The 71,166-nt window shown below is 45.2% G+C and overlaps 2 protein-coding genes across 4 annotated transcripts; one reads left to right on the top strand and one right to left on the bottom strand.

Annotated features, from left to right (window-relative positions):
- The first annotated feature begins 10,021 nt into the window (after positions 1 to 10,021).
- On the top strand, positions 10,022 to 20,787 carry Dnaja1 (DnaJ heat shock protein family (Hsp40) member A1). 2 transcript variants are annotated; one of them, XM_052715871.1, is made up of 9 exons: positions 10,022 to 10,143; positions 11,195 to 11,336; positions 11,519 to 11,696; positions 13,498 to 13,602; positions 15,163 to 15,390; positions 18,077 to 18,191; positions 19,496 to 19,611; positions 19,912 to 20,012; positions 20,414 to 20,787. In XM_052715871.1, the coding sequence occupies exons 2-9, from the start codon at positions 11,205 to 11,207 to the stop codon at positions 20,630 to 20,632; spliced, it is 1,194 nt and encodes a 397-aa protein (XP_052571831.1). In that variant the 5' UTR covers positions 10,022 to 10,143; positions 11,195 to 11,204; the 3' UTR covers positions 20,633 to 20,787. The 2 variants fall into 2 exon arrangements, with proteins under 2 accessions (XP_052571831.1, XP_052571832.1); XM_052715872.1 differs by lacking the exon at positions 10,022 to 10,143 and adding an exon at positions 10,392 to 10,512.
- Positions 20,788 to 25,294: 4,507 nt separating this feature from the next.
- Positions 25,295 to 44,197, bottom strand: Smu1 (SMU1 DNA replication regulator and spliceosomal factor). 2 transcript variants are annotated; one of them, XM_052715868.1, is made up of 12 exons: positions 44,063 to 44,197; positions 42,232 to 42,442; positions 40,602 to 40,754; positions 39,448 to 39,558; positions 37,491 to 37,619; positions 35,000 to 35,119; positions 33,277 to 33,393; positions 32,182 to 32,309; positions 31,053 to 31,179; positions 28,151 to 28,318; positions 26,715 to 26,867; positions 25,295 to 25,934 (listed from the first exon to the last, which is right to left on the bottom strand). In XM_052715868.1, the coding sequence occupies exons 1-12, from the start codon at positions 44,086 to 44,088 to the stop codon at positions 25,836 to 25,838; spliced, it is 1,542 nt and encodes a 513-aa protein (XP_052571828.1). In that variant the 5' UTR covers positions 44,089 to 44,197; the 3' UTR covers positions 25,295 to 25,835. The 2 variants fall into 2 exon arrangements, with proteins under 2 accessions (XP_052571828.1, XP_052571830.1); XM_052715870.1 differs by lacking the exon at positions 44,063 to 44,197 and adding an exon at positions 43,318 to 43,872.
- Positions 44,198 to 71,166: the final 26,969 nt, after the last annotated feature.

Below are 71,166 nucleotides of genomic sequence, written 5' to 3'. Positions count from 1 at the left end.
GTTAGCAAGAAGCCTGCCACGGCCATACAGTTTGTAACCAATATAAGTCTCTGTGTTTACTTGGTCGGGTCTGAGTGGCTGTGGGACTGGCGGGTGTCAGAGATTTGTCCTGACTGTGGGCCAGGCAGGAAAACTCTAGCTACACTCACCTACACACATACATACATGCAATAATTTTTAAATAACTGTAGAGGTGACTCAGCAGTTAAGATTGCTTGCTGCTCTTCAGAGACTGGGAGTTGAGTGCCCAACATCCGCTTAGGTACATACACATACACATAATTTAAAATCTTCTTTTAAAAATTATATGAAAGAAGCAGACCATAAATATATAGGTCACTTGAGAGTGCATGCTTATGAAGAAATAAAGCAGGATAAAGAGTCCTAAGAATGTTTCTGACTTGTAGAATGTCTGTCTTGAGAAGACCTGAAAGGAAGAAACCACATGGCTATCTAGGTAGAAAAAGAAAACATCGAATGATTTTATTCAGAAGAGTTACTTTGGCAGGGGGTGGGGGTGGGGAGGATACTCAGCTTTATTGCTCTCAGAATGATTTTATTCAGAAGAGTTACTTTGGCAGGGGGTGGGGGTGGGGAGGATACTCAGCTCTATTGCTCTCAAACTCCTGAATTCATGAACTTGAGCAACAAAAGAAAAAAAATGGCAGAATTTTTTATTTTTTATTTTTTTGCCAAGGATCAAACCCAGGGCCATGTGTATAATAGTCAACCACTTTACCACCGAGTTAAAATGCCCTTCGGGGTATTTTAATGATGGGGCTAGAATATGTGTTTGAGGAGAGAGACATAAATTTCTTATAAAGTGTTTAGCCTTTCTCCTGCTGACAGTTTCTTACTTTATTAGATCTATTGATTCTCACCCTGTGTATTTCCCCTCCCCCATTGGCTCAGGACTTCACAACGGGATTGACTTTGGCCAAAGGAGTATTAACAAGCTTTCATAAGAACTTACATGTTGTGGCCACTGTAACTAATCTCTGGTGGCACTTCTGTTCATGACCCTCTTGCCATGCTATGAGGAGTCCAGATCAGCCACATGGAGAGCCAAGGCTCAGCTGAACTCACAGCTAACAGCCTCCATACAAGTCCTATCCCCAGCAAAGCCATCCCAGCAGTCACAAGGAACAGAGGTAGGCTGTCCCTGCCGAGTCTCACCCTTAGTGCAGAATGGCAAGCAACTGAACATTTTTTATATCACCACTTTTGGAGAAAATGTGTTAAACAGCATTAAATAATCAGAATGCAAAGCACCACTAAACAGAGAGAGAAAGAGAAGCATTGTATTTCCACTGTTTTCTGCGTTTAAGGCCGAAATGTCTGAAATTTGAATCAAGACTCACCTTCCTTAAAATGAAAACTGCCTTAGGTACATGCATATATGTCAGTTTAACCAGCCACATTGGCTCACGCCTGTAATCCCAACACTTAGGAGGCAGAGATAAGAGGGTTTTGGCAAATCAAGGCCAAAGTGGCTTACATAACTAGTACCAAGTCAGACGAGGCTACAGAGTGGGAACCTTTCTATAATTAAGTAAATAAAAGTCAATTTATGTTTATGCCTGCACTCATCTGTGAACTCATGAGGGAAAGGATTTTGTCTGCCATGGTCATCATTGTTTGCTGACCTAGAAAAGACCCTGGCATGTAGCAGACAACATTTTAATACATTGGCTGAATGGGGGCGGAGACGGGTTAAATAGAGCACGTGCATGTGGAAGGCCTTGGGATTAATCCTTAGTGGGAAAAAACTGTTAGTAAGTCAATACTGATTTACTAGTTTTATCATTTCCTCTGCCTGAATGAGATGATTGTTTTATTTTAGGTGTATGGATGTTTTGCCTGCATGTGTATCATGCATCATGTGAATATGTGCCCAAAAAGGCCAAAAGAGAGAGTGTGATCTGGTACTAGAGCTACAAACTTGTGAGCCACTATGTCAGTGTGAGAACCCAACCCAGGTCTTTGGGAAGAACAGCCAGTGCTCTTAACTGCTGAGCTATCTCTCCAGCCTCCAGGACGATCATTTTTGCAACTGTTACCATTATTAGAAAATGTGATGTTTACAATATAGAGACACTCTTCTAAAGACTTTATATAGTCATGTGTCTCTTAACAACAGGCATATGCCCAAAAGATAAATCACTAGGTGATTTTGTCATTGTGAAAAATTATACGGTGTACTTAGATAAACTAAAATGACCACAACAATGTAATCTTATGGAAGCACTGCCCTTAACCAAAACATCATTATATAATAATGGCTGTCTTAATTCATTTAGTCCTCATAATAATCCAGTTAGCTTGGAGCTATTATTATTCCCTGCTGCAGATGAGGAAACTCGGGTACAGAAAGTATAAATAACTTGCTTATGGCAGATCCAAGATTCAAACCCAGGGAATCAGTTTCCAGAATCTATATAAGCCAGGCTGGCTTCAAACTTGCAATTCTTCTTCCTCGGCCTCCCAAATGCTGGGATTAGAGGTGTGTACCACTATCCCAGGCCTCTAGAATGCATATGTACTTCTCTTAAGAATCGGTATATCCTTAACCACTGCCCTGCTGTGCTGGATCTGGCAGTGCCCTTGCTGCTGAAGAAAAAGGTAACAGGAAATCGGAGGAGACAACAGCATCTTTTTCGTGACAATGGCGTCATCATGGCAAGAGAGGCTGGAAACTGCTGGGCGGGATCCAGATGCTGCTCCAGATTGCCTTTCTGGTGTCAGTGACCAAAGGAAGAGAAGAGTCAGGACAAGAATTGGTGACAGTCACCAGGAAGAAAGATTTACACGGCCCTATCCCTCAACCTCTAACTCCAGTGGCTGAAATTAATGGTGTAACTCCAGCCTGTGGGCTTAGCCAAGCCCCACTCTCCAGAAAGGACCATAAAGTACTCCGAATCTGTAGCAGCTGAGTTCTTTTTATGCTATGGTGATGGCAGGTCTTCCTGATGCTCAGCACAGAAACAGACAACAAAGGCCAACCCTGGTACTGCTACCCTTCCTGCCTCTGTGCTGGGAGACAGCGTGAATGCAGGGGCCTAGATGTAAGCCAGGCACACAAGGTCACCCACCAACTGATCTCTCAGTTGGATAAGTACGTTTCCCACCACTCTCGCCACCAGCAAGTATACACAAACTCTCTTATTTTCAGCCCCACATTTAAAGAAGATATGAGACATTTAGTATTAAAGCATTAGAATGAGCTGAACTAGGTAGCATACACCTATAATCCCAGCACTGGGTGTGTGTGGGGGGGGGCAGATACAGGAGGATTGCCACAACTGTGAGGCCAGCCTGGGCTACATAGCAAGTTCCAGGCCAGCCAACAACCGTTCCTATCCGCATCAGAATTTGTGTGCACAAAAAGAATAGAGATGGAAAAAAATTAAACAATCTAAAAGACATCTGGTAGCAAAGCGAGGTAGAGAGTGCAGATAATTACATAGATGCACATGTAAATACAGTACTACCACGTGAGTAATTCAAGGAGATGATGCTGGCAGCCCTAGTGACATATCCCAGCTCTCGGGGAAAAATTAAAATTTTGAGCTTGAGGCCAATGTGGACTATAGAAAGACTTTCCTCAAAAGACTATAGTGTGGCTGGAGCAGATGGCTCTTCTAGCCTCCGGAAGCAGGCAAGCATGTGGTATATAGACATGCATGCAGGCAAAACATCTATACACATTAAATAAATAAATCTTAAAAATCTAAACATAAAAGTAAAAACAGGGTGGTGGTGGCACACACCTTTGATCCCAGCACTCGGGAGGCAGAGGCAGGTGGATCTCTGTGAGTTCGAGGCCAGCCTGGGCTACCGAGTGAGTTCCAGGAGAGGCGCAAAAGCTACACAGAGAAACCCTGTCTCAAAAAAAATAAAATAAAATAAAATAAAAAGTAAAAACAAACTATGATGTGGTAGGAATGTAGGAATGTAGCTCAGTGGTCGAGTGCTTGTCTGGTACGTGCAAAGCCCTGTGTTCAACCCCAGCACTGGGAAAAAATGGCAAATGGAATTTATGGGTTTAAATTATCCAGATCAGAGGATAGTAAAAGACATTTTGTTCCTTTTCTTCTTTTTGAGGGGTTGGGTGCAGGAAACTAAACTCAGAGCTTTGTGCTTGCTAGACAAATGCTCTACCACTGAACTAAATCCCCCATACCATGGGGCTGGTGAGATGGCTCAGTGGTTAAGAACACTGGCTGTTTTTCCACTGGAGCAGGCTCAATTCCTATCACCCCTGTGGTGGCTCACAACCATCTGTCACTCCAGCTCCAGGGGATCCTCCACCCTCTTCTGGTGAACATGTGTCCTAGTTTGCCTCTCTGTTGCTATAACAAAACACTGAACAAATCAACTTGAGGAAGGAAAGGGTTTACTTAGCTAACTGGTTAGTCCACCATGAAGGGAAGTCAGGGCAGGAACCGAAACAGAGCTGTGCGGAGGTATTGCTTACTGATTTGCTCTTCATAGCTTACTCACCCTGCCTTTTTAATTTATTGATTGATTGACTGATTGATTGATTGGTTTTTTCGAGGCAGGGTTTCTCCTTGTAGTTTTGGTGCCTGTCTTGGATCTCACTCTGTAGACCGAGGCTGGCCTCGAACTCACAGAGATCCGCCTGGCTCTGCCTCCCGAGTGCTGGGATTAAAGGCGTGCGCTACCACCGCCTGGCACACCAAGCTGTTTTATATAGCCAAGGCCCACATGGCCAGAGATTGCACTGCCCACAGTTCACTGGGCCCTCTGAGACAATTATCGATTAAGAAAACGTCCCACAGACATGCGCACAGGCCAACCTGATAGAGGCAGTTCTTCACTTGAGGTTTGCTTTTCCCAGGTGTGTCAAGTTGACAAAACTAACCAGGACATGTGTGAATGGGTGTGCTCCTCTGTGGGTGCTCTGGGGAAGCCAGAGGCAGATGTTGGGTGTCATCCTCCGTGGCTCTGCACTTTAGTTTTTTAAATAGGACCTCTCACGGAGCATCCTGATTTGCCTGGACTGGCTGGCCAGTGAGCTTCTGGATCCCCGTCTCTGCCTCCGCCTCTGCCTCTGTAATGCTGGCATTTCAGAGACAAACTACCACACCCAATTTTCGCTTTTATGTTTTTGGGTCAGGGTCTCACTATGTAGCCCCAGATAACCTGGAACTCAGAGAGATCTGCCTGCCTCAGCCCAACAACCCCTGCCCCAGGCCAACCCAGTTCTGGGATTAAAGGCATGTGTTACAAAAAGCCTACCTCACACCTAGATTTTATGTGGGTTCTGGAGATTCGAACTCAGATCCTCATACAGAGCAAATTCTCTTCCCCCAGTGAACCATCTCCCCACCCTGTTGTTTTCTGTTGGAGATATGCTATTGTTGTGTGACCCAGGCTAGCCATGAACTCATGGGTCTCCTGCCTTTGTCTAAGGCCACCACCACATTCAGGACTTGAATTGTTTCTCTCTTTTTACATTCTGTGTGTGCATCTATGGACTATTTGGACCATGGCTTTCATCTAGAGGTTAGAGGACCACTTGTGGGAGTTTGTTCTCTCCTTGCTCCATATAGGTTCTGGAAAGCAAACTCAATCTTGCCAGCCATTGAGTTTCTTTAGTATCATGCTTAATCTTATCATGTTTACTGACTCTTCTATCAATTGTCCATTTGTATTATTTGACCATTTTCTGATAAATGATAACCATTTTATATTAGGGGTAGTAGATGCTTATGATGTATTGAAATTGTTGTGTATTGTTAGCTGTTCACAGTGTCTATATCTATTTATACTTTTTGGCCATATAAAGATTTTGGCTAAAAATAAGGGCCATATTTCAATAGAGTACACTATAACTCTCAGTAACCATGAGGCCAGATCACAAGTAGCTAGAAGTGGCTGTGGGCAGAACCAAGTAGTAATGATTCATGCTCCACGATAAGAAATATGAATTTTATTTCAGAAGTTCTAGATGACTTTAGGATTCTAACAGTTGATCTTTTTATTTGATGGTGCTAGTGTTAGGGTTCAAACTTGGGATTTCAGGTATGCTAAGGTGAGCACTCTACTCCTGAACTACACCCTGAACTGATGACTTATCCCATATATAAACTAAATAATAAACTTATCCCACATATAAACTAAATAAAAAAGGGGGGGTAGTGTTGAAGGTACAGCTCAGTGGCAGCAGAACAGTGTGTGCGAAGCAAGCAAAGCAGTTGGGGTAAACATCTAGCAGAGTAAGAACAAGAAAGGGGACGGACGGACGGACAGGCGGAGCAGGAGGGCAGGAGGCTGAGAAGGACAAGGAGAAAGATGACCGAAGCAAAGACAGGATTCTCGATGCCTCGGGACTACAGAAGTCATGGATACACCGGAGTAATCTGGCTTGCTTTTTCTTTCCTTTCAAGAAAATACTGTATTTTTGATGCCATGTTGCCCAGGCTGTCTTCAAAGTCCTGAGTTCCAGTGTAAATCCTGCCCTAACCTTCAGAGTAGTTAGAACTACACTCTGCCACCACACTTGGAAGCCTTTTTTTTTAAAACAATAAAGACAAATGTAGTGGGTAGCTGTTCCAGCTTGGACCTGGAAGTACTACCTTCATTGAGGCTTCCTGTCACAGCTACAAGGTGGGACTGAGAGAGGGGCCTTTAAGACCTGAGATTCGGATGGGCCGGCTCTCTTTGTTCCTGGATCCTGGATGCTGGATGTGGACCGAGCAGAGTTCTCCAGAGAACACCACTGGACTGCGCTACACCTTTCCTGGACCCTGTAACCTCTCCCTTTACTTTTAAGTTACCCCACAAAATAAACCTCCCTTTTAACTACATGAGTTGCCTTAACACTTCCACCAATAGACAACACCTGAAAATGTGAGAGAGAGAAAGGATGTGAAGTGAGTATGCTTATCACTTTTTCTAAACTGTAAAATACTTCATCTATGAGACCTTAACCTTGTTCTTTTTTTATTTTTTTTTAAACTTTATTTTATGTGCATTGGTGTGAAGGTGTCAGATCCCCTGGAACTGGAATTACAGACAGTTGTAAGCTGCCATGTGAGTACTGGGAATTGAACCTGGGTCCTCTGGAAAAGTAGCCAGTGCTCTTAACCACTGGGCCATCTCTCCAGCCCCAACCTTGTTCTTGAAGTCCTCTGTGTGCAATTTGTGACAAGAAATTTTTACATTGCTAAGATTCTTTCTTAAGGAGAAGGACCAAGAAGGCCACAAGACAGACCATCTTCCTAAAAAAATGTCTGCGCCAAAGAGCTGGAACTGGGCATGTCCCGGGCCTTCCTACAGTTCTACCCAAACCCCACCCTACAACTACCCAGCGCTCATCTGAGAAATGGGGGCATGGCCAATACGCTTATCTGCCCTCAGGAACCCCAAACCCCAGCTTGGAGTGGCTGAGGAACCTGTGAACACTGCCTGGAGAAGGCTCTCTCTGTTACCCACCTGTGCACTCCCCAGAAAAAAGAAAAGAAGCTGGACATGGTTCTGAACTAGGCAGAGGGAGGAAGATTGGGAGTTCAAGGTCATCCTGCGCTACACTCCAAATTCAAGATTGAGGCTAACCTGGGCTACACAAGGCCCTGTCCCAAAAAAAGCACAAGAGAAAAGAAGACAAGAAGACAGGGTAGGGGTAACTTAAATTCAAAGTCCATGCTGCTTGAGAACACCACAGACAAATGTGTCAGCAAATATTCTCTCGCCCCCTCCACACACAGGCAGTTAAACTACCAAGCCAGACTTGAAGGCTGAGGGTATTTCAGTAAGGCAGAAAGAATATAGAAAGACTATTGCTGCAATGGGAGGAGACTGAACACAAAGACCAGGCGTGATGGCTCACACCTCCTAGCATCTGGAAGGCTGATGCAGGAGGACTGCCCTAAATTCAAAGCCAGCCTGAGCCACAGAGTAAGGCAGAAGTGTGGGATTTATTTTTTATTGTTTTATGTGTATGTGTGCTCTGTCTGTATGTGCAAAAGGAAAAAACTTCAAATTAAAGCAATAAGATATTAATTTCTCACATACACTCCCAGACACAGTCTCAAATAACCCAAGTAGCCTCAAGCTTTCTATATAGCCTCTGTCAGCCTTGAACTCCTGACCTTCTTTCCAGAGCCTCCAAATGCTGGGATTACAAGTAGAAACCAAGGCATCTGATTGCAAATTTTTACTTGTAAAGCTGGCAAAGATTTAACAGAAGAACAGGACAGCAAAACAGAATCCCCTATATTTGCAAAGCCCACACACACAAATCACCATGAAAAGTTATTACAGTTTTCAATTTGCGCTCACGTTGAGTCAGCAATTTCAGTTCTAAGTGTCTGTCCTAAAGAAATATTTGCAGCCAAGTGTAGTGGTGCAGGCCACAGTCCCAGCTCTTTTCAGGCTGCCAGGATTTCTGGTGTAAAGATATAACCTATTTTGATGTGATACTTGAAAGGGTAACATATAAATGAGAAAAATCAGATGTTTTCAGCCAAAACAAAAACACATAGTAGAAGTTTATAAGGGAAGTCGCGTGGCTTTAGTGACTGAAATAGTGTAATGAAAGCGTGAAGGCTGAAGAGACAAACAGCACAAGATGAAACTCCCAAACCTTCGCTTATTAAGACATACGGAGAGGTAAAGATGTCTCCAGATAGGTTTGAAACCAGTCTTTACAGCTCCTTTATGTCTGGCTACATCCAGTTGCCTTGATTTCCTTAAGACATCGAGGTAACAGCTCTGCTGGTGAAGCACTGCACACCTGCGCTACCTACGTAAGGTAGAAGTGCAGTGGTCACGGGCCCAAACACACGCAACAACACCAACATTTAAAGCATCACATTCCACACCCTAGGCTTCCAGAGCTTTGTCCGTTAGAGAACGTGCTCAAGCTGGGCGGTGGTGGCCTTTAATCGCAGCACTCAGGAGGCAGAGCCAGGCAGCTTTCTGTGAGTTCGAGGCCAGCCTGGTACCAAAACTACACAGAGAAACCATGTCTCGAAAAACAAAAACAAAAACAGGAAAAAAAAAAGAAAAGAAAAAGAAAATGTGCTCAACTGCCTTTTGAACAAGTGCTGATTTATATTTTGTGACTTCTCTTGCAATTTGTTTTGTTCAACTTCCAACAAAAGTCTAAGCAGGAGGCTCAGTGGTTAAGAGCATACATTACTCTTGAAATACTCCGTATTTCAAGCTTGCACCTCCAGCTTCTTTGACGTGTCTCAATTGGGTTACTGAATAAGAAAAACACACTCCATTTCTCATTTTTTTTCTTTTGAAAGCCTAAGATTCAGTCTGCCAACTACAGATTTTGATTCGCCGACTAGACCTAAAGATGGTCAGAAAAATTAAAATAACTAGCTAAAGGAATTTTTTTTTTTTCTGCTACTCTTCAGCCAAACTGGGTGTTAGATTGCCTAGGAAGGAGCCCAGGGCCCTATGTCTGCATGAGGCATTCCAAACGCTTCCCTGTTTGGTGCAGTCCCAGGTTCCCTCCGCCGCCCGAGGCTCTGAGCCAGAAGGTTCTGAAGCCTGGGCTCGTCCAGAGGCTCTGACAGATGTGCACTGGGTGAAACCACCAGATCCAGAGCCGGCAAGGTCGGTCTGGGAACTAGGCCGGCCTGGCTCAGCATTTCTTGCCCGCGGGGCTCAGAAATAAGGGGCTGCAGAAAATCAGGCTCTCCGGGTGGGGTTCGGGTTGGGTTCCCACAGAGCCCCTTCCGCACAGCGCCTGCGGCACAGGTCCCAGCGCTGGGAACCGGGGCAGCCTCGGAAGCCCACGGCTCGGGGACACGACCTCTCCACCTCAAGACTTCCGCACTCGGGGCCCTCACAGTCAAGAAAAGCCTCTCGAAGATTCCACGAGCTTCGGCAACCGGGCTTGAGTCCACCCACACAAGGCCCTTGGGCGCCGCCGCCCCGGCGCCCCCGCGCCGTTGCCCAGGTAACTGAGGGGCGGTGGCAGCGGCGTGGGGCGGGACTTCCGGCGAGTGACGCGCCCCGGCTCGGCTACAAAAGAGGTCGGCTGCGGCGGGCCGGGCGGAACTTTCCAGAACGCTCGGCGGGAGGTGGAGGGGCAGCGTCTGCCCGAGCTGCGCTGTGCTACGCTCCTCTTTCCGCTCTCCGGCGCCGGCCCGCTCACCGGTGAGTCTCGGCCCTCGGGCTTTCCTCGGCCGCGCCGTGCGGCCCGGGCGCCAGCCAGCCGGCCGGGGCAGCCGCAGCCGGAGGCGGTTGGCCCCGCGTGGGCGGGGGGCTGCGGGTTCCCCGAGGCGGACTCGGCCTTCGGAAGGCCGCCGGGATGCCCGCACGCCACGAGGAGGCCCAAGGCCCGAGCCGGCTCCGCGCCCGCCTCAGACGCCTCTCGCTGTGCACCCCTCTGGCCCCGCCGCCGCCCGCGCCGGGTGGGCAGCGCCGCGCACGCGCGGACCGAGGCAGGGGTGAGGGGCTGCGGGAGGAGCCGGGCGGAGGCTGCGGCTTGCGCTCGTCCTGGCTCTCCTCCCTCTCTTTGTTGAGGTCCGGCCTTCCCCCTCCGCCTGTTCGATCTGGGTGGGAGGGAGAAAGGAAGGAAACCGTAACGGTCGGCGCCAGGTGCCGGGGAAACCCAGAGGGCGAGTCCGCTTGGCGGGCCTGGGGGACGAAAGTGGGTGAGCTGCGAGCAGGAGCAGGATGGCGGCGGCGGCGGCGGGGCCGGGGCACCTGCTCCCTGGAGCTGGGCTCCTAAGCCACTCCTCCACCCCCGGGAGTCCAGTGTCCCTTCCCGGCGAGTGTGTGGCCTTATCCGATGTACAAAGGCCGTGGTAGTGTACTAACCAGTGGACAGACCCATCCGTGCTGCTTTGGGCTACTAGCACAACCTCTGGGGAAAGGAAACCGGAAGAAGCCCGGGTTGCACATGTGTTGGTGCGGGAGAGTAGGAACCAGCTGCTAGAAAAAGGCTTTCGAATTCCCCGAAATTTGTGTTTATGTTTAGTCTGTTAGAATTCGCAGCCGAATCCTATCAGGGATTGCTAGCTTATAAGAAGTTAGGAAGGCTGTGTTCTTTATACAGCAGAGAACAGATTGCTTTAGTTCTGATAGTTGAAAGCCAGCCATGGTGGCGCACACCTTTGACCCAGAGCTCAGAAAGCAGAGGCTGGTGGATCTTCTGAACAAAATTAAAAGCTGATTTAAAACTCACCCGTTTTTCTGATTTCAGGCTGTGAAAAATGGTGAAAGAAACCACTTACTATGATGTTTTGGGGGTCAAACCCAATGCCACCCAGGAAGAATTGAAAAAGGCATACAGAAAGTTGGCCTTGAAGTACCACCCTGATAAGAATCCAAATGAAGGCGAAAAGGCAAGTACATTCTCAGGCAGCTCAGCAGTGTTGCCGTGTGTGCGTGTGTGTGTGTGTGTGTGTGTGTGTGTGTGTGTGTGTGTGTGTGTATTTCTGATGGTGCCTGAAAGTCAAGGTCGTCCTAATACAGTGGCTGTGCTTTGTGACACTTATTTCTAATGGGATTTCTTTTTCTGAAACAGTTCAAACAGATTTCTCAAGCTTATGAAGTTCTTGCTGATTCCAAAAAAAGAGAATTATATGATAAAGGAGGCGAACAGGCTATTAAAGAGGGCGGAGCAGGTGGTGGTTTTGGCTCGCCCATGGATATCTTTGATATGTTCTTTGGAGGAGGAGGAAGGATGCAAAGAGAAAGGAGAGGTAAGAAAAATGTAGCTTACCTGCAGCAGAATGAGGTAGCTGCTGCTGAAAGACTGAGAATTTACATTAAGTGCTTGTTTACATGTTGGTATAATGTTAAACTCTGTTCATGAACTGCCTCTGATTTCTGGTGTCATTTATAATTGAGATTTTTTATGTAAATCAAAATAGCTAAGCCAATCTAGTGGGTATATCCAACTCCACAGATTCCCAAACAGTAAGGTAACAAAGCATAGCAACTTGGGCTTCTAATAGAAGCACTTACATGTCTTGGGTCCTTGTCCCTAGAACACAGTGTTAAGTGCAGTGGCCTTTTTCAGTTAAAGATGACAAAAAAGAGTTGTCTGTGGGCTGGACAGACTTCTTGGGAAGATAGTATTGGAAGTCAAAATAGTACTTCATTCTCAATATAGTTTGCACAAGCTGATGGGTAGAGACAGTTCTAGAACAGATTGGTAGGCCATTTAATTTCACTTTGCCCTTTTAAAGGTTTAGGAAGACTTAGAGAAATTATTTACTGTGTTTTTCAGCTTTGGCCCTGAGAAATGGCTCAGTGGTTAAGAACACTTGTGTTCTTTGCAGAAAATCCAGGTTTCCTTTCCCAGCACCTACATCCAGTGGCTCACCACTGCCTGTAGCTCCAGCTCCAGGGGATCTGATAACCTCTTCTGGCCTCTGGGCTTTCACATATGTATGCACACAAATTAAAAGGAAAGAAAATGTGTATATCAAACTCACCTTGTGTTGTTAGCCAGAGGATGGTATGGGCTACTGAAAAGTTTCCACTAGCCTTCTTGGCTTGCTGCTGCTTTGGAAAGTATACTTGGTCAGTTTCCAGAGTTTTGTTTTTCTTTTCTGGTGCTCGGTATACAAAGTTTGGGATAGCCTACTCACATGTTCTCTTTAGATGATGGAGACCCAAAGTGAAGCTAGAAACAGAAGGATGTGGTAACACTTAACACCTTGTTTAAGAGTAAATGTTCCTTTAGTGTGATGTTCAGAAAGGATTGAAGCTGTTCCGTTAACCAACCACTCAGTACTGTCTTGTGTGGGTAAAGTCCTAGTGGAAGAATCACTAGCTCGGAACTTACTAACCATACATGGGTGGTTTTATTTCCATAGTCTGGTTGTCCTTACGTGATCTCAACCACCTACTTCCCATTGCAGTAGGTAAATTACAGGTGACATTCCTTTGTAGTCACTAGCCAGATGTGGATCTTTAAATGGAGATTAATTTAAGATGGGAAAAATTCTCTGCAGCTGAGGTAGCCACCACACTTAAAGTTGTGTCCAGTGATTGTGACTAGTAGTTGCTATATTGAACACATAAAATGTGTCCATTGTTACAGAAAGTTCTGTTCTATTACAATAGGCATAAGAAATTTATCACTTGAAACAACCAGTGATAACCTGGCAGTAAAAACTATTGAAACAGAAGTAGGAATTGCTGTTTCAATCTCCAGCCAATCTTGATTAGAAAGAATTTACTGTTTGGATGAAGTAACTGGCCATGTTGCTTAATGCCTAATAAGTGAAACCTTCAAAGGGATACATGCTTTGAATTATTGTGAAATGTGCCTGAACATTGAGTGACTTTTAAGGTAGTAGTAATTGTTGCATTTCTAAGAGGGCCTCTTAGAATTAGATCAGTTTGAGAATCAAATAATGGATGAATGTTGTATGTGGGTATAATTCAACAGATACACAGGATGAGGCTGGTCTTTGATTATCCTTTTTCGTTTTTACAGTGTCTTCAACAAACATTACACACAGGTTTTTAATGAGCAGTGTTTTGTTCCAGGTAAAAACGTTGTGCATCAGCTCTCAGTGACCTTAGAAGACTTGTATAATGGTGCAACAAGAAAACTGGCTCTTCAGAAGAATGTGATCTGTGACAAATGTGAAGGTAGGGGTTCTTACTGGTGGGTTGTTAAGTAGTTTTTGAGATAAGGTATTACAGATTATTAGGCTGGCTTGGACTTGTGTCTTCTGTCTCAGCCTAAGTTCTGGGATTACCCATGCCTAACTTTGGATAGACAAAACTGATGCTACATTAAAAGCAGCTGAGCCTTCCACCAAGAAAAACTTGTAATGGCTTTGTTGTGACATTTTCATGCTCTCCTGTTCAACTTCCACTGAACCCCTCCTGTTCCTTAGTGTACTCCTCTGTGTGCCTATGTTTTGATGGCCCAGTGAGTCCTATTAGAGTCCCTTACAGGACTATGGGTGAGGGGATGTTTACAAAAGGACAGGCACCTTAGTCAGTGGCTATGTTATAGAAGAAAATGTCTCTCCAGGGGTGAGGTCTTGACATCAGCTTCTCCCTTTATTATAAGATGTTGATAGAGGCAGGAGGACCTCTGTGAGTTCCAGGCCAGCCTGGGCTACAAAGCAAGTTCCAGGAAAGGCGCAAAGCTACACAGAGAAAACCCTGTCTTGAAAAAACCAAAAAAAAAAAAAAGTTGATGGGCCCAGTCTTGTGTAGATCCTAAGTAGCACTTTTTTTTTTAACACACTTTGTATATGTGTGTGCATGTTGTGTTGTCCATGTGGGAGATGAGAAGACAATTTGTAATCAGTTTTCTTCTTCAACCATGCAGGCATTAGAAGATCAAACTGGGGTTGGTGAGGCTTAGTGAGGCCAGCAAATCCTTGTCTCAAGGGGGAAAAATGTGATGTAGGAACACATTAATTTAAGATTGTGGTGCAGGCAGTCTTGGAGTTACTTCCTGGCTCACTGTTCCCTTAAAGTGTTCTCAAGAAAGTGAAATTCTGCAATTGCTTGCAGGCAGAGATCTTCACTGTTAGGCCTGCCTACTTTGAGCTCTAACTGGAAAGGCATGACACCCCACCTCCCACCCCACCCCACCCCCATCCCCTACCTGTGTTACCTCTGTACTGCTTCATGCAGTACCTATGGAGGCCAGAAGAAGGCATCATATCCCCTGGAACTAGATAAGAGGGTTGTGAGCCACCATATTGGTTCTGGGGATCAAACCAGGTCCTCCGGAAGAGCAGCCAGTACTTTTACATGAGTCATCTCATTAGGCCCTGCCTTCCCTTCCTATATCTTCTCCCCTTTCCACCCCTTTGTTTCTACCAAAATCCCAAGAATTCATGCTCTGACACTCCTGGGCATGTTCATGTCTAAAAATTGTCATGCCCTCACCCCCCTCCCCAACACACACAATTGCTTGCTGACCTCCATTGTTGAACCATTTCAAAAAGCAAGACTTCTCGCCCTCATGGCATCTGCTGAGATTTGCAGCTTGCCTACCTTGTTTTTCTTTCTTTTCCTCTCAAACTTCCAAAGAAAATATTTTAGAAAACTCATGATTTTGAAATGGCTCCTTTTAGAGTCTGAATTGGACATTTTAGGACAGCAGTCCACAAGGCCTTGAAAATACTGAGGGGTTAGATTCTGTCTGCTGCTAAGTTCATACACAAGTTTCTTTTGAAACTCTAGGCCGAGGTGGTAAGAAAGGAGCCGTAGAGTGCTGTCCCAACTGTCGGGGAACTGGCATGCAAATAAGGATTCATCAGATCGGACCAGGAATGGTTCAGCAGATTCAGTCGGTGTGCATGGAGTGCCAGGGTCATGGAGAACGCATCAGTCCTAAAGACAGGTGTAAAAGCTGCAATGGAAGAAAGATAGTGCGAGAGAAGAAGATTTTAGAAGTTCATATTGATAAAGGTGAGTTCCGATTCATGTTTCTATTCTGACAGTTTTATTCATGGTGTATAATGAATTTTCGTAATTTTCACCCCATCCCTCATTATCTTCTGTAGCTCTTCCCATCAGTTTTCATCATCTTGTAGTAGGGTTGTTTGTGATACATGGGTTTAAATAGGTTAGGAGTGCTTGCAGGAGCATAAGTGGGGATTATACATTTACTGGAACACAGGCAATCTGTCAGTGGCTACACCGTCAAAGAAACAGACTCCCCTCCAGTAAACATCAACTGCCAATAATACTAGAGAGTGTGTGGCCTTGTGAGCCTGTCCCTCATTTGTAATTATTTTTAAAACTCTTTAGATTAGATGAATGATCCTAAGTGTCTTAGTGTGTAAGAGTAGTCTTTCTGGCTAAGTGGCAATAATTAAAGAACACTTTATCCAAAATCAGTTCTTTGAAGTGTAACTATCCTGTCTTAGGAATTAAGGAATAACAAACGATGTGTGTGAGGTGAAGAATAAGCTTCTTACATGTGCAGGGGTTACAGTCCAGTATAACACATCTTTAAAGAGTATGTGTGAATATCAGTCCTTTTTTTAATTGGTTCTTCAGCTTAATAAAAATGTCTTTTTCTCTTAGTGAGATGGGGATTTTTTCTGTGTTGCAGAGGCTGGCCTCAAACCCTGTCCTTTGACTGAATAACTTGTTTCTTTATTTTGAGATAGGATGGGACTTCTATAGCTAAGGGTGACCGTGAACTCTTGGTCCTCCTGCCTCACCTCCCAACTATTGGGATTACAGGTGGGTTACAGTTAATTCTCATTCGAGTAAAAATGGTTTGGGGGCTGGACAGTGGTGGCACACACCTTTAATCCCAGCACTCAGGAAGCAGAGGCAGACAGGTCTAAGTTCAGGCCAGCCTGGTCTACAGAGTGAGTTCCAGGACAGCCAAGACTACACAGAGAGCCCTGTCTTCAAAAACAATGAGTGGTTCCCCTCCCCCCAACTTTTTTTTATCAATAGAACCTAGTTCTTGCACCTCTGCTGGAAGCCATCTATTATGGAGAGTGACATTTCAGCATCCTATCACACAGTTTTTAAGATTGCTTTTCAATGACTTCTTGTTTAGGCTCATGGGCTTCCACATGGTTTCTGGTGTCAGCACAGACCATGAACAGGACTCCTGGTTGCAGTAGGGCTATGGACCCAGACAAGGTTCTCCGATGCAGCTGGGATCATGTACATCTACAGCTTCAGGCCACAGCATAGACCATGATATCTGCCCAGCCTTAAGTGGCAACATATGGGCCACTGTTTTAAGTTTTTAACATTTTTCAACAGGGTTTCAGTATGTAGCCCAGACTGCTTGTGCCTCAACAGTGCTGGGATCATAAGCCTGCTCCCCAGATGTGGGCTCTGGGCTCAGCAGATAACACTGATTGTATAAGCATGAGGACCTGAGTTCAGATTCCCAGCACCAAAGGGGCAAAATGCTAGGTATGGCCATATACTAGTCTGTATACTCCAGCCCTGGAGGTCTAGGGGTAGAGACAGCATCACTGGGGCTTGTAGCCCAGCTAACTCCAGGTTCAGTGAGACAGAAGGATGCCTGACTTCTCTCCTGGCCTCCATGAACAAGTATACATGGGTAAAACACACCAAAAAAGGTTAGAACTTTATTAAACTAAAGTGTGTGGGCCTGAATTAGACGCAGGTAGGAATCTCAGCAAATACATACCTTTTAAAAAACATTGCTCTATTGAAAAATACTCAGTATTTTGCTGCCATTTGGATTTTCGAGACTGGCTGTCGCTCTGTAGACTAGGCTGACCTTGAACTCATAGAGATCCTGCCTCTGCCTCCTGTGTACTGAGATTAAAGCTGACACCACCTGGCCAACACTTTTTGTTTTTAATGAGTCCAGGCTAGTAGAAACCAAACCCAGGGCCTTTGCATGTACTGGGTAATTGTCTACCACAAAGCTACCTATTGCAAAAGATGATGAGTTTTTATTGTAGTTTTTGAGCAGAAAGAACATAGAGGGAAAATGAGAACTGAGAGAGGCTTTGAGGGACGAGTACTCAATTTTGGATTTTTAAGTAAACCTAGTAGTTTTCTTATTAGAAATACTGATGGCACAACAAAAAAGGCAGTTGACACTGCTGCTCACTTTAATGGTAGTGACTGCAGATTATTATACAATAGAAATAATTAACAGTTAGTGGTTATAGTGTTTGCCAGGTGCCAGTTTGGTTCCAGCATGGGCATTTTTAATCCTCAGTTGCTTGAATGAAATGTCTCTTTGGGAAAGTTGAGACTTAGGATGGATATGCCACTAAGTAGGTATTTTTTCTGAGATTAGAAGCTTGATTCTTTGTAGAGAGTTGTATCATCTACTGTTTAATAGCCTGTATCAGTACCAACTGGACTGGATTAAAGTCATTTCTGTGGTATTTCTGTGGTATTTGCCATTCATGCTTTAAAACAAAGCAAAACAAAACTGTCTATGTGCATGCATGTGCTGTCCTGCATGTAGAGGTCAGAAGGACACCTTGCAAGAATTGTACTGAGGATTGAACCCAAGGCCTCAGCATATGCTGTACCACTGAATTACACCCCAGACCACATCTGTGTTTTAATAGATTTTATGATCTTGACCTTCGTGTCTGATATCAGTAAAAGTACAGAATCAATCTGTGTTTAGGTATGAAAGATGGTCAGAAGATAACATTCCATGGTGAAGGAGACCAAGAACCAGGACTGGAGCCAGGGGATATTATCATTGTGTTAGACCAGAAGGACCATGCTGTTTTTACACGGTAAGACTTAATCACTCTCTGACGCTGTCTGCTTGCATACTTGTTGAGTTCTAGTTTAAGTGAGCTTTCACTCGCTCTTAGAACACAGAATAAATAACATAGGTATGTGTAACAGCTGCAGTGTGTCCTATAGAAGCGCATTACCTCTACAGTTCTAAGTGGCTGGAAGTAGAACCAAGATTTAGCTTTTTGTCTTAAAACTAAATTGTTGACTAGATGTTTTCTATGAGTGTAAATAGCAGACAGCTGGAGAATGCCATAGAGAAAACCTTGCTGCCTCCCCACCTCTTCAGTCTCTGCACAGTCGATCCAAAGTAATGCCCTTCACCAATTTCCCATCCTTGGTTCATGCTGAGTTTAGTTGTCTTATGTGTAAATACCCAAACTATCTCAATAAGAAACTAAAATTGAGGCTCTGTTAAGTATATATACATGTTCAAGTCTGCTGTACTGAATTTGTGTCTTGAAGCACAAGATTTCCAAATTTGACTTGGAGGTGGGTTACGGGGACAGTGTGTGGAAGGGACTTGTTTAGGAAAGGATATTTCACAGGTGTTTATCTATGTTGGAAAAGAAGTATAAACTTGAGGGAATGTTAACTGTTAAAAGATGCTATCATGATGTAGTAGGCACCAATACACGTATTAGCAAAGAACTTTTTACTGTCCCTTGAAAACAGTCATAATTGGCATAAATAATCAAAGATCCAGCCCAGGTCTGTTTCGGTTTACACTGATTCCTGTTTTCCAAATGTGTGTTGGCTTCCTTTAGCCTCAGTGTGGTTTGTTTTTCTCTCCCCTATTTAAGAAACTAGATTTAGGGGTTGGATTTAGCTCAGTGGTAGAGCGCTTGTCTAGCAAGCACAAGGCCCTGGGTTCGATCCTCAGCTCCAAAAAAATAAAAATAAAAAAAGGAACCAGATGTAGCCAGCAGTGGTGGTGCACACCTTTAATCCCAGAGCTCTCTTGAGTTCTAGGACAGCCAGAGCTTTTACACAAAGAAACCCCCTCTGGAGGGGGAGGGGCCGTAGATTTAAAATTGTTTAAGACGAAAGCAGGCCTGCCTTGATCTTCCTGCCCTTTGCCTCCTACCTGGCAGTATAGGCCTACACCACTGTGTGCAGAGCTCTGTGGTAAGATTTTACAGCTTGTTGGAACAAACAGCTGGCTGTTTCCAGATAATTTGCTAGCTCAGCTGTTTCAGTTGTTTGTTTTCCAAAAATGGTTAAGTTTGCCCACTGTGGTGTATATAGTCATTTGGTGATTTGAAAGGTGTAACTGTGCCTTATATTTGCATTGCTGTAGACGAGGAGAAGACCTTTTCATGTGTATGGACATACAGCTGGTTGAAGCGCTGTGCGGCTTCCAAAAGCCAATATCCACTCTTGACAACCGAACCATAGTCATCACCTCTCACCCAGGTATAACTAGATGAACCTGTTTTCCTGTTTGGACTTCTGAGGGGAAAAGTGTTGTTCTTTCCTTCTTTGGTTATATGTCCTTCCTAGGGCTGAAATGAAATTACAGGGCCTTGGATAAATGTCGGTCACCTCTTAGAAAAGCCATAAATGAAGGCAGCAGGATTGTTGGGCCAGTTAGCTCAGAGGTGTTTTCTGTGTGTGCTGCTTTTTGTTTTGTTTTTGTTTGGTTTTTTTTTTTTTTTTTTTTTTGCCTTATGCAAATGTGACCATACTTAAAGAATTTGGCTTGAACATCTTCAGGTCAGATTGTCAAGCATGGAGATATAAAATGTGTGCTAAATGAAGGTATGCCAATATACCGTCGGCCATATGAAAAAGGACGTCTGATCATTGAGTTTAAGGTAAGCTGTAATGCTCAAGGACATTTAAAAATGGTTAACTTACTAAAATCTCATGTACCACATTCATTTACCTTTGTTCAGGAAGAATTGGAAAACCAGGTACTTCTTGGTACTATGACAGTTAACTTCTGTTAGCATCTGGCCTCGGTGGTGTGCCCCTCTAATCTAGCACTTGAGGGGATCGGGTAAAGTACACCTTTCATTCCAGCACTCAAGGTCAGTCTGGCCTACAGAGCAAGTTCCAGGACAGTAGGACTACACAGAAACCCTGTCTGAAAAAAATAAAAAATAACTAAAGAAATGGGTAAATGCATGTTTTTCTGAGGGAAATAGTTCCAGTGTACTTAAAGGATCTAATGATAAGATCAAACTTAACTGCAGTTTCTTTTTTTTTTTTTCAGGTGAACTTTCCTGAAAACGGCTTTCTCTCTCCTGATAAACTCTCTTTGCTGGAAAAACTCCTTCCTGAAAGGAAGGAAGTAGAAGAGACTGATGAAATGGATCAGGTAGAACTGGTGGACTTTGATCCAAACCAGGAAAGACGGCGGCATTATAACGGAGAAGCATATGAGGACGATGAACATCACCCCAGAGGTGGCGTTCAGTGTCAGACCTCTTAATGGGCCAGTTACTCTGTCATTCTATATGCAGTAGTGAATGTGGGAAGGACTGTAATCATAATATGCTCACTACTTGGCTATTGTTTTTGTTTTAATATTCAACTATAGTAGTGTTTTAAAAGTTAAATGAAGAATAAACACAAATATAAAAGCTCTGAGTTTGCCCTGTATGTATGATGACTTCAATGTGCAAGATGAAGTTTAATACTTGTAAAAAAAACTACTTTAAAAAGTTCCCTAGCATCTGTTAGGTCATATCTTATGTAACTGATAATAGCTGTGTACATTAGACTGACAAGCTAGGTATGTGTTATATGACCCTTAATTGTTAAGCTGTGGAATTAAAATGCTGTATTTAATGGTAATCAGAAAAAGAAAACAATTAGTAGTGACATGTTGGTCTGTCTAGTTGTATGAAGTGGACTAATTGTGATGCCTTTGCATTGTATTGCCTCAGCCATTACTAGAAGGTGGCATAATACCTAATTTCGCCTGTTGTTAGTGATAGAAATGATACATTCCTAAAGAAGTATATCGTAAGCTACTGCTTAAGGGCTTGCTCTTCTAGATTGCAGTCCCTTCTGCTGTGCCATCTTTTAAAAGTATATATACATAAATACATACACACAGTTAGAAAACATGGTCACCTTTCTTCCCTTTTCAACCATGATAAGCCCTTGGGTAGTGACTTCCAAAGCCCAAGTAATTTACAAATTAAAGTGAAGAGACCTTGTATGTGAAGAAGTGATTTGCATGTATAATCCAGGAAAGGCGTTCCTTGGGTCTGTTACAGGCTTGCTATTTGACTTAGGCTTCAACGTAACTGCAATTTAATGTTGGTAGTATATAGCAAATTATGAATAGCTTTGTTGTATGTTTTAAAGTCACATGTTCACATGCTTAAATCTGGATATCAGAATTTAAGCAGTTAATTGAAATGTATGACTGTCTCCTAATATACTGATTACAAAGTGTTTCCAGTGTGTCACTGCAGGCCTTTTTTCTCAGTTCAAAGCTTTGCTTTTAGGATATAACTTGATTATTACTTTGTTCCTGAAATGTGCAAGTGATTAATATATATGGGTAGGGAGTAAAACTATAGGTCTAAGCCCAAGTCAGAAAAGAAAACCACCACCACCTGGGCAAGAATATGTGAATTTCATGCCAATACAATCTGTACGTGGGTCTGCCGCATCTTTTGTAATCAGGAATTTAAACACATTTCCAGTCTGGAAGTAGAATGAGGTTTTCTTCGTGGGGAGAACATATGAATTAAAAAAGCAATACCAGGGGGTGAGAGAAATGGCTCAATGGTTAGCACTGACTGAAGACCCAAGTTCAGTTCCCAGCACCCACAGAGTGGCTCCTATCTGTCTGCAACTCAAGTCCCAGGGGATCGGACACCCACTTCAGGCACCATGCACAGGCATACATGCAAGCAGAACACACTAAAACTCAATTTGGTGAAGTGTGGTGGTGCACAGGCATACATGCAAGCAGAACACACTAAAACTCAATTTGGTGAAGTGTGGTGGCACATGCCTTTAATCCCAGCACTGGGGAGGCAGAGGCAGGCAGATCTCCAAGTTCAAGGCCAGCCTGGTCTGTAGAGCCGAGTTCCAGGACAGCAAGGGCTACTACATACAGAAATCCTGTCTCAAACAAATATCCAAGCTTGGCATAGAAAGGTTTCCCAAGCCTTCAGTGTTTCTTTGGTTTTCAGTATTGGCTGTGAATGGAACTGCCTAGGAAACTTAACACTGATCAGGCCTTACCCTGCGGGGGTTTGGGTACAGCTGGGTTGTATGTAGTGACCTGAACATCGATGATTGTGCAGCTGAGGCTGAAAACTATGGGGATAGAGTTGTATTAATCACCTAGGACAGCCAGACACCACGATGGCACATGACTGTAGTTCCAGTATTTAGGAGGCCGAGGGCAGGATAAGGCCTGGGATTTGTATTGGGTTTGAATTTGCTGTCAAGCCATATAATCACTGGTGATAGTGTTCTGATTTTAGCAATCTACTGCAGTTAAGACTTATAGCAGCTTGGTTACATCTAGCACTAAACAAGCCAGGGTGACTGAGCTGGTAAAAGCATAATTCTGGTGACCTGAGCTGTGACTTTAGGTGGTGGTATATGCCTCTAGTCCCAGTTCGGCGGCGGCAGCAGCAGCAGCGGGCGGGCAAGCAAAGGCAGGTGGATCTCAAGTTTGAGACCTGGACTACAGAGCAAGTGAGTTTGGGACAGCCAGAGCTACAGAGAAACCCTGACTCTTGAAAAACAAACTTGGCAAGTTATATGTCAGGCTTTGCCACTGAGGTAGTGTTTTTTGTTTGTTTGTTTGTTTTTTTTTTTTTTTTTTTTTTTAGGTTTTTTTTGAGACAGGGTTTCTCTGTGTAGCTTTGCGCCTTTCCTGGATCTCGCTCTGTAGACCAGGCTGGCCTCGAACTTATAGAGATCCGCCTGGCTCTGCCTCCCGAGTGCTGGGATTAAAGGCGTGTGCCACCACCGCCCGGCTTGTTTTTTTAAAACAGGGTCTTACTGGGCTGTCCCAAAACTATGTATGCCAGACTGACCTCCAACTCAGATCTGCCTGCCAAGTACTAGGATTAAAGGCATGCATCACTACATCCAGCTTGCTATTGAGCATTTTAAACCAGGAAAGCATGCCACCTTGAACATACTGTACTTGAAGCTTTTCAGATGTGGGATGCTAACAAGCTGTACAATACAGGAGTTATTGTACCTTTAGCATTTATTTAGGGGGGACCTTTGGAAAGAGAAAATGAAAACACCTACTTGAATAGATCACATAGAATGCTGTGTACGAATATGCTTGCTGGACGGGTCTCAGTACTAGTTTGTGTAGGACCAGGGTGGGGCCTGAGAAGGTCTTTCAGACAAGCTACTGGGTGAGTAAAAAAGGAATGCAGACTGCAGTCTAGCTGCTCTGCTTTCTGTTCATTACCATGGCCAGCCCCCAGGTAAATGTTTAACAGAAAATTCAGACTGTGAGTCAGCTTGAACCTAGAAGAAAACTGACTGCAAGATTCAGACACAAGCAGTGAAGCAAGAAAACTACACCAAGAATTACACTGTTGGCATCTCTAAGACATCACCCCGGAATGTCATTCATCATGACTGTCAACTTAAGTAGGGGACAGAACACATTTTTTTACACCACTGGTGGAATTTAATAGCAGCATTGTCTGGTGGGCCACACCACGAGGACTGCTGCCTCCCTGGCACCTGACTTAATTTTCAGAATGACGTCCCAGGCATTGAGTTTCCACTAGACCCTACTCCAGGGCCTTTAACCTCAGGCTAGGGGTGTTGCAAGGTTAAAAATGGTGGTGCCACCAGATGTCAGCAGCTTTTGAGCAGATCCCATCCTGTACCTCCACATGTAAGGAGGTTCTCACCATTTGGCCACGTCAATGAGAAGCGGGTGTCCAGGGCAGACATCAGCCTTAAGGCTGCCTCAGCACAGGACGGCTACTCAGGGAGGGTGATCCCTACCTTCAGCCCTGGAGAAAGCTGGCTACAAGGGGCTTAAGAAAGGCCAGTCTTGCAAGTTCCTTCCAAAAGTAGCTGAAGGATGAACACAGGAGGTGTGCTAGAACTTGTTTTCCAAGTATGGTGGTACATGCCTACAATCCCAGCAACTAAAAACACTACCAGTTTATCCCTTACTTAGCTTACTGGTATACCATGCTGCAGTTCCTGTTGTTTTGAGACAGCCCTAGTTGAGCTTAAAACTGATAATGCCCCCACCTTTTGAGTACAGGAATTATAGGCATATTCCCAACTTGTCAAATTCTTACCTTTTTTTTCTCCCCTTTAAGGCAGACAGGGTCTCCCTATACAGCCTCCCAGGTTAACCTTAAACTTCACTTTTTTGGTGGGTGGGAGTTCAAGACAGGGTTTCTCTGTATAACAGCCCTGACTTTCCTTGACTCAACTTGTAGACCAGGCTTGAACATATAGAGCTAACTAGAATTTCTAGTCCTGCCTCCACCTCCCAACTCCTGGGATTATAGGCATGCAAGTGTATGTGGCACTAGGGAATCAAAAGACATGCATGCTAGGCAAGCATTCTACCAAGGGAGCTACAGCCTTAGCCCAAAAGTAACACTTAGGAATGACTTTATCAATGGAAAGCCTAGGAGGAGGCCTCACTTTCTTGAACAGCCCAGCATCATCATCTTCATACATTATAAATGCTCTCTACATCTTTGGTTGAAATGTAAAGGACACCAAGATGGAGTCCATTTTCAGGAGTTTACTGTGAAATATCATCTTTATTCAGCTAACTGATCAGTATACACATTTCAAGAGACTTATATCTCAGGTCCTTTTCTAATTTTTCTTCTCAACAGTACATTTCGGTGCCAAATCATCCTCCAGAGAAGAATGATGCCCAAACTTCAAACCCCATTAGCCACCGTGTAGCTAGTTCCAACCCGAATATGAGAGCTACATTTCCCTGAAGTAGGTGTGAACATAAAAGGCAGAGCTCAGAAAGAGGTTAACAACAGAATGTGATTGTGTCACCAGGCCTTGTTCATGTTAGTCTGTTTTACACTATCCCAGGAACTGAATATCAGACTTGAGGTTCAAGAATAATGATTCTCCCTCTCCCTATGAGCACTTGTGGTAAAGTCTTCAGAAAGGTATTAAGTTTATTAAAATCCTTTTTAAAAAACCCAGCTACTGAATATGGCATAGTGACTTATTTACACATTTTATGCTAGGACACAGGTTTTAATAAGCATTTCAAATATGTTTTTCTTCTAGAAATAATAGTATTTTAAGTCTTTTGGTAGAAGATTATTGAAAACATTAAATGACTTCCCAGTTAAAAGCAGATAAACTAAAGCCTTTGAAATGCACTCTAAATGGAAGCCAGGTGGTGGGTGCTCACACCTTTAATCTCAACACTTGAGAGGCAGGCAGATCTCTGTGAATTCAAGGCCACCCTGGTCTATAGAGTGAGTTCCAGGACAGCCAGGGCTACACAGAGAAACCCTGTCTCAAAGAAAAAGTTTTAAATGATAACTACTGTTTAAACATGAATTTTAGCAAAATTATTCTTGTGACTTATTCAGACGGTGTCTGCTTACAAAGGCAGACATGAAAAAGTAGCACATGGACACTCCTCCACGTAAGCACGTTCCCTGGCTGCACTGTAAGATGACTTAGGGTTTCCAGAGCTTCAGGAGTCCATCTTCACTGTAGGTGGCAATCAGGTTCTGATGTGGGTGGTGTGCAATTCCAATCACATCCTTCTCGTGAACCTAGAACATGGAAAGCAGTCAGGGTGCACACAGGTCCCACTTAAAGCACTCTCAAGAGGCCTCAAGAGTTAGCTGGGAAGAAAGAAAGAGGCCCTGAGAGGTCATATATTCTAAAATGGCACTGCTTAAAGAGGGCTCCCCAATTCACACCACATTGTGACATAATCAGAAATAAAGCTTTTATTTTGCTAACCCACTAAGATTTGGGGACTATTTGTTATTGTAGCAACTGGCATTAATTACTATTAATTACTCCTCATAAACCAGGCTGTGGCAAATGCCTCTAATCCCTGCACTCAAGAGGCAGAGGCAGGTGGATCTCTGTGAGTTCTGGGACAGCCAGGACTACACAGAGAAACCCTGTCTTGGGGGGAAAAAAAAGGAAAAAAATTGCTCCTCAATAATATCTTCAACTTAGTTGAAACTTTGATAACCTAAGGCTGAAAGCCTCCAAAGCAATCAGTCTGGAAGGCTAATATGCAAGCAGTCAACCTTCAAGAGGAATGGAGAAAGCCTGTCTCTCCAACCCTCTCCCCCAGAAATTGTGGCCTAGCTAGCAAGCTGTCCCTTCTCTGCTTTCTGTACACTCACCCTCTTTCTCTGAAGCCAAACTGTACTATGACACACCTGATTTCTACTATAACACAATTATTCAACTATATTTATTGGTAAATACCGCCACAACATGTTTTCTAAGGAGGTCCACTGACGACGGCCTCCCTGAGGAAGGCTTGTACTTCCGGAGTTCAGAGAACGTGCCTCCCCACAATTACTACTCACCGTCAGCGTTCTCTCCAGCTTGCCAGTGACTGTGCTGAAGCAGTAGAGCACGAAGTCCTCCCCCACACAGTAGATCCACTCACCGCGGGGGGAGAGGGCGCAGCAAACGAAGTCACCACCTTCTCGTTTCCCAGAACTGAAGCTTCGGACAATCTAGACAAAAGCCCAACACCAAGTTTGTAGCAGGTCAGCTGCGGCAGCATGCTAACTACCATGTCACCGCCCTAATGAGGGCTTTGTGGGCAACAGGGGCTCACGTAGCCAGGCTGGGCTCAAGCTTGCTCTGCAGCCAAGGTTGACTTTGAATTCCTGATCCTTCTGCCTCCAACCTCCCAAGTGCTGGGATTAAAGGCCTGGGTCACATACCCAGAAAACAATCAACATTTTAAAAATGGACATTTTTACACTGCTATTTTGTACTGTGGTAACTACTGCCAGTTCCATTCATCATATGTTAAATCTTCCTGCCAGAAAATATTTAATAGATAAGCTAACTAAAGTTAAGCAGCAAACAGAAATTTTGAATTTTGCATCCAAGTCACCAGCCCCATCCTTCAATTAGTTTATTGACCATGTTCTCATGAGGAACATCATCACCTCACACACAACCATTTTCTGTTTGGTTTTTTTTTTTTTTTTTTTTTTTGGTTTTTCGAGACAGGATTTCTCTGTGTAGCTTTGTGCCTTTCCTGGAACTTGCTTTGTAGACCAGGCTGGCCTCGAACTCACAGAGATCCGCCTGCCTCTGCCTCCTGAGTGCTGGGATTAAAGGCATGCGCCACCACCGCCCAGCCAACATACAATCATTTTCTAAATCAATACACCTCTATAGTTTTCAGTGCTACCCAGACTTACGTTCACCAGTCCACTCTTAACAGAAGCAATGCCCATCCCCTACCCAGGATGGAACACTAAGATTTTGCTTTCTGATATACAACATTAAATTCACTTGGGAGCCTGAGGCAGGAGGATTCAGAATTCAAGGCCGGCCTAGGCTACACAGTGACACACACTGCTTTCTTCCTATTAGTATCCCATGTTAGCTTGTGTGGCAGTTAGATGTCCCAAGAGAGTTATCCACACCACACTGGACCTCCCTAAAGGGGAACGCTGCCAACTGAAAATCTTCAGGTCAGTTCTAAAGGAGGCTAAAAGACACACCAGAGCTGGGAATGGTGGTGTACACCTATAATCCCAATACTCAGGAGTCTGAGATAGGAAGAGCAAGATACATAGCAAGATCCTGTCTCAAAAAACAAAAGACAGATTAGATGAAGGATGAAAAAGCACCACACACACTGGAGAAAGAATGTACCTCTGCATGTGTGTCTATAAACACATACAGCAACTTATATAGCTTAGAACCAGTGAGCCCTTGTTTGGTCACAGTCCGGGCCAGAACCAGTCCAATGTGGAAGCACCTCCTGAGTACTCACCTGCCCCTGCATGTTCATGATGACCACTGTGTTTGACCGGTTGCACACAACGAAGTGCTCTGGGTTTTTAGGCAGCAGAATCACGCTATTGACGGTAATGTCTGTCCCTGCAGTGCTGCCCAAGGATTTAAAGGTATTTGAACATTCCGTGGTCTTCATATTCCAGATCTACCACAACAATATAAAGCGTAACATTAGATTATGAGAATCTCTAAAGTGTTAAGGCTTAAAAATTAACAATTAGGTTTTAAGAAAATCAAATAACCAATACTACACTACCACATGTATAGTAAGCACTCTTCAGCTTAATAAATAATAAATGAAAACCACAAACTAAACAATAAACACCATTTATGATTCAGGATCATGCTATCTTTATAAACAGCCAGAAGATAGCCCACTGGCACATAGTTCTAATCCCAGCACTCAGGGAGCAGAGAGTTCAAGGTCAATCTGGGCTACTGTATAACAAAATCCTGTCTCAAGCCAAACAAAATACCAGGCATGATGGTACATAACTGTAATTTCAACCATCAAGAGGCTGAGGCAAAAGGATCCCTAGTTTGAGAAAGAGTACAATATTCTAGGATAGTCTAGGAAAGAAGGGTGGGGAAAGTTACCCAGGGACTGAGGACATGGCTCAGGAAAGTGCTTGTTAGGCACTTCAGTGTGAAGACTTAAATTTGATTCCCAGCAACCACATCAAACCTAGGTGCCAGCACTGGGACAGACACAGGACAACCCCTGGGGCTTTCCAGACAGCCAATCCATCTGAATCTTTGAATTCCAAGTTCAGTGAGAAATCCTGTCTCAATAAGTTGGAAGCTGAGCATGGTGGTGCATGCTTGAACCCCTCCACCCCACAAAAGATAACACGAGTAGCATGGAGAAGCAACTGAGGACCACCACCCAATGCTGACCTCTGTTCTGGCCTCGAGGTGCACAGGAAACAAGTATATATCCACATGTACAAACAAACAAAAAACAATCAAAGGCATTAAAACCAAAAGAGACATTAGCTTAGCACCCTATCTTGAAAACTCCCATTTGGTGAAGCTGAGGTGAATATGGTCAAAAATCACAGTATTGGCACATACATGAGAGTCCAAAAGGCAGAAGCCACTCAGCCACCTGTATTATTTCTCAGTTGTTTGTTCATTTGTTTGTTTGTTTGTTTTTCAAGACAGGGTTTCTCCGTGTAGCTTTGCGTCTTTCCTGGAACTCACTTGGTAGACCAGGATGGCCTCGAACTCACAGAGATCTGCCTGCCTCTGCCTCCCGAGTGCTGGGATTAAAGGCGTGCACCACCACCGCCCGGCTTATTTCTCAGTTTTTACCTTGTCCTTCTAGACTTTATGTACAGAGTCAAGTCAGACAGCCTGAAATGTCTGTGATGTGCTTATAGAAGAGACTGACCAAGGATTGCATGGCATGCTCAGACCCCCTCACTAAGGAGCTAGAGGAGCCTCTACAGCATACCCCGTGCCCTTTCTCTGTGATTAACAGCTCTGTACAACACAGATGGCTTCTAAACACCTGTAAACAGGAAGAGTTGCCCCACTAGATGTCCAGGGTAAACATGGTTACCTGCCACATTCTGGAGACCAGTTGCCTAAGAAAAATTAACATCTCAGCAATCAAGTGTGCTAAGGTTTCCAGCAATTTTCTACTGGAGTTTCTCAACTTTACCAAGAAGTAAGGCCCTTTTTATTTAGGATGGGTGTGGTGGCGCACACCTTTGATCCCAGTGCTCAGGAGAGAGGCAGGTGGATCTTTTTAGTTCAAGGCCAGCCTGGTCTACATAATGAGTTCCAGGACAGCCAGGGCTACATAGTGAGATCCTGTCTAAAAAAAAAAAAAGTTCATGCGTGTTTGTGTAAGCATAGGCTACATATGTGCAGGTACCTGAGGAGGCCAGAAGGGCATCTGATCCCCTGAAGCTGGAGCTACAGGCAGTTGTGAGCTGCCTAATAACATAAAGGATCAAACTCAGTTCTCTGGAAGAGCAAGAAATGCTCCTAACTACTGAGCCATTTCCCCAGCCCCTGAAATAACTAAATCTTGAAAGTATTGAAGAAAGACCCAATACTTTCAGTTGAGATATGTTGGGCAAGGATTATTTGAAAGTTCTGAATTTACTTCTTTTTATTTATGGATACAAATGTTTGACTGCGTGTATGGATGTGCACCCTAAGCATACAGTGCCCCAGAGACCAGAAGAGGGCACTGAACCAGCTGAAACTGGAGTTGCAGATGGTTATGAGCCACCATCTAAGTGCTGGGAACTGAATGGAGTCCTCGGCAGCAACAGCAAGCACTCTGAGGCGCGGGGCTGTCTCCCCGGCCCCTTTGGTTTTTAGACAAGGTCTTACTTATACAGCCTAGGCTGGCACTGAACTTGGAGCAGTCTTTCTGCCTTGATCTCAAAACTGCTGGGAGGCTCTTATTTCTATGCTCTCTCCCTCACTCCTCCTCAAATATTAGGAAAGCGCTAAATTTGAGGAGAAACACGAGAAAGGGAGATCTGTTTGATCACTTAGGTGTTTCTGAATTTGATTATTAAGTGGTGGCTAATATTCCTGGGAAGACAGATGTATCTATGGATGAAGGATCACTACGTTTAGAAGAACTCTTAGGGTTGGGGATTTAGCTCAGTGGTAGAGCACTTGCCTAGCAAGCGCAAGGCCCTGGATTCGATCCTCAGCTCAAAAAAAAAAAAAAGAACTCTTTCTACACATGACAAAGCTTGGATTGTATGAGTTGAGGTTATATGAGTGGGAACACCCACAGCATACTTTTGTCTCAGGCTCACAGCTGTATCATGACCATGCTGACCAATGCTACCTTCTTAAAAGCAACAGTGAAGCAGACATCCCAGAATGAGCCAGTGATGACACTTTACCTTCACAGTGCCATCAGAAGACGCACTGATGATGTAATGTCCATCTTGTGTAAATGTTGCCTCATTAACAAAGGAGGAATGGCCTCGGAATTCCTTCAGTGTTTTCCCAGATTTTAAACCATGAATTCTATCAAATACAATTAAAAGAATAATATTCAATATGCTATTTTGGAAGCAAATAGCTGAATGCATTTTAGATGAATTATAAAAGTATTACAATATTAAATAAGAAATGTACACAGTATACTTTCCATTATGTCAAACAATGAAACAGAATAAATGCAAACTGCACAGCAAGAGACTGCAAGAAGTATCAGTACCCACAGGCTTCTGCCCAGACTAGTAACTAAGAGTCTAAGCCGTCTCAACTAGGTCCCAGGAATCTGTAAAGAGGTCCTCTAAAGTGAGGAGGACACAGGTGGCTCCACAGACCACAACCTTTGGTTGGTTGGTTGTTTTGTTTTTTGGTTTGTTTGTTTGTTTGTTTGTTTTTGTTTTTCGAGACAGGGTTTCTCTATGTAGCTTCACGCCTTTCCTGGAACTCACTTGGTAGCCCAGGCTGGCCTCGAACTCACAGAGATCCACCTGCCTCTGCCTCCCGAGTGCTGGGATTAAAGGCGTGCGCCACCACTGCCCAGCACATTTTTTGTTTTTGTTTTTGAATTAATTTATTTATTATGTATACAGTGTTCTGTCTGCATGTGTGTCTGCACTCCAGAAGAGGGCACCAGATCTCATTACAGATGGTTGTGAGCCACCATGTGGTTGCTGGGAATTGAACTCAGGACCTCTGGAAGAGCAGCCAGTGCTCTTAACCTCTGAGCCATCTCCCTAGCCCCCCATTTTTTGTTTTTTAAGACAGAGTTTCACTAGGGAGTCCAAGCTTCCACCTCCACACCCAGCTTCACAGAGCACACATTGAGAACATGAAACACTGCTATTTCACCCTTTCCAATCCCTTCTGGATAAAGAGTGCTGTGCCACCCGAACCTGAGGAAATAAGGCCTCACATACCCTCGCTCTCCATATCACCCCATCCTGGAAACAGCATTAAGAATTACTAGTGACTTCTTCTGCTGGGGCCTTCTTTTATTTAATTGTCATGAGGACAGTACAGGATTCCTCTTACCTTATTGTTTGGTCAAAAGACGCACTAAGGATCTGACTGCTATCCTTTGAAAAGCTCAGACAGGTGACACCTTTACTATGTGCCCTTTCAAATCTTCTTAAACACTGTCCACTCTGAATCTTCCATACCTTTATGAAGAAAAGAAAACTGTGAATAAAGTGTTAACAGGTACAGTTCACAAGGCAGTACTAATATACCAAGACGGCATCAAAGATGCATACATACTTCCGTTCAGTCTGGCATGTCTACTACAGTAGTCCAATGATATGGACTCCCTTATAAATTATTAAAACAAAGATTCAAAACTCATTGCTGAACTTGAGAGATGGCTCCGTAATTAAGAGCACTTGCTGCTTTTGTAGAGGGCCCAAGTTCAATTCCCAACACCCACACAATGGCTCAGAACTACCTGTAAATCTAGTCCCAGAGGAATCTGATGCCCTCTTCTGACCTCAAGGCACCAGGCACACAAGTGGTACACACATACACACATGCAGGCAAAATACTCATACATCTAAAATAAATAAATCTTAAAGACAAAATACAACCCAGTGGTAAGAGTGTTTGTCTAACATTTGCAAGGCCCTGAGTTCAATCCCCAACATCACAAAAAAAGACAAAAAAAAAAAAAAAAAATAGTAGCCAAGTCCATTAAGCAGTGACTATTTCCATGTTTTACCTAGTCCTAGGTACATTATCAGCAACTAAAAACAAACCACAGCTATCCCCTTTAAATATAGATAGATGATAGATAGATAGATAGATAGATAGATACATACATACATACATACATACATACATACATACATACATACATAGAAAGAATCAACCTGTAATACATAACAAACAGTGGCTATAACCAACAGACATGGACAGATTTGAACTGAAGTGCCAGATGTAATTTACCAACTGTGCGACCTTAAACATGTTAATAGACCATCCCAGATGGAATTGTTAGTAAAATCGAATAATTGAAAAAGAAAGGGGACTTAGCATCCAACTGATGTTCAATACGTGTTATTTTGGTAGTGAATGTCATGTGTATCACACCAGTAAAAAATTTGAAAATGTCTAAATGCAAGCACTGATCCATACCTTAATCTTTCCATCTTGGGCCCCAGTTGCTAACATTTCAGTGTCTCTGCTGAAACACATGCAGAGGACAGCATCATCCATCATCATGAAGTTATCCTGGGCCTGGTACTTAAGATCCTAAAGTAAGTAATGAGTAACAGTTATTAAACTAACACAAAACCAAACCACTGTCCCAGCGGCCCCCCAGAACCCTAGATGTCACTAGAAGCCAGGGGTTCTGGGTCCCTGAACTCTGGTCCTCACACTTGCACAGAAGTGCTTTAACCACTGAGCCATTTCCCAGCCCCTGCTATGCATAGTGTCATTTCTTTAAAAGAGAACGCTCCATTAAAAATAAAAAAAAAAATAGGAAAATGAACAAAGAGGCTGGGAAGTTATTGTCTTACAAGCATGAGGACCTAAATTCAATCCCCAAAACTCATGTGGAAAAACAACAACAACAACAAAAAAAAAAAAACCATGGTGGGGGGCTGGAGAGATGGCTCAGAGGTTAAGACCACGGGCTGCTCTTCCAGAGGTCCTGAGTTCAATTCCCAGCAACCACATGGTGGCTCACAACCATATATGATGAGATCTGATGCCGATATACATAATGAATAAATCTTAAAAACAAAACAAAACAAAACAAAACATGGTGTACATCTTTAATCCAGAGCTGAGAAAGCAGAGCTAAGTCTGGATCTCGCTGACCATGCAAGCTGGCCTATTTGAGGAGTCCCACACCATAAGAGACCCTATGTCAAAAAACAAGGTGGACAGCACCTGACTAACAACACTCAAGGTTTGCTCTCGTTGCCACACAAACGCATATATATGTACATGTGTACCTGCACACACTCACATGTGCACACACATGGGGAGTGTGGTCATAGACTTCACAGAACTAAAAATTGTGGTGGCTATTTACATATACATTTTACTCACATGAAAAATACAATTAGTACTGCAATTAGGTGAGCCTGGCAACAGTCTTAAAGGGACTTCTTAATAGATCACGATTCATTCCATGCAATGCAATGTAATTCAGCAATTATTTCAAAAACACTACAAAGAGGAATCGAGGGGCAGATACAGCGCATGGCATGTGTGCTGCCATCTGTGTAACATTATTAAAAGGACACATAAGTAACTGCTGACACACACAGAGTGTTCCCGGAAAGCTGAGAAATGGGTAACCCTGGTGATCACCAGGGAAGAGCCCTGATGGTTCAGGGCCGAGATCAAGAGCTGCGGACTTCACCTGAAGACCTCAGGACACTTTCTGAATATTAGATAGACATATACTCATTCAAAATAACTTGTAAAAAAGTGTTTTCAATTTTTTTTTAAGATTTATTTATTTATTTTGTATGCAGCATGTATGACCAGAAGAGGGCACCAGATCTCATTACAGATGGTTGGGAGCCACCATGTGGGTGCTGGGTATTGAACTCAGGACCTCTGAAAGAGCAGTCAGTGCTCTTAACCTCTGAGCCATCTCTCCAGCCCATGTTTTCAATTTTTATACAAACCCATGAAAAGTACAGATAATAAAGGTCTTCCCCCGTTTTAATCAAAATTCAGTAACTTAAGAAATGAGCTTTAAAAAAAAAATGAGCTTTTAAATTATAAAAAGACATCTTACATAAAGATCCTTCTTCAATCATCTAACTCAGAAATAAGACATAATTAACTGGAAATTAGCAATTCTTCCTTAAAAAGTTAATGCATTTGAAATACTTACTTTCCTGATTTTTCCCGTAGTGAAGTTCCACACTTCAATGAATCCATCCACAGACCCAGTGACCAGATACTGACCGTCTGGAGAGAACCGAGCACACTCCACATGGGATTTCTGACCAAACTGTTGCAAGTGGAACAGAGAACACCGAGAGTGTCATCTAATGGCCTTAAAACAAGGCCCATTTCAGCCTTTTGAGACCCCTGCCCTTGCATAGGGTCACAGACGGCCCGTACTGCGGAGTACTACAGGGCATTTCTACACCTGGACCTGGGGGATGCTTTCTCTGACCAGTTTTATATCTAAACCTTGTTGCTGTTTTAATGAAACTGTTTCAAAAAAAAAAAAATTGGAGAAGTCCACAAAGTCCTTTCAAAGATGATTTCACCATGTGGCCTAAGCTGGCCAAGAACTCAATGTAGCCCACATTGTCCTCAAACTTGAGACCTTCCTACTTCAGTAACCCCCAAATGCCGAGATTACAAGCATACATCACCACACATAGCTGGAAAAAAATTTTTGTTTTAACATGAGATGTAGAACAAATAATTCAGTTAGCTCAAACCATAACTTTCTGCCAGAATCAGCTATGAGAATGGCTTTCCACTCACAAATTAACACGGCTTAATGTTTCCGCTGTGTATCTGGAAGGAAAGGAGAACTCATTTTCAAAATAAGAGTATAAATAAAACTTTCATCACTATTTCACAACCTTTATTGAATCATGTGATAACGAGGGGCTGGAGAGATGAGGGCTCAGCAGTGAAGAGACTGGCTCATCCTGCACGGGGCCTGGACTCAATTCCCAGAACCCACACGGCACCTCAGAACCACCCGTGACTACAGTCCCCAGGGACCCAGCGCCCGCTTCTAGCCTCTTCAGGCACCAGGCACGCATGTGGTACACAGATATACATGCATACAAAACACCCATACATAATAAATAGATAGACAGACAGACAGACAAAGTGAATCTTTAGTGGAAAACCTAGGACTAATGTCAGGAAAACCACAGGACAGCAGACAGATAACAAGAGAAGACTAATGTTGATTTTTCTTTCCTTTTTTTAGTGCTGGGATGTAGACCCAGTCCACACATACTAGGCAAGTGCTCTACTACTGAACTATCCCCAGCCCATATTTTTGAGACTGGCCTTGAAAATGAGTCTTCCTACCTCAGCCTGCAAAGATTACTGGAAATTATTATTATTTTTTTTCAAGACAAAGTTTCTCTGTGTAGCCCCAGCTGTCCTGAAACTCATTATGTAGACCAGGCTGACCTCGAACTCAGAGATTCACCTGCCTCTGCCTCCCAGTTGCTGGGATTAAAGGCGTGCCCCACCACTACTCTGCTGTCTAGCTCTATTTAATGCGGGTGTGTGTGTGTGTGTGTGTGTGTGCGCGCGCGCAAAATGTTCATGCCAGAAAAATTCTAGCCCAGTGGCACCAATAGAATGATTTCTAACTGAATGAAGTCTTCAACTCAGGTAAATAAAGGTACTACTCAAAAATATTATCACATGCAAGTTGGAACACAGCGCAGAAAAGACAAATGCAAAAGACTAAACCAAAGTCAGAGTTAAGGACTATGCAATAACCTTGTGTGCGTATGTGCAGTACAGTACATGCATGTGTACATGTTCACACATGTGCACTCACCCATGCATGCTCGTGTGGAGGTTAGAGGTCAAGGAGTCCTAGTCTACCTCTCTCCACCTTATTCTTCAAGTCTCTCACTAGCCCTGAAGCTCCCCATGTTCTGCTAGAAGGACTTGCGAGCAAGGCCCCAATATCTGCCTCCCTCTCCCGCACACTGCGCTTACACATGCACGCTGTCACACTCAATCTATGCGGGCCCTGGGAATCCAATCCTCATCCTTGCACAGCAAGCATCTTATCCAATGAACCTTCTTCTTAACCCCATGAATATGCAGCGTTTTAAAATCCATTCATTCAGTGAGAGCACAAAATTAGAGAAGCTAAGGTACTACGTATACCTCTCATTCTGGGAACTGAACTATTTGTGCCTTTTCCTAAAGGAGTTTCCAAACACAATCGAGGTCTGAGGATAGCTCAGTGGTAGGCTGAGGTTCTAGGTCTAATCCTTGGCATGCACTCACACAGTAACTAAGAAAGCCAGAAGGCAAAATTACCTTCCTTAACATCACAGTCAGCTTTACAATCCACGGCTGGTCCTTTGCCCACTGCAGCAGACTAGGCACAAATGTTTAACAGGACATGTACATAGAACGTTCATACAGTCCCAGATTTAACCAGAGTGGGCCATCTTTCCAAATATGGGATTATGGGCTGGATGTCAAATACTCATCAACTTGTGTATACATGATGTGTACCCCAATGGACACCAAGAGAACCCCGAGTACTCTCAGAGCTCTCCTCCCTGGTACCCAGCTCCTGGCAACAGGGCCTGGCTCTGCACATGATAAGTTCTCAACAACTGATGACCAACCGTTAAGTGCTTATCAGAGCCTACCTTAATGTGCCTGCTCAGCTGCGTGGGAAACTTTTCTTCTTCCACGTCTTTGACAGCTGCTTTGCCTCGAAACAAATCTATGGTCATACCAGGAGGAAGCAAGCCCTGGTGCTGCTGCCACTTCAACGCCTGAGAAAAGAAACACGGCTTTAAATATAAATATACAACTGCTGCTCAGGCTGAACCACGCCTGAAAGAGTGAGGGCCAGGGGAGACTACGCTTTCCGTCACCTCCATCCCCGACTATCCAAACAGTCTATGGTTCAGTGAGTCCAAGAGCACAAACTTTTCATGGAAGACTCTGAGAAGCAAAAACCTTTATCTCACACCTATTTCCCTTTATTATAAATAAAAAGTTGGAAAGCAGGAATTTCCCAGCGTTCCAAGACTCAAAACCAGTCACTAATAACATTTTACAATAATTCCTTCTAGTCATTTTCCTCTCACATGATGTGTTTAATTGCCCTATTAGTAATTATACTATACACTAAATTTCTAATCTATTTTCATCTAATATCATACACCATACATATGCATGCCATATGTATTAGGAATTGCGAAGCTATCATTTTAGTGGCTGTCAAATACATGACTTACTGGATGTTTCAGTTTACCTAGTTAATATATTAGTGAACATTTGCACTGCTTCCGACTTGTCACCTGATCTAATGAATGCCATCCTGAACATCTCTAACCAGGGGTGCTTTGCACTCATGATGGATAGTTTTCGCACCTGACACACAAATCAGTCATCTGGAAAGAGGGAACCCCAAGTTAGGAATTGTCTCCATCAGACTAGCCTGTGGCAGACCTATGGGCATTTTCTTGGTTGATAATGATTTAAGGGCCAAGCCCGCTATGGGCAGATGGTCCAAGGTTGTATAAGAAAGCAAGATGAGCCAGGCGGTGGTGGCGCACGCCTTTAATCCCAGCACTCGGGAGGCAGAGCCAGGCGGATCTCTGTGAGTTCGAGGCCAGCCTGGGCTACCAAGTGAGTTCCAGGAAAAGAAACCCTGTCTTGAAAAAACCAAAAAAAAAAAGAAAGCAAGATGAGTGACATCTTGCAAGTAAGCAACAAAACTGACTGATTTCTGCTTCAGTTCCTCTGTCCAGGTTCCTGCTTTGAGCTCTTACCCTGGCTTCCCTCGATGCTGGTAGAGTATACAGTGAAATAAATCCTTTCTTCTCTAAGTTGCCTCCATCTCCCAAGTGTTGGGATCTGTGCACGTGCACACACATACAAAATCTCACAGCAGTGCCATGAATACATATATGCTTTTTATATGTCAGAAAATAAAGTCTCACTGTTGGTTTTGGTTGGGAGCAAATCTATAATCTCACGCACAGGAGCAAAGTCTGTCCGACCAACCCAGCAACAGCCCCAGCTTGACAGGACCACAGAGCTGGTAAGAGTGCGGATTCTATGGAGCATGAACACTATTCCAAGTTCCCCAGCACATTCCAACATAATTCTAAATGATGCTAGCGGTTACGTCCTGAATGGCTGGTCTACACTGCCGCTCCAGGGAGGAGGGGTGGCCTGTCACAGGTGCTGAGCAGTCAGCCTGTAGGTAGGCTCTATTCCCAGGCTGTGCAACTTCCTTAGCTCAGAAACAGTACGATCCATCCATGTGAGTCTATTAAATGGGTGACAAAATCTTTTTAGATATAAATTGAGGAAATACACTCACAATTACAGAACCGAGTAGACAGCAGAAGTCCCTTTGACCTGACTGGGAGTGAATCCACCTCGCAGCAGGGGCAGGGAGAAGGGGCTTATGACCCTTCTCCAACTCCTCATAAGAGGTCACATACAACAGCAGGAAGCACCGCCTCCTTCGGGCCATACAGCCCAAGGTCATGGGGGGAGCAAATAGCACTACACAGAAATATGCCTAATACACAGGAAACAGTACCAGGAGTTCAGGGTAATTTCAGTTCTCCAGGCATTCATTACCTGTCCCAGCAACGCCATGAGACGAGACGGAGGCACCACACTGACTTCCCCAGCTAACGCCTGGGCAATTGCTGCTCTTCTTTTCTCTTTGCTGCTTCCATCTGGATATGCCTGGGGGGAGGGGAGGGGAAGAGGTGGCATCATTCCCAAGGAGAAGCAAGGCATGAATGTATATATTTAAAGCTTAGCAGTTAAGAGCACGTACTAGTCTTCCAGAAAAACGGGTTGATTCCCAAAACCCACACTAGGCAGCTCACAACTGCCTATAACTACAGCTTCGAGGGGGATTCTATACCTCTGGCCTCTTCAGACTCCTGCACACAAGTACACACGTACATACATACATACTCATACATACTTATATTTACACACACACACACACACACACACACACACACTATAATAAAAATTAAATTTTTTTTCAAAAACAAAGGAAACAAGACATTCTAAGAGGAAAACATGAAAATAAAATATCCAGTTATTATTAAAATAACTTTCCAATTCTTCACACTTGCATTTCTGAAGTATGGAAGAGAGCTGGTATCATCTATCTGTATTATCTTTCCTGAAGAGCCCAGGTAAGCCCCAAAGATAGAGGTGGGATTCTAGTTTCTGAAGTATTTGCAAGGCCAAATACTCATATTCTTCAGAAATCTAACCTTCTATTCTGAGTTCCTATACATTCTCCTTCCTTTTATTCTGACAGCCCTCCAGTGGAAGTTGAAACTTTGTGTGTATGTATGTATAAAATCATGCATTTCTACATCTCATCGGTGGATGAGATCACACCGTGGGAAAAGGGTGAAGCACGATGAAATGATTCTGAGTCCCACGGTGGAAGAAAAGAACCAGTTCCTATAAGTGTCCTCTGACCTCCACACAGGTACACCCACACACACATACACACAAACACACAAAAATTAAAAAAACAATTTTGCGCCAGGCGGTGGTGGCGCACGCCTTTAATCCCAGCACTGGGGAGGCATAGCCAGGCGGATTTCTGTGAGTTCGAGGCCAGCCTGATCTACCAAAATTACAGAGAGACTTCTCAAAAAACCCAAACCAAACCAAAACAAACAAAAAACAATTTTGCAAGGGCACATTATTTAATTTTCACAATTGACAAAGATGTCTTTTCACTACCATATCCTTACCTCACGAGGATCGAAGTAGGACCTGGCTAAGAGGTTTTCCAAATGAATGTAGCGCTCTGGCTGTGTTTGCTTCAACATAATCATGGGGTCTGTCTGTCTCAGCAATGACCTGGCAGCACCCAGTTCACGAAGTTCTATCAATTCCAGAACCACCTGGACAACGGAAGAAAAATACATCCTCTTGATCAGTCTTCCTTTTCTTTCTCCCCCCCCCCCCCCCCCCCCCCCCCCCCCAGGCAGGGTTTCTCTATACAGCCCTGGCTGGCCTGGAATTCATATGTAGACCAGGCCACCCTCGCCTCCCAAGTGCTGAGATTAAAGGTTTGAAACATCACACCTGGCTTGTTGTTTTATAATAATTTGATGTTTGCCCTGGGGTCTTGGCCTAGACCTTATAAAACCCTTAGAATTCTACTAGTGACAAAATTACCTGTTACTCCAGAGCCCCTTGAATAACACCAAGGTTTATGCTAAGACAATGCCTTGGGACAGAGACTGGTTACCAGAAAAGCCATATTATTAGGTTAAGGTTTTTAGCCAGCCCCACCTCTGGGGCAAAGTGCCAATGCAGAGGTGGAAGACAAAGACTAAGGCTGAAAATTGTATTGATCAGCAGGATTATATAATAAAACCACAACAGAACCCCCGGGCTGGGGATTTGCTGGGTGGGTGGCACAACCGGATTCCACTGAGACAGAACCAAAGTTCTACATGCAGGTCTCTCAGACTTTGTTCTTTCTGTCTTTTCCTTTGGCTAGTTCTGATGTGTGTCTTTGATAATAAGACTCTAATCACACAAATACAGAGCTTTTCTAAGTTTTATGGATCATTCTAGTAAATTATCAAATTTGAGCACGTCATGTGAGTCCCCAAATTTAGTCAGTTGGTCAAAACCTTAAATGGCCTAAAGTCAGGCAGCAGTGAGCCATAGGTTTAATCCCAGTGCTCTGGAGGCAGAGGCAGGTGAATCTGAGTTTGAGGCCAGCCTGATCTACAGAACCAGTTCTAGGACAACCAGAGCTACACAGAAAAACCCTTGTCTTCAAAACAAAAAACAAAAAAAGAAAGAAAGGAAAAAGAAAAAAGCTCTAGTGGCCTAAAGATGCCACACACACCCATCCCCACTCCCTCACCCCACCCTGCCACCCAAACACCCCAACACAGTGCAACTAGTATCTAAAGTAAGGGAGATCTATGTCAAAATCAGTGGCTTGTGCTAATTTCAGATGGTCAGTGTTTTAACTGAATCACATTATATTATTTGATATTAGAATATTTCTCTCCTGCACTCTCTTTAGTTTTTTTGTTTTGGGACAGGGTCTTACTCTATATCCCTGGCTGGCCTGGAACTCATTATGTAGATCACCTGGTCTCAAACCAGCATGCTCAGCTCACCTAAAAAGCATTTTCAGTTTCCCTGGATTTGAGCCTCAAAACCATACCAAGAAATAATTTCAATTTAGGAAAATCCTGAATCTTCAAAGAAGGAAGAAAAAAACACACCGTTGAGTCTTTAACAACGTGCATTTTACAGTCAGTTATATCTCTTGAGCTCTTGAAGGAAGGCTCACTGATACTTCCCAATTAAAGGACCAACCCACAAACCTCAGGAACATCACTTCACTCTTACCTGTTCATAGAGATCAATAAGGGTTTTGTCTGGCAATTTCAGAGACTGTATAGCCTGTAAAACAGTATCCCAATGGCCACTATTAATATCAGCCACGAAACTTTCAATGCTGTCCACAGTATTGAGAGAGACAGTAGTCTCCTCCTGTAAGGTGGCCAACGCCCGATGTAAACTGTTCTCCTTCAAATACTGCATGATAAGACGAATCACACTGGAAAAAAGAAAGAAATCCATCAGTTCAGAGATCTCCAGTCGTCAGGGGCCAAATTAATCCTTTTGGGTTAATTCTCCTGATCAGTCCTTTTACTACCCACTTTCTAGTCAATTATGAGAGTAAAACTTCACACACACACACAAAAAAAAAAATCACAGAATCAAGGTTCCAAAGGACTTCCACCTACAGACAGGAGAGCTGGAATTCAGAGAGGGGAATCATTTGCCCAATGTCTCCCACTCAGAAAGAAAGTTGGTAGCCATTATTATTCTGATCACTGGGTTTACTAGACATTTGTGTGAGACACTTTAAACCTACAATAGTCAATGATTTTTTTTTTAAATACCTGGACCGGTAATGGGGATGTACACTTTAATCCAAATAAAAAAACAAATGACAAGCCAGATAGGCAGACAGACATGGATAAAATCATCTACATTGCTGTGGGAAATCTTGGTCCATTTAAAACAACAACAACAACAAGCCAGATAAATAAATAAATATCTATATTGCTGTAGAAAATCTTGGTCCGTTTAAAAAAAAAAAAAAGAGCAAATCAAATAAGTAAATAAGATCTACATTGCTGTAGGAAATCTTGATCCATTTAAAAAAATGAGAAGCCAAATAAATAAATACATAAATAAACACATCAATAATACATACATACATAATAAGATCTGCATTGCTGTAGGAAATCTTGAACCATTTTAAAAAATGACAACAAGCCAAATAAGTAAATAGGTAGATAGATAAGAAAGAAAGAGAGAGGGAGGAAGGAAGGAAGGAAGGAAGGAAGGAAGGAAGGAAGGAAGATCTAAATTGCTGTAGGAAATCTTGGTTCGTTTAAAAAATGACAAGACCTTCCTACCCACCTCTTTAGTGCTACGGATTATAGATGTGCGCACTGCACTCCGTGTTTCCAGCCTTAAACAATACACAGCAGGTCTCAGTCTCAGTCGATTTAATAAACCTCCCCCTTCTGCAGATCTTCAGGACAGATCTACCTCCCTTGCACTCCGAACACAAATGTCTGCTAATTTACATTTACTTGTTAGCAAGAAAAGACAGAGAGTGGAATCCTGGAGAAGTCCACCAAAGAGTCTTCAATCAGTAACTCCAGGCCCGCCTGGCCCCTCGCCGCCCCCGTTCACTAAGCATCATTCTTCTGCCCCAGTACTCAAATTTTGTCTCTCTGTCCGCACAGAGGCTCTCCATCTACAAGCTGCAAACCAAAACTCGGCGCTGCACTGAGTTTGAGCAAACAGTAGAAGCAACGGAGCCTTTAGGGTAACTAGTGCTGGGACGAGGAGGAAAAGCGGCCTCACGGGCAGCCTGGGGGCGCTGGTCACACCGACGGCGGAGTGACGGCTGGGTGGGCAGAGGGAAGCACCGCAATCAGGTCTGCTCAGTGCACCTCTACAGCCCCACAACCCGGCCGCGGGGCTCCGGGCTTCCCGCCCCGGAGCTGCCCTCCCGCGGGCACCCGGAGGAGGCCAGCCAACCGGGAAGGTCTCCGGGGCCGCAGCCTCCGGCGCACGCGCGGCCCCCTCGGACGCCCTCTCGAGCACCGTCCACGCCACGCCACCCCACGCCGGGACAAGCCGCGGCAGTACTCACTCGGAAGACTCGATTTCGATCGACATAGCGGTATCGCTCCGGGTCCAGGCCCCTCTCGGTGCAGACCGGGTCGCACAACGCTTCGCGACACCTCCGGCGGCCGCCTTGCGTCACTTCCGCTCGGCTCAGGTCGCAGGGCGAAGAGGGAAACGTAGGGGTTGCGCGGTGCGTGAGGGACACGGCCTAGCGTGCTTGTCAAAAGTCTGTCGGGCTGGAGAGACAGACGGCTCAGAAAGTAAAGGCAACTGCCGCCGACCCCGTGGCCCGGTTGCGGCTGCACGCTAACAGACTCGCGGAGTCTCTTTATATAGTTTGGCTGTCCCGGAACCCAGAACCCTGCCTTCCTGTCCCTCCCTGTTTAATCCTGGGATTAAAGGCGTGTGCCACCTCCTGCCTCCGCCTCCCTAGTACTGGGATTGCCCAGAGCACTGAGATCCTCCTGCCTCCGCCTCCCTAGTACTGGGATTAAAGGGATGTGCCACAGCCAACCCGTTGGGTGGCGTACACATTTAATCACTCTGGGAGTTCGAGGGCAGCCTGATCTACATAGAGAGACCCTGTCTCAAACAAAACAAAACAAACCCTTAAAATTATTTTCATTACATTTTATTTATTGTGTGAGTATGTGCACTGTGTATTGGTGTGTGCGTACATGTGAAGGACAGAGGATAACTTTAGAGGAGTTGATTCTCTCCTTCCACTATGTGGGTCTAAGGGATCAAACTTGGCTAGACTTTGTGGCAAGTGCCTTTATCTGCTGAGCCATCTTACTGGCCCTGTCATATTATTTTACTTCAATTAGAATTACTTATTTATTTTGCCTATAAAAATAAATATTCTATATAATTACTTAACACAAGGCTTTAGTGTTTTCTATAATTTTTATTTCGTTTGTAATGGAATCACTTTTTATAATTCCAATTATAATTCTGTAAGTTCAGGCATACACACACACACACACACACACATACATATATATATATGCAACTCATTATGACTTTAATAGTAATGCATGAGTGCTTTTTAATTATCCTGCAAAGTGGCAAGTTTCCTAAAGGCATTTTCAAACTTTCCTTGACATTCTCATATTCTCCCCATCCCCCTGACCCTCATCATCTCTTTTTTTTTTTTTCTTTTCTTTTCGTTTTTCCGGAGCTGAGGACCGAACCCAGGGCCTTGTGCTTGCTAGGCAAGCACTCTACCACTGAGCTAAATCCCCAACCCCTCTCATCATCTCTTAAACCCTTCCCACCCACAGTATTCTCCTTTCATTTCCATGTCCTCTGTGTTTTATTACCCTCCCTACCAATCTTCCTTAAAGCTGCTATTTTTGCTCCTTATGGCCCCTTTCTACTTTTCTGATATCTATCAAGTATTTATTTGTTTTGGTATTAGACAGGGTTTTTCTGTGTAGCCCTAGCTGCCCTGGAACTCACTCTGTAGACCAACCATCCTGGTCTGGAACTCAGAGATCTGCCTGCATGTGCCTGAGGAGTGCTGGGATTAAAGGCGTGCACCACCACCACCTGGTTTATCAAGGATTTTAATATGGAAATAAATATCACTGTATCTTGGCTGGTTGTGATGGCACAAGCCTTTGATCCCAGCATGCAGAGGCAAGTGGATCTCCATGAGTTCAAGGTCAGCCTTTCAGGCTAGACCAGGCTACACAGTGAGACCCTATCTTTTTTTAAAAAAAAATCACTGTATTTCATAAAAATATTTCTAAATGTTTCCTATACATTAGGCATTATACTAATTTTTCCCACTATCTGTGTAAGTAGATTATGTTATCTGTGAATTTGAGAATATTGAAAGGAATGTTAGAAAATATTTGGAGGTTCTTCAACCAAATAGTACTGAAGATGTACTGCAGAAATCCTGTGAGAAACAGTTCCACTAGCCAGATCTGGTGGTGCAGGTCTGGAACCCCAGCTACTCAGGAAATGAGGCTGGAAGATCACAAACTCGAAGACTTCTCAGGCTGCAGGAATTCAAGGGCAACTTAGTGAAAACCCATCTAACAAACGAAAGGTAAGAGGAGGTTTGGGTTGGGGATGTAGCTGAGAGGTAGGGCTTGCCTAGCATGTGAAAGGGCCGAGGTGTTGGTGAACTGTTTCACGTGGGAAGATCAAAGGGAGACACTCTGTGATGTGATCAAACTCCGTGATGTAATCAAGCCGGGAGGAACAGCGTCTGTGGATTGAACCCCAAGCAGCCTTGCCGAAGCCATTTTATTGATTGTCACACGAAAGGCATTTTCAGCAAGTCGCTTTCCAGTACTAAAACCTTAGATCTGATCTAGGAGTTGTCTGAAGGAACTCATTACCCAAGCAGTTCTCAGCCATTAAAAGACTTCCTGGTTTGCCAGGAAATGTCTTGCGAGTGAAGTCATGCAAAGGCTCTGAAATTCTTACAGAAAAAAACTTGATAAATCTCAGATAACAATCACTGGTTGTTTACAAAAGATGACTTCAAAGCCTAGGTTCGCCATCACTCTGGAGTAAATGCCAGGTACAATCAATGGCTCTTCCAGATTTCCCACTACACCTGGGTTCAATTCCCATTATTACATGAGACGTAATTCCAAGCAAATAATCATAATCTCTTAATTTTTCATTTCTTTAACCTTAGAAAGATCTTATAGAAAATAAAACCTTGCTGCCCCCCCGCCATGCAATTCTGCTCAGGTGGGTGCTAGCCACCCATAGCCCAGGCTGGCGGGAAGACATCCAAGGGCCTTGTGGCACCAGGCAGGTGGGTCCCTTTATGATGAACAGAGATGTGGTGGAGAAATGGGAGAGAGAGAAGTGAATGGTTCCTGCGCTGGGGAAAGAGACAGCCGGAAGAAATGAAGGTAGTGAGGGGTAGGCTGATGTAGGAAGCTGCTTGCCACCTGGGACCATAGTGAAGGCAGTGAGGGGTAGGCTGATATGGGAGGCCTGCTTGCCACCTGGGACCATAGTGAAGGCAGTGAGGGGTAGGCTGATGTGGGAGGCCTGCTTGCCACGTGGGGCCATGGTAACGTCCAGGCCCAGGCTGCTGCCAAGGGCCATATCTGGGCCATGCCAGGGTCTGTACAGTCAAGATAGATTCCCCCGCCCCGCTTAGGAATCTATCTTGACTCATTGCAATGAACATTTGCTAGTAAAGCTGATTGGACAAAAGGGTATACTGTGACACACTGCAGCTCCCAATGCCAGCAGATGAATGAAGAGGTGTTGGAGAGGCAGGAAAGATGGAGAAAAGAAGAGGGTTTTTTTTGTTTTTTTTGCGGGGGAGGGGTTTTGTTTTGTTCTCGGTTTTGTTTGGTTGGTTGGTTGCTTTGTCTTTTTTGTTTTTAATTTTCTTTGTTGTTTGTTTGTTTGTTTGTTTGTATTTTTGAGACAGGGTTTCCCTGTGTAGTTTTGGTGCCTGTCCTGGATCTCGCTCTGTAGCCCAGGCTGGCCTCCAACTCACAGAGATTCGCCTGGCTCTGCCTCCCGAGTGCTGGGATTAAAAGCTTGTGCCACCACGGCCCAGCTGTTTTTAATTTTCTTTGGGGAGGCACTGCAGGGGTGAGGGGGAGGATATGGGGGACCGGGAGGTGAGCGGAATTAGGGTGCATGATGTGAAATTCCCAAAGAATCAATAAAGAAATCATGTTTTAAAAAAAGAATAAAAGAAAATCTCTGTAATAAAGGTGCAGGAGTCTCTTAGGAATAAGTACCCTGGCACCAATGAGAGCCAGGACAGCTAGGAAGTTCATTCACCAGTGGACCAAAGCCAGGATCGCGCCTCAAAGAGTTGAGTCCAGTTTGCATTTTTATTTTATACTCTGAAACCACAAGGTGGGGCAAGTGAGCAGGCAAGCAAACAGAAGTATATACAGCCATTAGCTCAGGAGCTTTTGGTTTTTAAAGACCTGTCACAGTTGACTTGTGTAAGCTTTTTTTTTTTTTTTTTTTTTTTTGAGACAGGGTTTCTCTGTGTAGCTTTGCGCCTTTCCTGGATCTTGCGCTGTAGACCAGGCTGGCCTCGAACTCACAGAGATCCGCCTGCCTCTGCCTCCCGAGTGCTGGGATTAAAGGCGTGCGCCACCACCGCCCGGCGACTTGTGTAAGCTTTTGTGGTTAGGTTGCTAAAGGCAAAGACCTATTAACTATTTCTTCAGGTCATTCTGTCCCAGGTAGTAAGTGAAGTCATGCTTGGCAAGAGGCTGTACAAGCATGCTTTAAGTGGTTCACTACATACATCCACAAATCAGTGTCTAACAACTGGTCTTTTCTACCTGATTCTACTGCATTCCCCCGCCCCGCTTAGGAATCTATCTTGAAGAAATGGGTTGGCACTCCTGGACTATTATCTGTAGGTTTATTCCTTTCATTCTAGTTTAATGAACCTGGGCAGGGTTGGACAGGGTGTTCAAGATGCATGGCCCTAATAGAAGTCTTAAAACTATCATTCTGTGGTCCCACTAACAGAGCCAGCCAGGGTCCCCATGTTGTTCACATGGAACTCCATTGCCACTCCTTTGTACCTCTAGCTTTAATCCTTTTAAATAACTCTTGGACATTCTCTTGTGCTGTTCTTGACTGATCAGTAGAGAGCTGGTTATCTTGAACTTGTGGGATGCCTATTGCAGTGGCACAGGCGGTCGTGGACCCTGTCAGGGCCATTCCTAGCGGGACTGGTAAAAGTATAGGAGTTCTCTGATTTCCTGAATGGAACTGGTGTAAGTATTGCAGGAGCTCACTTCCTGGGAGCACATCTAAGTGAGGGGCCAAGAATACCAGTCTGCAACTGTCTCCTAGACAGATGTAAATACCTTCAGGGTAGGCAAAGTATGTACTATTAGGAACCATTGCTGGGTTGGTTGGTTGGTTGGTTGGTTTCTCTGTGTGGCTTTGGAGCCTGTCCTGGAACACACTCTGTAGCCCAGGCTGGCCTCCAACTCCAAGATCCGACAGCCTCTGCCTCCGAGTGCTGGGATTAAAGGCGTGCACCTCCAGGGCAGTTCCTTTTTCTGTGTGTTGTTGCACGAATCTCTAGTTGTGAGGGGCTATTTCCCCTGTTGTGGGCTCATCTCCCATCAGTAGCAAGTTCCATATCTGAATTAGGGAGCAGCTCAACCTTTAACTCTGGCCTTGAGGAGACAATCTTTTATAATTTCTCTGAAACCATGGAGGGGCTTTCTCTCCTCAGGCTAGTCTACGGCCATGTAACATAGCTGCCATCTTCTTGGATGAGGGGAAGTCCTGGCATTTCCTTTAGTAGACACATTGGAATGGGCTCCTCCCTGAAATGCAGATGACCAGTGAAGTGTTTATCTAATTATTCTTTATCAATAAATAAAGATATCGGGTCAGAACCTGAATGATCAGAGAAGCAACGGATAAGCCACCAGTGACCTCGCATCTCTTCCATTCCTCCATCCAAAAGGGCTGAGATTCTCTCTCAGCCCCGCCTTACTACTTCCTGTCTCCTATCTGTCCTCAGTCCTCCAAGACCTCTGTGATTAATTTTGGTCAGCTAGTGGCTAGCTCTGCCCTCTGACTCAAAGCAAGCTTTATTGTCAGAATGCAATCAAGTTATCACCCAACTGACAGAGTCTAGCAGAGCTGACAGGAGGAGGTTGATGAGCACTGAGTGGGGCAGAGGCCTTTGGAGGGATAGGATCTTGCAGCTGCCTCCATACTGTGTGGCACTGGCAATTGGAGCCTGTAGGGATCCATGAGCATCATGGGCCACATCTCACCCTCTGGGGAAGCTAATGCTGTGCTTCTTTGGTGTCTTCAGACTTAATAGTTTTTGCAGGACTCTTCATGTCTCCCATCTATGCAGACCAAGTGACAGGAAGCAGATGGAGCTGGAAGACTCCTGTGGTGTGTAGGGTGGGGTGGAGAAGACCAGCTCTCCTCAAGCAAGTGCCTGCCTGGCCAGCTGCCTCCCAGCCATTTAAGAGATCTTGCTTTAGGGCCCCAAGCATGCCACCACTACCACCCTGTGCTTGGTCACCTCCCATTATGGGAGGTAAGTGCTGGTTCAAGAGAAATAACCTCAGCAGAACTGTTAATGGGAGGAGAAAGACCACCAACCCAAACCATCATGACCAAATTAACTGAAGTAAGCTTTTTGTATTCATGTACACGGGCCGCCTCTTCCTCAGGTTAGGTTCAAGGGGTCAGCATTGGACATGGGGAAGATAAGGGCTTTATAGTCCAGGAGTAGGGGTGGAGGTGTGGTGGTCTGAAAGAAAATGGCCCCCAAAGGGGGTGGGTGGCACTATTAGGAGGTGTGGCCTTGTCAGAGAATGTGTGTCACTGTGGGGGTGGGCTTTGAGGGCTCATATATGCTCAAGCGACACCCAGCGAGACAGCTCACTTCCTGTTGGCTGCAGGTCAAGATGTAGAACTCTCAGCCCTTTCTCCAGCACCATGTCTGCCTGCACTCCACCCACCATGATAATGGACTAAACCTCTGAAACTGTAAGCCAGTCCCAATGAAATGTTTTCCCATATAAGAGTTACTGTGGTTATGGTGTCTCTTCACAACAATAGAAACCCTAACTAAGACAGAAGTTGGTACCAGGGACTGGGGTATTGTTGTGATAGGCCAGACCAAGTTTTTATTTGGAGGAATTTGGACTTTGTTACTTTGGGTTAGGAAAGCAGTGGAATGTTTTCAGTGCTGCTTAATGGGCCATACTAGAAGGGGCATGGGAAACAGTGGTCTTGAGTGTGATTTGTCTAGTTCAGATATGCTTAACAGATAATTATACCCCGATCCTCAAGCACTTCAGAGATCTGAGAATATGACATTTTAATAAAATAGCTTCTCATGATAGAGACATGCCAACTCCTAGCAGCATCCGGTATCTCCTCCAAGGATGGCCACTGAAGAACTTCCATCTGGAAGCTTGCTTTAAATGTGGCAAAGCCAGTCACCCAGCAAGAAACTGCTTTGCACTTTAAACCACTGTCAAGACCCTGCCCAGACTGGACAACAGGACACTGGGGGATCAAATACCCAGCTGTGCCAAGTCAAGGTAGGTCACTCTCCCCAAAATCCCTACCCCACACGAAAGTCTGTCAGATCTTCTGGCTTGGCAGCTGGAGACAGTCACTGCTTCTGGGACTTCAGTCCCACAACGACCATGGAGAAACCTGGAATTGCCAAGGGGGCTGGAAGGCTGTCTCACTCCTGCTCGTCTATTTATCCTTCTCAGATCCAGATCAGTTGGTGTTTGATGACTAGGGGACTGACAGATTTGCCAGTTTTACAGCTCTCTCCCTGACCTCCAAGGCTACAAGCACATTGGTAGCTCATTAGTTGTTTCCTGTTAAAAGTACAGACAGGTGTGCTTCATTCAGAGACTTCGTGGTAGCACTGACTACAAACAGTTTTTAGGAGTCCTTAAATTTCTATGGATTTTATCTGTTCCAGTTGTTTTACAGACAACTGCAGGTTCCTGGGAGGGAGTTCTGCTGCTGTATCAAGGAATCTGGCATGGTGGATCTGTCCCTAGATAGGTCCACCCCTCCTGCCAGACTTGTGTCAAGACCAATCCACAGGGAGCCCTCCAGATATGCCAGCCCCTGCACTAACCAAGGACACTAACCACACAAGTACTGGCAGGTTGATTTCACCCACATGCTCACTCATGAAAAGTTCTGTTATCCCCTAACTCTTGTTGACACTTTTACAGGACAGATAAAGGCATTTCCCACCTCCAGGGAAACAGCAGATGTGATGGGTCAGGTACTCCTGAACACATCATCCCTGAATTTGGCATGTCATCCCCTGCAAGCTCCTGGAACATCAGTGCTGGTGCCACCCCTCCAGATTCAAGGACATATCTGCTCTTTCATCTGGCTCACTCACCCTTGCCTCTTCTGTACAACCAGGCACATGTCTGTTCCATTCTTTTTCCCACGGCTAGCCCTGTTCACAGAGCTGCTGTTAATAATCTACTTTTCTGCCTAGCAACCTGCCTTATCTGTCACCTCAAGAAACAGGTTCCAAAGCCGGGCGGTGGTGGCGCACGCCTTTAATCCCAGCACTTGGGAGGCAGAGCCAGGCAGATCTCTGTGAGTTGGAGGCCAGCCTGGGCTACCAAGTGAGTTCCAGGAAAGGCGCAAGGCTACACAGAGAAACCCTGTCTCGAAAAACCAAAAAAAAAAAAAAAAGAAAAGAAACAGGTTCCTGAGGTCTCTACAACGGCAGCTAACCAAATGCTTCTTCACCAACACCTCCTGCTGATCATGACCCCACCAACTCCTGACTTCCCCCTTCCTATGTCATCCCTTGTCAGCAGGAAGTAGCCAGACTTGCACTAGCATGTATATATACCCCAAAAGGTTGGGATGTTGAGGATCTCCCCTGGAGCTGCCCTTTCTAAACCCTACCCAAAAGAAAGCCGGCCAAGAAGCAGCTTCACCCCCAGATGATATTTAAGGTCTGACCCATGGACTTGCCCTCATGGTTCTTGTGGCTTCTCCTCTTTCCTGGGACCACCCAGGTATGTTTTGCTCAGAATAAACCTGGGCTTATTAATTTGGCCTGATCTGATTTATTGCATTGGTGGAGAAACCCAATACCGGGGTATGGAAACTTTTCAGTCTGAGACACTAGGCGTGGCTTGAGCATATATGAGACCTCAAAACTTCACACTGACACACTTCCTCCAACAAGGCTACACCTACTCCAACAAAGCTACACCTCCTAATAGTGCCACACCCTATGAGTGCATGGGGGCCAATTATATTCAAACTACCACACAACCCATACATGGATATAGAAAATCAAACAAGCCAGGCAGTGGTGGTTCATACCTTTAATCCCAGCACTCAGGAGGCAGAAGCAGGTGAATCTCTGTGAGTTCGAAGCCAGACTGGTCTACAGAATGAGTTTCAAGACAGCTAAGGCTGTTACACAAAGAAACCCTGTCCAAAAAAAAAAAAGAAAAAGAAAAGAAAGGAAGGGAGGGAGGGAGGGAGGGAGGGAGGGAGGGAGGAAGGGAAGGAAACTCAAGCAAGTGGGATGGAAATGGCATGGACTTGAAAACACAGCATTTGAAAAGTTGAGGCAGGATGACTCCAAATCTGAGGATAACCTGGGCTACTGATTCAGAGCCTCCTCAACATGATTTGTATAACAAAAATGAGATGGCATCCCTTCCAGAACTCCACTTAACTAACACTCTTCTCAACGCCAGCAGAGGGCAGGGCAGCCACAGTAAAGCCACTGTTGTGACCCTCCAGATGTCTCAACAGTCAGAAAGGGACAAGGAAGCAAAGCTGGCTTCTCTTACTGTGATCTAGACCAGCTTCTCCTAACATGAGGCCAAGTCTAGAGAAAAATCATCACACAATTCTACCGGCTCGCGGCAGAACACAACTTTCTCCTCCTTTTAATGTTCATTTCCCAGCCCAGGCCTGGGATCCCTGACAAAGGACCCTCTTTTTTTTTTTTTGAAATGTCCATGGATAAAAGTCATCTGTTTTAACTTGGAACAAAATATGCTTTCCTGCAACTCTCAAAGGACAAGCCTGTTCCCTTCAGAGGTTGCACTGTGTCCCTGATCCCAGAGTGAAAGGGGGGAGTTTCTCCTCACAGATCAGTGTTATCAAAGCAACGCCTTTTCCCAGAAGTCACAGGCACACACACACCCCTCATTTCTGCTGATGCACAGGCCAAGGCAACCTCACATGCTCTCTGTTGAGCTAAGGCCATCACTGGCAACAGGAATGGAATGACTGTGGTTGACTAGGCCACATGGCTATGCCCCCTGGGGCAGTGGAGGACCACGTCGAGAATCTGCCCACAGCTGCAGCTCGTCTGGCAAGGACGAGACAGAGCCTGTGGAATGTCTTCCTGGTCTGCCCCCCCACCCCACCCTCGTAAGTCGGTGGGGAGTGCTGAGAGCCCCACCTTCTGGGCTAGGGAAGAGAGAGGAGGAATTGGGAAACCCTATCCAAATCTCTCAGTGAGAGACTCTGAGCTCCTAGAAAATCAATTCAGCTCTAAGACCTAGTTGGGGCTTGTTTGGTGGTGGGCACGTGGCACAGGTGAACCTGTTGACAGAGGCACCCGGAGTTGGGAGCCTTGAACATCTTACTGATAAGGATGCTAAACGCAGGGCTCTGCACGCAAGGGCTCTACCATCGATCTACTGCCCTAACCCCACTCTCTTCCTTCTTCCAGAAATATCCAAAGCAGTGGCTGGAGATTCTGTTTTCACTGTCTTAGTAGTTAGACCCATGGGAGGAAAACGGGATGGCAAGCCTTTCTCAGAATACAAGGAGTTGGGGTTGGCAGGAAAGCTGAGGATATGATGCTCGGACAGGACATGCATAGTTCATATGCATGTCTACCAGGTGGTGCTGTGGCTGAGCGAGTGTCTTAGAAAATGTGGCTGTGTCTTCTCATCACTGGTGACCATGCTTTATACCTTATGATTTCAAACTTCCAATTGGTCCCAACCTGTTGGATGAGTGGTAGACACCAGACCCAAGAGCAGATGGACCATACACTGGCCAGTATCCTGCTGCCTGCACCGTCTCACAAGCACAAATCGAGCTCTTCTGTTTTTCAGGCTTTGAAAGCTGAGCAGTTGGAGGGGGCAGGGAACTTGGGAACAGTCCCGAGGCCTCAGTCAGCTTTAGCTGAGAGAAAAGGTTCAGTCAAGAGGGATAGAGCCTGTGCATGCACCGGAGGGGAGGAGAAGACACATGATACTGTATGTTGACAGAGACATATGGAAGGGGAGCCTTGGTTCCTCCTTGCTGCCAAGAATGCTGGAACACACCAAACTCTGGAGAACCTCACTTTCCAGGCCTCAAAGAGCTCCTCTGCTAGTACTGTGCACCCTGAATCCCAGCAGTTGGGTGGATCTCTGTGAGTTCCAGATCAGCCTGGTCTACATAGAGAACTCCAGGGCTGCCAGAGCTACATAATGAGATCCTGTCTTAAAAAAAAAAAAAAAACCAAAGCAAACAAACAAAAGCCCATCTGACCCATGGTGCCTACTCTCAGATTTCAGTAGCTTCTCCCTCTTTCTCCTAGTCCTGTTTCCACCCTTGAGAACCCTTTCTTTTGTGATCTAGCTTTCAGGAGGCTTCCGAAAGAGCCTAACCAATCAATATCCACTTGCCTTTGAGCAGCTTCTCTGAGAGGGGCCTAGTTGGAAATCCCAGGGTGTGACGTTAGGAGTTTCTGTTTCCTTGTCTGTAAAATAAGGATCTCAAAGTTCCTGAGGATCAGTCCAGCAATGCTAGCACACATCTTTAACCCCAGCACTCAGGAAGCAGAGGCAGGCAGATCTCTGTAGGTTCGAGGCCAGCCTGGTCTACAGAGCTAGTTTTAAGGACAGCCAGGGCTATAAAGAGAAACCCTATCTTGAAAAACCAAAACAAACAAACAAATCTGAGGATCAAATAAATTGTTACATATAAAACATGTCAAACCTACCTGGCATATAGTAAACACCAAAGAACAGTGTGATATTATCATTTAGTAAGAAATCACACCTCTGGGGTTGTGAAGATGGCTCAGCACTTAAGAGTACCTGCCACTCTTCCAAAGGACCCAGGTTCGATTCCCAGCACCAACATAGCAGCTCACAACTATCTATAACCATCAGGCTCCAGGGGATCTGATGCCTCTGACCTCTGAGGGCACCTACACTCATATGCATATACCCACATTTGCATGTGCATGCCTGCATACACACACACACACACACACACACACACACACACACACACAGACAATCTTGTTAGGGTTTTGTTGCTGTGAAGAGACATCATGACCTCGGCAATGCTTGTAAAGGAAAACATTGAATTGGGGCTAGCTTACAGTTTTGGAGGTTCAGTCCATTATCGTCATGTTAAGAAGCATGGCAGCACGCAGGCAGACATGGTGCAGGAGAGGTAGCTGACAGTCCTACATCTGGATCAGCAGGCAGCAGGAAGAGACAGTGAGCCACTAGGCCTGGCTTGAGCTTCTGAAACCTCAGAGCCCACCCCTAAGGACACACTTCCTCCAACAAGGCCACACATCTTAATTCTTTCAAATAATGCCACTCCCTATGAGCCTGTGTGGGACAGTTTCATTCAGACTACCACACACACCTACACATAATTTAAAAACATAATCTTTTTTTAAATTTTTTGAAAGAAGTCAAAGCCTTTCTGTTCTCTTTTTTTTTCTTTTTCTTTTCTTTCTATCTTTTTCTTTTTCTTTTTTTTTTTTTTTTTTGGTTTGTTGTTGCTGTTGTTTTGTTTTTTTGTTTTTCGAAACAGGGATTCTCTGTGTAGCCCTGGCTGTCCTGGAACTTGCTCTGTAGACCAGGCTAGCTTCAAACTCACGGAGATCTGCCTGCCTCTGCCTCATAAATGCTGGGATTAAAGGCGTGTACCACCACCGCCTGCCTCTTTTTCCCCCCACCCCCCACATAAAGAGAAAATGAGCAGTGGATGTTAAAAAAAAAAAAAAAAAAAAAGTCTAGAACTAGCTGGTTCTGGAGTGAGGGAGCACTGTGTGCTTTAATAAGATGCTGCTCTCCAATACAGCTTGCATCCTTTTCATGTGTCAGCAGGTGGTGGCTGGCTGATCTTCCTGTGGTCCTCTACTTTGTCTTGGCCCCCAGAATCACTATGCGTGTCCCACTGGCCGATTCAGCTTCTGTGACATAAAGCACCTCATTTATTCCCACAGAAAAGGTCCTTGCCCAGGCCGACGCTGGAATGTGAGGCTGGTTACCCCGCCATGACTTGCTGGCACTTGTGGTTTCCGACGCTTCCCGCTGCACTCCAGTAATCTGGGATCTGAGCAAACCGAATCCACAGGGCCAGGTCACTCGGAGCCCCAGCAGCTTCCTGTACTTTCACTACAGGGATTTCCCAGGCTTGTCTTTTAAATGGCACCTTTGGCTCTCTTCCCCAAATTATTTTTCCTACGGCCTCAAGGGACTCTGGGGCACAAAATTAGGACATCCAAAATTCCTCGCTCACCACTGTCCTTTGCTCCTTTGGCTCGGTGAGGGAGAGGTTCTACCCTCGTTCCTCACACTGCCCCCACCCACAGGACAGCAGGACCGCGTCTCTGTCTCTCTAATTGCAAAGGTAAGTTTTGGGGGGTTATCTGGCAAGCTCACGTCAGCAGCAGTGAGGGACACACCCCCCAAGGCTGTCACCTGCAGTCTATTGCGTTCCCTTGCACCCTCTACTCAGGTCTACTCGGGTGAAACTGGGTTGCTTTTGTTGGTGTTTGTTTTATTTTGTTCGATTTTTTTTGTTTTTGGTTGTTTTTTTTTTTTTAACCTAGAGATTTTCAGAATGAGTCAGTATGAAACAAAGTTGGATTTATTAAAAAGTGATAAAAATTTAAAAAGTGTATCCATAAATCTGAAGTGCAGGCAGAAAAAAGAGATGGGGGAGCTTAAGTATCTCAATAACAGCTATATGTGTGTTTTGTGGCTTTTTCCTTTATTTGAGACAATATCTTATGTGTCTCAGGCGGGCCTCAAAATTGCTACGTGACCACAGATGATCTTAGACTCTTTGTCCTTCTGACTTCACCCCCTAAGGGCTAGAATTACAGACATGTGCCACCACACCTGATTTCTGCAGTGCATGGGATTGAACCCAGAGTGCATGCTAGCACGCACTCTATCAACTGAGCTACATCCTCAGTCCAATTTTGTGGCATTTGAAATTGCATTTTTTTTTTTTTTTGGTTTTTTGAGACAGGGTTTCTCTGTGTAGCTTTGGAGACTGTCCTGGAACTCATTCTGTAGCCCAGGATGGCTTCAAACTCACAGAGATCCGCCTACCTCTGCCTCCCGAGTGCTGAAATTTCATTTTTCAAAGGGTGCAATTTACAACCAGGTTCAAAGATTAGGAAAAGCTTGAAAATTAAATTTAAATGCCAAAGAGATGGCTCGGTGAGTAAAGATGCTTGCCAATAAGCCTGCCAACCTGAGTTCCATCCTTTGGACTCACGTGATGGAAGAATAGAGGATCCAGTGGGCTGTCCTCTGACCTCTGCGAATGTATGCACACAAGTTTTGGGGCATTTTGTTGTTGTTTGGTTTGTTTGGGTTCTTTGTTTGTTATTTTGTTTTTGTTTTTTTTTCAAGACAGGGTTTCTCTGTGTAACCCTGGCTGTTCTGGAACAAGGTCGGTAGACCAGGCTGGCCTCAAACTCATAGATCTGCCTATCTCTGCTTGGAAGAGTGCCTGGCTAATTACGTTTTAGAATGTGCTAAAAGGAGGAAGGTGAGGAGGTGATGCTGATGATAAAAATTTATTCATGAGTTTAGGTGTGACATCTGCAGCCCATGCAAAGCTCTCATCTATAAGACAAACCAGAAACTTCACAGAGGTTATTGCCTCTGCACAGAAAGCCATCATCTACGATGGAATCTGACTGGGTGAGCTCCTGCTGGGTTCTGTGAGCCACTAGTAGACGAAGACATTAGAAGAGAAACCCCCTTATTCTTTGGATGTGTGGTAGAGTGTGATTCCTGTATGGCATCCAGCCTTACCGTGATTCCAAAAGCTTAATGGATACATAAAAATAAAGAAGTATGAACTAAATGGAGCATGGTAGTTCATAATTATAATGCCAGAATTTGGGAAGCTGAGATAGAAGGATTACAGCAAGTTCAAGACTAGCCTGTGCTATACACTAAGACCCTCTCTCTAAAAACAAAACAAAACAACAATTAAAAAAACCGAAGCAAAACAAACCCAACAGAGCTGGAGAGATGGCTCAGCTGTTAAATGCACTAACTGCTATTTCAGAGTTAGATTCCCAGCATCTGCTTGGTGGCTCATAACCAGCTCTAATTATAGTTCCAGGGAATCCTCTTCCAGCCTCCACGAGCATCAGGCACCCACATGGTGCACAGACATACATGCAATCAATACACGCACACACAGAAAATAAAAAGAAATAAATCTTTTTGTTTGTTTGGGTTTGGTTTTGTTTTGAGACAGAGTATTACTGTGTAGCTGTGGCTGTCCTGGAATTCACTCTGTAGATCAGGCTGGCCTCGAACTCACAGAGATCCACCTGCCTCTGTCTCCCGAGTGCTGGGGTTAAAGGCATGTGCACCATTATGCCCAGCATAAATAAATCGGTTTAAAAAATAGAACCAAAAAGAAAAGGGAACACTAGTTTGATTGTTTCTTTTATCTCAGAAAATTTCCTTTATGGATGAAATTGTAAGGAGGCATTTCACATTGTTCAGGTTTTAGGGATAAGAGGAGAATACCATCTGTACACTCACAGGCCCACACACCTGGTCCTAAGAGGAATACCATCTGTACACTCACAGGCCCACACACCTGGTCCTAAGAGGAATACCATCTGTACACTCACAGGCCCACACACCTGGCCCTAAGAGGAATACCATCTGTACACTCACAGGCCCACACACCTGGTCCTAAGAGGAATACCATCTGTATACTCACAGGCCCACACACCTGGCCCTAAGAGGAATACCATCTGTATACTCACAGGCCCACACACCTGGTCCTAAGAGGAATACCATCTGTATACTCACAGGCCCACACACCTGGCCCTAAGAGGAATACCATCTGTACACTCACAGGCCCACACACCTGGCCCTAAGAGGAATACCATCTGTACACTCACAGGCCCACACACCTGGTCCTAAGAGGAATACATCTGTACACTCACAGGCCCACACACCTGGTCCTAAGAGGAATACCATCTGTACACTCACAGGCCCACACACCTGGTCCTAAGAGGAATACCATCTGTACACTCACAGGCCCACACACCTGGCCCTAAGAGGAATACCATCTGTACACTCACAGGCCCACACACCTGGCCCTAAGCAAACAGTTCATCTGTTGTTCTTAAACTTTTAGATATGTCCGGGAAATGAGCAACATATCCTTGAAGCTTTCCTGACTATCCTTGTACTGAAATTCTTGACTCTCCACCAGAAAGTGCAAAGTAGGTCCTAGGGTAAAGAACTCCATTTCCTTGCTAGTGTCTTCCTTAAATGTCTCTACTTTTTTATCCTGCCTCATCACAGTTACCCTTTATTCCTGCGCCCATCCAGCCACATCCAGGAGTGGGTCATGGAAACCACATTTTTAAAAAAATATTTATTTATTATGTGTATCATATTCTGCCTGCATGTATCCCTGCGGCCAGCAGAGGGCACCAGACCTCATTACAGATGGTTGTGAGCCACCACGTGGTTGCTGGGAAGTGAACTCACAAACTCGGGAAGAGCAAGTAAAGGGCTCTTAACCCCTGAGCCATCTCTCCAGCCTGGAAGGCACATTTTATCAGTTATTTTTCCCATGGTATTTAAATGGCCCAGGGACAGATACTGACTCCAGGTAACCAGCCTGACCAGCTTTTCTTAGTGGTTATTAAGACGAGACAGCACAGACTCAAGAGATGGCTCAGCAATTTAGAGCACTCACTGCTCTTGATCAAGGCTGGGGTTCAGTTCCCAGCACCCACGTGGTGGCTCACAACCCACCTAACTCCCCTTCCAGAGGATCTGACACCCTCTTTTGACCTCTGAAGACACCAGGCGTACAGGTAGGTGGTACACATTCATAAACATAAAATAGAATTTTTTTTTTTTTTTTTTTTTTTTTTTGGTTTTTCGAGACAGGGTTTCTCTGTGTAGCTTTGCGCCTTTTCCTGGAACTCACTTGGTAGCCCAGGCTGGCCTCGAACTCACAGAGATCCTCCTGGCTCTGCCTCCCGAGTGCTGGGATTAAAGGCGTGCGGCACCACCGCCCGGCTAAAATAGAATTTTTTAAAAAGGTAAGAGCAAAGTATTCCGGTTCTAACTGGCCTGTCAGGCTGAGGTGTGGGCTTTCACGTTCTGTAACGTGACTAGGAAGCAGAGACGGTGAAGCTGCAAAGAGAGTAAGACCTGCCTGCTCTAAAGAGCAAGAAAAACCTCAGAGCCAGCCACCAAGACGCTTTCTAGGTATCCGACTGCTTCTCTTCCTCATAAAGATGTGGAAGGGAATATTAACGTCTGACTTTACAGCTGTGGAAAGCAAGACAGAAGTGACAGATTGTCTAAGTGGCATCTGATTGTGGTGATACTTTATTTGTGCTGAAATGTGGTGATATTTTATTTGTATGTTAGTAAATAAAGTTTGCCTGGAGATCAGAAGAAATAGCAAGCCATTAACACAAAAGTCAGGCAGTGATAGCACATGCCCTTAATCCCGATCACTTGGTAGGCAGGGTCTCTGGGTCACACTGGGAACAGAGACAAGCATGGTGACACATGCCTTTAATTCCAGTACTAACCATAGAGACCTGGAGGTCTGTACAGACAGGCAGTGACAAGAAAGTGAGGTAGCTGGGCTAAGAGCCAATGGGCAGAACAGCAAGGAATAAAAGCCTGGGTAGACAGGAAGTCGTGGCATTTTTTGGAAGCTATAGAGCTGGTGAGGTAAGGTGGTTTGGTGGTTCTATTTCCCTGATCTCTAAGGCTTTCACCCCTATATTTGGCCCCGTGTTCTTTATTTAATAAGACCACTTAGAAATTCGTCTACAAGCCGGGGTGGTGGTGGTGGCGGCGGCGGCGGCGGCGGCGGCGGCGGCGGCGGCGGCGGCGGCGGCAGCGGCGGCAGTGCACGCCTTTAATCCCAGCACTCGGGATACAGAGGCAGGTGGATCTCTGTGAGTTCGAGGCCAGCCTGGTCTACAAAGTGAGATCCAGGACAGGCACCAAAACTACACAGAGAAACCCTGTCTTGAAAAAAAAAAAAAACAAAAACAAAAAAATAAACAAACAAAAAGGAAATTCATCTACATCAGATGATCTAGCTAGTCCTAGAAATGGTCTAGCTTTGGGCACCCTAGTTGTTTGACTAGTTTGGGGAGCTGAGGATGTAGTACAGTAGAAGACAGAGCACTAGTCCATCTTTGCACAAAGCCTGGTTTCAATTCCCATTCTTCCTCTCCACCTATGATTATAACTGGTTTGGGTTGAGATTCTCTTTATTAAGAAAGGGCTGACTGAGGTGAATTGTGTGTTTGGGGTATATACTGAGTACCGAACTCAGGCCTCTTGAGTGTAGGAAATGGTCTACCTTTGAGCTGCACTCCCAACCTCCTCCTGAACAGGGCTGTTTCTGTAGAATCTAGCCATGGACGTGAAGAGAGAGGATACTAAACAGGGGTGCAGCAGCTGTAGATGGATTTGGGGTGGGAGAGGCAGGAAATGTGCCCCGGCCAGCAGGGTCCCCAATGGTGACCTGAAGGGAGGGCCAGCGAAATGAGAGGGATGAGAGACACAAAGAATGAGAGCAAGACAGGATGTCTGATCAAGCTCCAAAATTTTATTTTCCTCGTAAGGCATATATAGGCAGGGGCAAAGGGGGGTGCAAGCAGGGAGGAGACTTTAATCATGGGTTGTTCAGCTAGCAGGGAATGTTGCTCTAGAGGTTATCTATCTACTCTTGCCTAACTGCCTAATTGCCTAACTGCTGCAGCTCAGTTACCTGATTTCTGAGAAGTTCTGGTATTTGTGAGAAGAGGTTCTGGTGCTATGGAGACTTAAACAAGGCTTAGATCTAAGAAAAGAGTAGTCCAAATATGGCAGCATGTGTGTCAAGGGTCGCTTAGGCTTATGGCTCCCTTCAGAAAAGAAGGGCGTTCACACCCTTTAACCTCAAGGCTTTATCTGTGAGGTAGTTCACGGCAAGACCTTGGTGGTGAGGAAAGATGCTGTGGCTGGAAAGGAATTTCTGGTAATAAGGGAAGAAAAGCCGCTTGCCTCAGGCCAAAGAATCCCCCTGTCGTGGCTACAGGTCATCCAATTTGGGTACAGTAGGAGGAGTAGGTTGGAACATGAAGGGAGCCCAGGAGGGACCAATGGGCTGTAAGAGGGTGGAGGTCTCGGTGAGATGGAAGACAGGTTCAATGAGTGTGAAAGGACTGAAGTGTATTTCAGCCTAAAACATTGGATTCTGAGACCAAGGTGGAACCATTCTTATTCACAACAGGAGTTGAGACATGAAGAGAGTGTTCTAAAGTGAAGAGAAGGTGTTAGACTAGAGGAATTCATGGAAACAAGGGGAAATTACATACAAGTAGAAGTAGAGAAACCCACACATGGGGTCTTCTCAGACAGAATTCAGAGACGCATCCAGGCACACAGCACAGGACGGCATTCATAAATTCACAGATACAGGATGAAATGTAAACTGTCCCCTCTTTTCTCTGCCAGCATACAACAGAGAGAGGCACACACAGGAACAGATATGAATATATATGTATATAATATATATATAGAAAATATGAAGCACATTATGCAGAGACATTCATAGTCACATGACATGTAATATTTGAATCACTTACCACAGTCCTGTGACTTAAGTGTGTTAGACTCCCCCTCCCTATTAGGATTCTGCCATTCCTCCAGCATGCACAGTTCAGTAGCTAAGCAAGGGGTCTTATGTCTTACACCATCAGCAAGCTGTGTGATCACGAAAGTGCGTGCAGTGTGGTCACACAATCAGTGCATGTGTGGCGTAGCTCCATAAGCCCACCTGTGCATGTGCACGGGAATCCTTAAAAGGGGGACACAGACTCCTCCTCCCCTTTGCCCCCCCCCACTCTCTCTCTTTCTGTATGTGCCTCTTCTGAGGCCCGGTTACTCTTTTCTGTCCCCCCCCCCTTCCTCCTAATAAAGCTCTGATACTGGGTTTTGTCGTGGCTCGTGCCTCATGACCTTTCCGCACGGTAACCAGCGCCACTTATCATATTTTTAAAACAACATTGGTGCTGTGTCAAGACAGGCTCTCCCGGGGCTCTGCGGCCGGGGCTCTGCACCCGGGACCTGCAACTGCCTGCTCCACTTTTTTCATTTGCCCAGTCACGGGGATGCTCCTCACAACACACCAGCCACCAAGATTGGTGAGTTTTTCCCTTCAATCCCCTGCCATTTACCATGACTGTAGCCTGAGCTATATTTCTAGGGTCTGACCCAACCCCCGGGCGGGGGGTCCTCAGGTGCGTACCACGACACGTTCTCTCTTGACGAAGTATTGAATGCTGTCTGGACTCCCGGGGAGTCCTCCAGTACGTATGCCCCCAGCCCCTGCCCTTCTCGTGATGACAATTGGGTAACTTGTGCTGTTAATTTATGCCAGTCCACAGATTACCAATGCTTGGGGACGCTTGAGATGGGAGGCTGGCATCCCATTTGTTATTTTAATTTTTTTTCTCTCGGCTGCAGTCATGGGACATGGAGGCTTCCCCCTCTTGGTCCCACTCCTTAAATGAAATGCCTTAAATATCCCCAGATACCAGTAAATTTGGCCACGTAATGGCTGCTTGAACCCCAATATTTCACGGGAATTATCTAACTTCTGCCAGCGAATGGACAAATGAAGAGAGTTACCTTATCCCCACACTTTTACCTAAGCTCTAAACCCTCCCTTTCTGATTCTCTCTCTCCTGCCCACTTACATTCCTGAACCTAAGAAATCTCTGACTCCAAAGAACCTTATCTTATCTGTTCTCTGGTTCCAGATGGGCCGCTAAGCACGGACAGGTCTGGAAGCAGGCTAGGATGTGTGCAAATAAGTTTACAATCAGGACCCACATTGGGATCATAATAATCCAGATGGCTCTCTAGCCAAAGATCAGTTTACAACCTGCCTCCTGGCAGGATTTCCTAAAGCTGTCCTCAAACCAGCAAACTATCAAAAAAAAAAAAAAAAAAAAAGTAATTCAAGACACGGAATAAAATCCGTCTCATGTCCCCCAGACCTCCCTGACATCAGGGCTAAAACTTAAGCATCTGGAGAGCAAGGCTCCTGACCCCACAGGCGGAAGTTTCAGCTGTGGCATTTAAGGTGTACCATGAGAGAGATAAAAAAAAAAGCCTGTGAACAGAATTGCCAAATGCTGGCACCTGCTATCCAAGCAGCTGTATAAGGGCTTCCAGGTCCCTGTTTTAGAAGACCACACAGGCTACTGCGTGCCCTGCAGGACTATCAGTTGAGCCTTGTTCAAAGTGCCACCTAGAGAGATAACTGGTCAGCTGACTGCCCCTGGGCACCCAGTGGCATGGGGACATCAAGCTAAGACCTCCAGCAGACCTCCTAGGCTTGGCCATGGGCTCACAGGGAGCCCGGGATTCAGCATGGGGGCGATCTGTTTCCTTCCTGTTGGACACTGAGCCACTTACTCAGTCCTGAGGGAGTTTTGGGGTCCCACCTCTCCTTCCCATTTCCCTATTGTCAGGGTAGGAGGACAGCCTTACCCACCTCACCAGACTTAGTTATACTTTCAGGGTTACTTAATGGGAAGAGATTTTCCAGCTAAGGTAGGAGCTTTCATTTCATTTGCTCCCTCCATGTGCCTCACTCCAGACCGGTCAGCAGTGCTTCCCATGCACAGTGACACAGACAGGGCCCTGCTCTCTCTCAAGTTCCAGAGGACATCAGGATCCACTGCCTTGTCCCCAATTCCAGAAGAATGAGGTCTCACCCCACAAACTTTTCTCTTCCTGGTCCCCTCTTCTAATTAACTACTCAGCTAATTGTTACAGGATCACCATAGAGCTGGAGTCCAAGGATCATCAAATATATACCTAGGTGGTAAAGAAACAATAACAGTTAAAAGGTATTTACACCCCCAGATCCAAAAGTGTCTGGGCTCTGCAAAAACAGGCTTTAATATAACAATCAATTACTGTTAAATATTACAACAATTGATCACCTGTGTCTCCTGGATGCTAAACTAATACAGAAGCAGGTGCCTTAAAATAATCTGTCTCTGATAAAGCTTATCTCAGGTAAAAATTAAAAACATGTTCCAACCTCTCTCTCTCTCTCTCTCTCTCTCTCTCTCTCTCTCTCTCTCTCTCTCTCTCTCTCTCTCTCTCATTAACACTAACCAATATAAGCAGAGTACTAAACACTACAATGGTCACCAGCCCAAGACTTTAATTTTTCTCATGGCTGCTTCTTAATATATTCAAAATCTTTCCAAGCTCCAGAAAATCCACCTGGACAGGTCAGTAAGCTCCAGAACAGACTTGAATCCACCTGGGCAGCACCTTGTCAGATAATCCCCAAAGCAGCAGATGACCCCAGGACGCTGTTCTACCTCAGAAGCCCCCTTCCCTAGCCCCCCAAGAGTCAACCGACACCCACCAAGTCAGCTGGAAGCCGTTTTTCTGGGAGAAACAACACCCCTATTCCTGTTCACCCGCTTTTTCATAATAAGCGAAAAGTCTGGAATGTTAGGATTCTGCCATTCCTCCAGCATGCGCAGTTCAGTAGCTAAGTAAGGGGGTCTTACGTCATCATTTTGCGCTGTGTGATTGCCTCGAAAATGCGTGCAGTGTGGTCACACAATCAGCTCATGCGTGGCATAGCTCCATAAGCCCACCTGTGCATGTGCATGGGAATCCTTAAAAAGCTGGACACTGACTCCTCCTTTCCTTCTGCTCCCCCCCCCCTTTCTGCACGTGGCTCTTCTGAGGCCCGGTTACTCTTTTCTGTCCCCCACCCCCTTTTCCTCCTAATTAAGCTCTGATACTGGGATTTATTGTGGCTCGTGCCTCATGACCTTTCCGCATAGTAACCAGCACTGCTTGTCATTTTTTAAAATAACACTCCCCTGTATTGTTTTTCATGTTGACTCTGGCTACGTGGCACATTCACAGTTCTTAGGGAAAAGGGCAGAAACCCGAAGCCTCTCAAACTCAGAAATAAAGGCCTCGGCACAGCCCAGCCCTGGCTTACCAGGGCAAGATGTCTGCTACCACTTTTATATTCCTAGAACTGGTGCTCCAGCTCAAATGATACCCAGGGCTTCTCAGTCACAGGAAATAGCCTTCCCTCAGTCCAAGGTACATCAAGATAGCTGTCCTGGACTGAGTAATCTTGGACAATCAGAGCCTCCACCTTCCCAACCCAATCATTTTTTAACCCAACAAGCCAGCCTTACCCCACAAAGCAGTCTGCCAGGAAGGAGGATCAAGGTTGTGGAGGGTGAGGTGAAGTAAGGGTTAATTCAACCTTTAGGGGCTGGAGAAATGACCGAGTGTTAAGAGCACTTCATTGATCTTGCAGAGGACCAGGGATCCAGTTCCCAGCACCCACATAGTGGCTCATAACCATCTGTAACTCCAGTTCCAGAGGATCAAATGTCCTCTTTTGGACTCTGTGAGCATCAGGCATGTATGTGATGCACAAATATATAAGCAGACAAAACACTCATACATAAAAGATAAAAATAATGTTTTAAAAAGAAATTAAGCTTCCAGCCAAAGGAAAATGGTGATGGGGCAGTAGGTATTCCTAAGAGGGAGGGAGACATGTTTAAATTTCCATTTTAGAGCTCCCAACTCATAGAATAGTACCTTGCACACAATAAATATAGCAGCTTGATGTGGAGGGGGCTGGACACTCGTAGCCCTGGGGACAGGACATGCAAACAGGAACATCTGATCAGGTAAGAGGGAGGGGCTTGTTCTAGGGCCGACATTCCACTGGAGTGAAAAGAGACATAGGAAAGTACCCAGGGGGTTGATAAGAAAGGCTGACTAGTGTGTGAGTTCCTGGGCGCCCACTTATGCTAAGTAAAGAACCTATTGTGAGGTGGACATAGAAAGCTAAGGAGAAAGGAAGCTATTGTGGAGATTAAAAACGGTCAGCAAGCCGGTTGTGGGGCTCACTGGTAGGATTTGCTGAAGGAGGCAGAGGCAGGCAGATCTCTGAGTTTGAGGCCAGCTTGGTCTACAGAGTGAGTTCCAGGACACCCAGAGCTACACAGAGAAACCCTGTCTCATTAAGGAAAAAAAAGTTCAGCAATGTACAGACAGGCACTGGAATCTTCCCCCCTTGAAATTCCTTTATCTCCACCATCTCACTTCATATTTCCAACCCCGTTTCTTTACTTTCTTTCATAGCCAAACTTTTAGAGTTTCCCTGCGACTATTTTCTTCTAGTTCACCCCCTAATCACTCTACCCTGTCCCAATAGGAGTTTCATCACTATGTCCTAGGGCCTTGTCATGTCAAGGTCACTGAGACTTCTATGCCCAATGAAGACAACTGGAGAATATGAAAATATCTACCTGAAGGCATAGAAAATAAGTGAGTGGATGTTATGACTCCTTTCTCCCTGATGGATATCTGCCAACCAATATCAGCTACAACAGACAGCTAAGAAAATTGTAAAGGGGCCCAAAACAGCTTGATCACACAGCAGCCATGACAGGCTTAGAGGTCCAGACACAGCTTCTGTGACAGGCTTACTGGCAGGCAACACCCAGATCCAGGAAAAGCCGTAAGCTGACCCCACCCAGGGATCCACCTAGGGATGGGGAAGTACCTAACATCCTAAACATTCCAACCATTAGATAAGGTTAGATAAGACGACCAGATGTCCCTGAGTCTAACACACACCTATTTTCTAGTACTCCTAGACAAATGTCAGCCAATCAGGGTCCTGAACCCTGGAAATCCTCTCACCCCAACCTCTGCTATGATAAAAAGTCTGCACCACCTTGGCTCAGGGCTCTCTGTTCTCACCGCTGCATTGTACAGACAGAGAGACCAAGCTTGGAGCTTGAAAAATAAAGGCTCTTTGCTTTTACATACAGGATTCAGTCTCCGTGGCGGTCTTTTGGGGGTCTCTGCGAGCTGGGCATAACAAAAATGATGTCTTAACAGGACAGGGATTGAAGTTTTGAATTGCCAGAACAAGTGCTGAGGAACCTCCCTTTGGCTGAGATACTAAAAGGCTGAGCTTCAGAAGGGTCATGAAGACCGGAGAGTTAGGTCAATGTCAGGGACCAAACATGGACCATGGAAAAGTACTAGCTAAGCCAGAGAAAAAGCCACAGGCCCTAAACCAGATGCCCCCAAAGATAAAGAACAGGTCAGGTAGCATAGCAACAGAACAATGGGCCCTGACCAGTGGCCTTATCACCTAGCAGCCTCACAACTTGCACGTCTCCCTTCACCTGCACTTATGGCATGTCGTGCACCCCTTCCCTCTTTCCTGCCCCCTTCCCCTCCCATGCTATGTAAGCCTTGCTGAGGAGAATAAAATTTGCAGCTTGATCAGAAAACTGTCTTGCTGTCTTCTCTCATGTCTCCCCATCCCTTTCATTCTCTCCCGCAGGTGGGTCGCCCTTGTTGACACCCCGCTGGCTGGGGCAGGTCAAAGAAGCACCCGAACTAGCCCTGCTGCTGGTGACATGGTCCTCAACAGGAGGACACTGGCCGAGTAATCAGAAGAATAAAGGGGAAGTTTCTGTTTAACAGAAAAGCAGATCTCTTGGAAGAAGGGTTTCTGTTTACCAGGAACCTCTCTTAATCCTCCCTCAAAGGTGGGCTCCTGCACCCGAGGGCATCGAGTGCCCAGTCGACCCAAACAACCTGTGTGAGCTCAAAGCCCCCACCCTGCAGCCTGGCATAGAAAATCCTCCCGCTTTTCTGCCGTTTTACTTCTCTCTGCGGCCCCCTGAGAAAGAGCCTTGGCAGTCTGAGCCCCAGTAAACTTTCCTTCCACCCCTGGAGTGGTCCAGTTTCCCTGTGCTCCTGCTCACACGTGATGTCAAAACCCAGAATGGACATTGCCTCCCTCCAACCTGGAACAAAAAAACCTTGTCACTCATGGCGTGGATCATTCGCTTCTGCTGGCTCCGGCCACCCACGATATTCGTCCGTTCCTCGCCCCCACCCGCTCTACCCCACTCTGCTCTCCTCACCCACTTCGTAAGTGTCCTCTTAGAGCCGCCTGCTGTCTCTGCCTCTGGGCTTGCTGGGGCCGTGCTTTGTCTGTCTCCCTTTCCCTGGAGCCCGCTACAAAAGTCACCCCAGTGCATCAGGCGACCTCTCCACAGCCTTCCGGGAGCCCCATCATGCGGAGGAGGGATCTGTTAATGGGACTGCAATTCCTGATTCTCGGTGCTGACAGACCTGAGGCTCTGAGAGTGGGGACTCTTCATTTTCTCATGTTTCTTAAATTTTCCCTGACTTTTAATATACCTCAAGAGTCCTGTTTAAAAAAAATGAGAGAGAGAGAGAGAGAGAGAGAGAACCTAAATGGCTAATGGCCGAGAACTCTTCCAAACAGAAGACATCTAACCACAAATTCAAGGAGGAAATCCAAATAGGATCTCAAGGGGCTCAACTGGGCACCTCATTCAGTATAAGTTCAGGGACAGACCTGACCGGGTGTCATAGAAATGAAGAAAAGATAAGCACAGATAGATAGATATACAGACAGAAAGCTGGGATTGGGTGGTCTGGGCTCTAAGCTGGAGAAACCACAGCACCTCAAAAGGTCAGCATGTTTATTACATAGAGTTGAACAGAGTCTAGGTTGTGGTGTACAGCTGAACCAGGAGGCGGGGCTATTCCACAGTTGAACCAGGAGGTGGGGCTATGGTATGCCACTGGATCAAGGAGGCAGGGTTAGCTCATCTAGGTAGGTGCAGCCTCTGGAGGGGAGCAGTCCTCAGGCTGTAAACATCCAGAGAGAAGAGTTATGGTGGACCTTCACTACACACACTGTCCACATTTGCACATGGACCAGAAGGAAAGCGTTTGCCATTTCCCTCTGGGCCTCATCCCCAGGGAAGGCTTTGCTGTTCCTCCAGGGGTCTGATGAGATTCTGGAGTTGTGGTGATGTATTTTGTTCCCCCAATATACTGTGTCCCTCCAATAAAATTTATCTGAGGATCAGAGGAAAAAGCCAGCCACTATACGTAAACATAGAAGTCAGGCAATGGTAGCATATGCCTTTAATCCTATCACTTGGGAGGCAGGGATCTGTCTGGATCTCTATGAGTTCAAGGCCACACTGGGGAACAGAGCCAAGTGTGGTGACACATCCCTTTAATTGCAGCACTAACCATAGAGGTCTGAAGGTCTGTACAGACAGACAGGAAGTAACAAAGCTGGCCAGGAAGAGGAAGTGATGTAGCTGGGCTGAGAGAGCCAATGAGAGAACAGAACAGAAAGGCATATAGGCGTGGGTATATAGGAAGTAGCTCTCTTTGGAGACTGAGGTGTTGGTGAGGTGAGGTTAGCTTGTGGCTTTTCCTATTCCTCTGATCTGTCTCA

The sequence above is a fragment of the Peromyscus californicus genome, unplaced genomic scaffold (genome assembly GCF_007827085.1).
Source record: "Peromyscus californicus insignis strain IS unplaced genomic scaffold, ASM782708v3 Scaffold_5__1_contigs__length_169319896, whole genome shotgun sequence".
Lineage (NCBI taxonomy): Eukaryota > Metazoa > Chordata > Mammalia > Rodentia > Cricetidae > Peromyscus > Peromyscus californicus.
The sequence above is the reverse complement of the archived record's forward strand: the minus strand, read 5'-3'. Positions and strand labels throughout refer to the sequence as shown.

Bases quoted from the DNA above. Each gene is read 5' to 3' on its own strand.
- Dnaja1 (XM_052715871.1), top strand. From the start codon at position 11,205: ATGGTGAAAGAAACCACTTACTATGATGTTTTGGGGGTCAAACCCAAT. The intron at 11,697-13,497 runs GTAAGAAAAATG...GTTTTGTTCCAG, and splicing joins GATGCAAAGAGAAAGGAGAG to GTAAAAACGTTGTGCATCAG. The intron at 13,603-15,162 runs GTAGGGGTTCTT...TTGAAACTCTAG, and splicing joins GATCTGTGACAAATGTGAAG to GCCGAGGTGGTAAGAAAGGA.
- Smu1 (XM_052715868.1), bottom strand. From the start codon at position 44,088: ATGTCGATCGAAATCGAGTCTTCCGA. The intron at 35,120-37,490 runs GTAGGCTCTGAT...CACTTGCAACAG, and splicing joins AGCTGAGCAGGCACATTAAG to TTTGGTCAGAAATCCCATGT. The intron at 33,394-34,999 runs GTAAGTATTTCA...TACTTACTTTAG, and splicing joins CTACGGGAAAAATCAGGAAA to GATCTTAAGTACCAGGCCCA.